The sequence below is a fragment of the Theropithecus gelada genome, chromosome 5 (assembly GCF_003255815.1).
Source record: "Theropithecus gelada isolate Dixy chromosome 5, Tgel_1.0, whole genome shotgun sequence".
NCBI classification, from domain to species: Eukaryota; Metazoa; Chordata; class Mammalia; order Primates; family Cercopithecidae; genus Theropithecus; species Theropithecus gelada.
The window spans coordinates 97,074,802-97,146,890 of NC_037672.1; the positions used below are offsets into that span (position 1 = coordinate 97,074,802).

Genomic DNA, 72,089 nt, shown 5'->3' on the forward strand with positions numbered 1-72,089 from the left:
TACCTTTCAAAATAATGTATATATTCCTATATAATTTTGCCTTGGAATAAAAAAAAGTCATCACATTAAGAATATTTTTAACTTAAGAATTTTTTTCAAGATTCTTTCAAAATGCTAACTCTCTCATTGATTTGAAAATACTTTTAGATTTAAACTGTTATGACCATGTAGGAATAACTTAAAGTGTCCTTCTAAATTTTTTTTTCAGTAATGTCATGCTTCTTTCTAAGAACAAAGTGTTTCAATGTTGTAAACAGACTTTTTTTTTTTTTTTCACATACCTTTCACACATCCTGACTTTCTATATCTAGTAGGGTAATACATTTCCTTTCAACCTTTAGTGGGGTGAAGTTCATTTGTCTTCTAATCTAAGAAAATACGTTAACTCCTGACAACCTCTGACACTCAACAGAAACACAACTGTACTTTGGAATTAATCATCCATCTTTATTTCATAGTCTCCTTATTTATCAATGTAAATGGAAGTATAGCAAATATTTCACAGTGTCATGTACTACCAAAGGAATTTCATTGCAATAGCATTGTTTAAAAATGTATCATTTGATTTTAATTTAACTATCATAGATCAACTTTTACCCCTGTATGTTCAGCCTGAATGTCTAACCACAAATTCACAAAAATCAAGGGCTCTGTTAGTTTTCATACAAAATTGTGATGACTTATTATGAAGACAGTCCCAATTAATAATTGCATGTCATCTGTAAGAAATCGATTTTTTTCTCACTTCCCACCTGTAATGTTTTTTAAGCAAAGAGGAATACTTGAGTCTAGGTTTCAAGGTTTATTTTTCTATAGTCCTAAAATCACTTCAGTAAATTAATTTGAGATGCATTTATCTAATATGCCAAATGACTGTTGTAAGGATTCCTATAAAAATGTAAGGTGATTAACAATGTATGTAATTGTTCCATAGATGGCAGCTCTTGTTTTTTTTCTTATTGTGCTTTGCTTCTGCCCTGTTTCACATGTTATGTAAAATAGCTGGTGAGTTTTAGGAGGTAGTGCTCAAATACTTGCACAGTGTTTGCTGTGCTTGATCAACAGAGTAACAGAAGAGAATACTTCTTCGATACACGGAGTTCACTGAATTTGGAAAGGCTTTGGCATTCTTATTTCATCTGTAATGAAACAATCTCAAGAAGTCTTTTCTAAATTGTCCTTATAAAAAGAAAATGTTGTAAGTTTATATTTTATAAGATGATGTTATTTATAACCAGCAGAAGCAGCCTTATTTGAACATCTTATGTTGAAATGACTACTTAAAACAGTGACTCATAGGAGCTTTCTAGTGGAAATCAAATGCTCAAATGAAACAGAATTTAGTTTGTTAGGCAATAGTGATATATCTTTTATTGGTTGGACTCTGGAAAACACTTGACAACGAATAGTACTTTACCCGAAGGACACGTATCATGCACCACATAGTCTAACCACAAACATTAAAGGTCTTGCAACTGTGAGCCTCAAATGAAAATATGTAAGGACAGTTTTCATACAATCAAATACGATACAAACTAGCTTTTAATTTAAATAAATATGTAAATAAAGTTCAAGTGATTATAATGGGTTTATATCCCTATGTATGTATTACAGAAATTGTGGCAAACAGTAGAAATCTATTCAAATGGAAAGTAAAGCACTTTCACATTACCTTATATTCGTAATCCCTATTATTCATAAAAACTTACATTTCTTTAACAAAGCTACTTTTCTGTTTAACTCCAGGAAAACTTTGTATTTATAACTTGAAGGTGATATTTCCAACCAAACAATTTATTTTTGATTGCTACTATAGCTATATTTTTTATACAAAATTGTGATAGCAGATGAAATTCTATTATCAATAGAAGAACAATTTTCATATTTCGATCTTTATATAAAGATATTATTCAAGAGGAAATATGCTTAACTTCGTAGATTTTAAAATTTTAAATTTCATTGTGTCCCTATCAAGTCTACTATCTTTTACCTGGATTGTCTGGAAGATTTAATCTCAAGGTTAGGGTTTGAGAAAAGGGTTTTGAGAGTGACCAGGGTAGACTCAAGAATTCATTTTATATGAAAATATGGCCATAAATATTTTAAAATACATTCAGATAGCCCTTCACTAGCACATTTTTCCCTACTTTGCCAAAACATTCCCACATACTGCCTAAGCCACCTCATTTTAGTAGGTTTTGTTCATAGCAGGTCTCTCTCATGGGAGTTTCCAGGGACAAGGATTGATTCAGTTAGTATGGCCTCAGCCATACTAGGGTATTTACTTTAATTCTACAGAAGTTTTCTAATTAATAGTCTGTAGCAAAAGAACTAAGAGCTGGAATTCCCCCTCTTAATCTCTTCCTAGAAATGGGATTCAAAAGGACAGGACTGCATCCAACCAGTTTGGAGACTCAGACAAATGTGTCTTGTCACAGACACAAATAGAGGTCTACTATGAAATATTCAATTGGCTTGCTAGTGTGCTAACGACAGACAATGCTGATTTGCTCAAACCTCATACAGTTTCACACATAAGGATGATCATCTGTGTTTCATGAAAGTTCTATCTACTTTAACATTATTTTGAAGTGATTGGTGGTGGTATGACTTAACAGTTTAAATATAAATCCTAAAATTCAGTGTGAATTTTTTATAATAGCATACAAATAGTATAAAAATTCAAAGATGTCCATACAAGAAATATTAAAATTTGGTTAGGTTTAGCTGAGTTTGAGAATCCTTACTACCCTCCCACATAGTATTGTAATGTGAATATAGGCAGTTACTATAACAGGCATAGTGATGGTTATATATTAAGCAGAAAGTATCACCACCAGTTTTTTTCTTGGAATGTCCCTCAGTGTCTCTGCATTTATAGGATGGTATACTGGTTTGGTTTAGCTCTCAAAAGTGAAAACATTTAAAGTTTCCTCATTGGGTAAAAAAAATTAAAAAGAGTGAGGGACTGAAAACTGCAGCCCACCTATGTTTAATCATTAATAGTGAGCCCTTCAGTGAACTTAGGTCGTGGTTTTGGAGTTTGGAGTCTGACCTTTCCCCAAAGATAAACATGATTGTTGCGGGTTCTGAAGAGGGTCACTCCCTCACTGGCTGCCATTGAAAAAGCCTACTTCTCAGTGACTCCTAGCTGGGCACTGGATGCAGTTGAGGGTCGCTGGTCAATATGATTCTCCTTGCTGTGCTTTTTCTCTGCTTCATTTCCTCATATTCAGCTTCTGTTAAAGGTAAGTTTGTGTTGCCTTTTGCTAAACTTTAATTTCAATCTTTGGGGTGGGAGGCGGATAAGTGCGTGTGTGTGTGTTTGTATGAGTGAATAGTGAAAGAGTTTCTAACTAAAGTATCTTCAAAACCATGTAACTTTGGAATGTTTGTGAAAGCATGGTTGAATTGAAACGAAAACCAAATTCAAATCCCTACAAACATTAAGAAAACAGAGATTTCTCTTAGGTTCAGTTCCTCAGACCAGTGTGTTCTTGCTTTAATTTCTCATTCATGGTCTGTTTTTAAAAGAAGGAAAAAAGATACCCGCTATTGTTACCTGCTGCTGTTGGTCACACTGAATGCAGCTCCTTCATTTGAATTGTAAATGAAGATTTTTTTTTAAACCCAGTTCTTAAATTTTCTTCTAGTTGCTTAGCAATGTGACCTCAAGAAGAATTAGACCCAATGAAAAAGGCATTTGATTTGCCAAAGAATTATGAATGAAATGGCACAGCATGTATTTAATTCTGTTATAATTCAAAAATGATAGAATTCATAGTGAATTAAAGAAAATTAAATTTCCTGATACAGATTTAAGAAATAAGACATTATCTCTGGAAAAATAATGTTGCTGCTTACAGTTTATATTTTAAGATGAAATTAATTTTAAAAATACGTATGCATTAATACCATTGAAAAGGCAAGAGATAAAACATTTTATGAGCAATGGTTTCATAAAACTGTTGCGAAATGTATTAATACAGAATCTTGTTTCAAATCAGCTAGATTATAAACATTGGATTTCCAAATGCTGCATTATGTACAATGAATACTCTTTCGTTTCTTAAGAAGACACACTGTTAAAACCAATTGATCAAACAGCTTAGCATTATAGGGACCAATTTTAAAACCATGTACTCTAAGTAATTGATAGAAAACAATTCACTTATAAACTTCTAAAACCTGTTACGGATAAATGTAGCTTTTGGTATTAAAGTAAAGTTTGCCTCAGGACTTTTGTTTAGAAAATTTCCACATGAGGAAAAAAACCTAATCTTCATTATTGGAGCAATAGAGGGCTAAATTTAAACCAATTCACCTAAGCAAATCACACTGTAGGTTCTTGAACTAAAGAAAATATTTTCACCAATTTCTAAATGTTTACTATTTAAACATACAGTTCTTACTTGGACAAAAGAAATTTTTTAATGAGAAAAAGATTTGTAAATTGTATCTGACTGAGAGTTGTTATATAGAGAACTTACTATTTTGTCTGCCAAATAAACTGTTAAGTAGTCAAAATATGTGTGATTTATAATACCATAGTATCAAACCTAATACCATAAGTATTTTGAGAAAAATAATTGAGACATGGTACTTATCATGAACTTCTCTTCTTTTCCCATTTTATAAACTAGTTAATTGGGTGACCTCATGTTTTCAAATGTACTTACAAAAGATTTAAATGTACACATACACTAGACAATGACTATTGGGAAACAGCATAAATGAGAAAATGTGGTTTAGAATATTATAGGTAGCTGTAGCTACAGTTTATTGTGTACAAGCTTAGTAGTAAATCTAGATTTTTAAAGCTTGAAACATATAATTTAGGGGCCACTTTTGAGAAAAGATTACAAAAATATCTTACTATTGCAAAGGTTGCTCAAAAAGAGATGGCATGTGGATACATTGCTAGGGTCCTCTTCTGCAGTCTTTGGAAGGATCCTGGGCAAGAGAGCTTAAGCTTCATTAGCATCATGATACGTTGCTTATGCTGATTTCATAAATTAAAAGTGCAGGACTTGAGAGCTTCTTTACCTAGATGGAATAACTTTTTGCATTATGGTACCATGATTTAATTAGAGATTCTTTGCCCTTTTAACAACTGACATTAGTTAGCAAACAACTCGTGAAGAGTTTACCTTAAAATCAGTCCATTTAAAATTTGAGGATCCCATGCCTCATTGCCTCAAAACTCATCTCTAAATTACCAATGCAACTTTAGTAAATCCTCAGATCTGGGTGGATGTTGAGGGAAGGTTAGAATCTAAAGAAAATTGAGGCTGAGTGTGGTGGCTCATGCCTGTAATCCCAGCACTTTGGGAGGCCAAGGTGGGTGGATCACCTGAGGTTGGGAGTTCGAGACCAGCCTGACCAACATGGAGAAACTCTGTCTCTACTAAACATACAAAATTAGCCAGGCATAGTAGTGCATGCCTGTAATCCCAGCTACTCAGGAGGCTGAGGCAGGAGGATCACTTGAACCTGGGAGGTGGAGGTTGCAGTGAGTCGAGATCACGCCATTGCACTCCAGCCTGGGCAACAAGAGCGAAACTCTGTTTCAACCAAAAAAAAAAAAAAAGAGAGAGAGAGAGAGAGAGAGAGAGAGAAAGGAAGGAAGGAAGAAAGGAAGGAAGGAAGGAAGGAAGGAAAGAAGGAAGGAAGGAAGGAAATTGAATGGCAGATTGGAATCTGAAGAGGGTGTTAGGATTAGGATACAAGAGCACATCTATATGATTTGCTGTGTGAACTTTCCAAAGACTTAAGTTTTCCCTACTTTTTCTTAGTTATACTTTGTAATGATTGGACTATTTTCAGTGCATTCTCTGGGTTTTCCTTATAAAGTATTTTTACCTATTTAATTTCATCACCTTTAAACCTGTATACTTCCTTCATTTCCAGTCTTTCTCTCAATCCTTCACCCCACCCTTACTTTTTAGTCAATTTTTATTAATCATCTTCCAGTTCTTTTTTGTTCTTACCCTTCATTCTCCTTAACTTCTGACCCTTTAGTTTTCTGTTGGGTTCATAAATGCCATTACCTATCACCCTTATCATCATTGTACATCTCTTCAAACCTCACCATTAACTTATGTTTGCTTTATCTTCTTGACTAAGCCAATTATCAGTTATTGTACTCATATAAATCTGACAGAGGAGTATGTAAAAAATATTTCTTGAAGATTCAAAACTAACAGTTTTGTTGCTTTTAAGTCACTTAAAAATTCTAAATGCACTTGAAGGGCAAATTAAAGAGGTTCTGACTTTTTGGCTAATACTAATTTCTGTTTTGGTTTTATCTAACAACAGTTATCAAAAAATATTATTATACATACTCTGAAGAGCAATATCCTACAAAAGGAATTAAGTCAACAATATAAATTGGACATGCCCCAATGCCCAATGTTGCCAGAACTCTGCAAAAAGTAAACAGAGAAATACTGATCAAAAAGGAAAGTATAAGAGGGATAACACTCTAGCACAGTCCAAATTATTTGAACCATTTTAGGCTTTTTCTCCTGTTGAAAGAGGTAAGAAACAGTTTGGAGGAATAAAAGGCCCATTCTTTCCTGTGCTTTATCTTTTCCAAGTCATAGTCAAAAATTGATTTATTATATGGCCAGTAAAGTGAGGTAAGAAAAAAAGTGAATAACATAATAGTTTGGAAAGCTTTGGAATTTAAGAAAGGTTACCTTCCTACAAATATTTCATAGTTATTTTAACCAGAAGACATCTTAATATAATCCACAAAACTTGGATTTCGGTAAATTTAGACTTCAAGTCTGCATTATATTTGCTATATTGGGTTGAACTTGCAGTCAACTTCTATCTGCTGTCACACAATGCTTACTTTTAAGAATTGCTCTGAGGATTAGATAAGACAACATGTATTTCCTTTATGCCCTATGTGGAATTTGATAGGTGTCATAAAAAGAAGGCCTCCTGACCAAAATATTTTTCCTAACCAGAAAGCCAGTATTTGAACCTGCTATAGAGTCCCCAGTTAAAATGCAGAAGAGATAGAGATAAGAGGGAATCCCAGCCTTCATCCCCTTCAAGGTTTTTCCTGACTCTGTTTGCCTTCTGTATCTCACACCTCAGTTTCTGCCGGACTTGGTGCTTGGACACAGCTTGGTTTTGTGTATACACATTTAGATCCTTTCATACTTCCTTCTCCTGGCTCTTCTTGATTCCTATGAAAATCCTTGTCCCTTTTCTTTGAAGGTTTGACAGATTATGTAATTTCACTACCCAAAACTCTATGACAGCGTCCCACCTCACTCAAACTCCCCAAATCTTCCTGCCACCCATAGGTACCTCCTTGACCTCATCTCCTTCACTGTGTCTTTTACTTACTAATTTCCAGCCTCTTTGGTCTACCTGCTCTTTGCTCTTCCTTCACTACACCTGCAGGAGCCCTCCTCGGGGCCTTTGCACTTGCTGTTTCCTCTGTGAGGGGAAGGGGTAGAAAGGATAGGAGTTGGGGGAGGGGGGTACCCTTCCCACAGATATCCATGTGGCTCACCAAAAACCTTTGTCCAAAATGTCACCTTTCCACAGAGGTTTTTCTCTCAGCACCTCCATTCCCTTTCCTGCTTCAGTTTTCTTCATGAGCACTTCTAACATACTATATAACTTGCTTATGTACTCATTCTTTTTAATTGCCCTTCTCCATCGCATTTAAATGTAAACTCCATGAGGGTAGAAACTTTGTCTCCTGACCGGGTGCGATGGCTCACACCTGTAATCTCAGCACTTTGGGAGGGTGAAGTGGGCGTATTGCTTGAGCTCAGAAGTTCAAGACCAGCCTGGTCAACAAGGCAAAACCCTATCTCTACAAAATATAAAAATTAACTGGACTTAGTGGCATGAGTCTGTGGTCCCAACTACTCAGAAGACTGAGATGGGAGGATCACTTGAGCCTGGAGATGAAGGTTGCAGTGAGCCGAGATCACACAACTGCACTCCAGCCTGGGTGACAGAGTGAGACCCTGTCTCGGGAAAAAAAAAAAAAAAAAAAGTAAAGAAAACAAGAAGAAACTTTCTTTGCCTTTCTCTGCTTGTTAACTGGTGTAGTCCCAGAGCCTTAAAAAGTACTTACTGTTCAACAGGTACTCACTATATTCTAGTTGAATGAATGAATAAATTTCTAGCTCACTACCTAGGAATGGAAAATCATGCAACCTAAAGTTTTAGAGATATATAGTATAGGTAAGAGCATAATCTTTACAGACAGACAGCCTGGATTAAAATCATGTCTCCAGCCAGACGTGCATCTATAATCCCAGCACTTTGGGAGGCCGAGATGGGTGGATTACCTGAGGTCAGGAGTTTGAGACCAGCCTGGCTAACATTGTGAAACCCTATCTCTACTAAAAATACAAAAATTAGCTGGGTGTGGTGGCATATGCCTTGTAACTTGTAATCCCAGCTACCCAGGAGGCTAGGCTGAGGCAGGAGAATTGCTTGAGCCCGGTAGATGGAGGCTGCAGTGAACCGAAATCATGCCACTGTGCTCCAACCTGGTTGACAGAGCAAGACTCTGTCTCAAAAAAAAAAGAAAAGAAAAAAAAATCATCTCTATGATGAGTGACCTTAGGTAAATTATATTGTTTCTGTGTCCCCTCAGTCTCTTCATCTATAAAATGAGACTAATAATAGTGCCTACCTCATTAGATTTTTGTGAGGATTAAATAAGTTAATACATATAACATGCAGATGATGGATTTTTGACCACTATTTCCTCTGGCAAGTATGTGCTGTCATAGATAGAGGAGACAGTGAACAGATTGTTACTGTGTAGGTGGGTAAGTCCTTTTCAGAGGTTTTCTTAATTTTTTGGCATTGCAAAGTAGTTTTTGCTATCACCTTTCTCGACTGCTTTGCTTTGGTCTAGTCACCCCAAACCCCTTTCCTGTACCTCTCCCCATATGTATATTTCCTGAGAGAAAAAAAGATTATGGTTTCCTATTATAGTAAACCGGGCAATGAAACCCCTTTAGCATTGAGGAATAAGGTAAACTGAAGTCTTTTTTAACTATCTCCTGAGAACCATAGATAGAAAATACACAGAAGAAAAAAACTTTATGTGACCATTCATTTCAAGTCATCTCTGGGAAAAGACTTGCTCCTTGGCATTTCTTTTGGTTAGGTAAACTGAATTGGATACTGTGTGAACGCATTCATATATCAGTTTTCTTGGATCACAGTACAGATTTGTATACTATTTGATCTTTTTAAATTAAGCCATGCCAAGTTTAAGCCTGTACTAAGATTTCATATAGTAAGACATTATTTTATTTGGGCACAGCTAATTTAAAGTTACATATGTACAGCCCTGAAATGTACCTTTGTACTAAAAGTTTGCTAATTACATTAATAGAGTAAATTGCACTGAAGAGATGTTTCTTAAATATCAAAAATATCCAAATTAAAGAACTTCCTTCTAACCGCTAAAATTACTTTGGAATTGATCTGCTTGCATTTAAATAATATGTTAATTACAAATGGCTCATATTACATTTATAAACCAATTATTGGTGGGTCATCTACTTGAAATCATATTCATATAATTAAGAGAAATACAATGGCATTTAAACAAAACAACAAAATATCTATAGTTCAACCATGGCACTAGCTGATAATTGATTAGGAATACAAACTAAAGTTCTCTGAAATGGGAACTTCTTTGTTTGTTTTTTGTTTGTTTATCTATATTTTACAAGTCAAAGATTTCAGCAGACGAAGTAGAACCATGTTTCAATCAGCGAATATTTACCAAGCTTCCTGAGCCCCACTGTGGTAGAGAGATGCACTGATGGTGAGACAGCATGTTCCCTTACAATGAAAACTTGATTTGTGTCATTATCTTTATGCAGGTCACACAACTGGTCTCTCATTAAATAATGACCGGCTGTACAAGCTCACGTACTCCACTGAAGTTCTTCTTGATCGGGGCAAAGGAAAACTGCAAGACAGCGTGGGCTACCGCATTTCCTCCAACGTGGATGTGGCCTTATTGTGGAGGAATCCTGATGGTGATGATGACCAACTGATCCAAATCACGGTGGGCATTTTCTACCAGATAAATGCAAAGATTAGATGTCAGAAGTTTTTGAGAAGTCTGCCATTTGACAGCACTTGTTTTGGGTTCTTGGTTATACATCCATTTAGTTATCTATCACTAAAATAAGCAATTCTACATATTTAAAGGTTTTGCTGATGAAAAGTGAACTGATCTTTCCAAATTGTTGAAACAGACAACAGAAGGTATATACTGGTAAACAACCAGAGTATGGTGTTCAATTCTATAGATCATGTTAATAGGGACGTTATACTAGAGTCTTTTCAAAATGTTCTCGGAGAGAAGGGTCAATAATCCATTTTGTATGGAAAATGATTTAGACCACTAACTCAAGAGGAGATCAGTTAGGAGGTTCCTGCATTCCTTGATACAACAGGTAGAATTACTGAAGAGAGAGTAAACCCAGTCTGTGTTCTTCCTGAGGAAGGAACCAAGTACTCCCCCGAATAACAGTGTTTGATCAGTTAAAATGGTTTAGATTTATGTGTTGAAGAGGGAGGCCAAATTAGATGGTCTCTGGGGACTTTTCCAATGGTAATATATGGTGATTCCCTTATTTGCTTCTCAAGAACCTAAAGATAATAGATTCCTTGAGTAAAGTCAGTTATTATTCTGCATCTTGGTGTGAAACAGGCACACAGGACAAAGTATTTGGAACAAGTAGTTGCTGGTGTCCTTTATAATGAGGTGTCATAGCAATCCATTTACAAGTGATATTTGCTTCTTTGGATGTCTCTAATTGCTGTTGTGTTTTCCAAGTTGGATCAAAGCATCATCATCCATCTCTCTGAGCCATTTCTCAATACAACAGTAAACTATTCTCCAGAAAACATTATATTCCTCCTTATTCAGTAATTCAGCTTTATTGTTATTTACACAGATGAGGTAGAAGGGGGTGGGGGTCCTTTCCAACAAGTGGTAAAGAAAGTGAAGTGATCAGGCAGACAGAAACCACACAAAAAAATTAAAAGGGGCAACGATAGGAAAGAATCATATTCAAGTCATAGTTATTTTAAGCCTAAAGTCACAGAGTTCTTTAAGTATTGCTATTTTTACCTTATTAAAAAACCTAGTTTTTAAATACCTTCTCCATTATTTTAAAGTGAGTGGCAAGGTCCTGTAAATCATGAACTGAAAATGACAGAAGAAATTGTGGCCAACTCTTGTCTGTTTCTTTACCATTTTATTTGCAGAGAGACTCTGATGAAGACAGACATAGGAAGGTTTTTTTAAACAGGTTTCTTTCTGTTACTCCAGATGAAGGATGTAAATGTTGAAAATGTGAATCAGCAGAGAGGAGAGAAAAGCATCTTCAAAGGAAAAAGTCCACTTAAAATCATGGGAAAGGAAAACTTGGAAGCTCTGCAAAGACCTATGCTCCTTCATCTAATCCATGGAAAGGTAAAGGGGCATTTAGATTCCACATCTTCTTCTCCAACTTCATATTTTTCTTCCCTTCAGCAGATACTATTTTGAGGTAATCACATTATAACTACTTTTATGGTAAATGGAATTTCTTCAAGAACTAAAGAACTGAGGTTGTAAATTAAATGTTTCTAAACTAAATCAATGCCCCGAGTTCCCTTACATTTACTAGCCAATTTGTTTCCTATTTTTCTGAAAATCTTTATAGTAGAATCAAGTATTTATTTATTGATGAAAGGCATTATTAAAAGGTAATTTTCTTATCAAATTATAAGAGATTACAAACATAATGTAACAAAGGAAGTCATCAAAGCATCATTGGATAAATTCAGGAAAGAAGACAAATTATGAGACTGAAATGATCCAACTTAGATTAGTAATATTGATTTGTTATGAGATTATCAATATTTGGCTAAAGTACAAAGTTAAAGCTTTTAAAAGGGTATGACAAGTCTAAAGTAGAGTTTTTTAAAGCCTTTAGAAATTATTTTAAAACTATGACATGGAAAAGCATTTTGTATATTAAAATAATGATTGAACACTTTATAATATCTATTTGAAATTCTGTTTTAAAAATTCTATAAGTGTGCATTACTTACGACTTGAGTCTAGTCACTTAAAATGGTCTTAATAAATTTGGAATTGAGAAACAATTGTGATCAGGTAATTATTAGGCATTACATATGTGTGTTTATGAAAATTACAGATAGTGTGCTGACATACATAAAAATGTGTCTAAAGATGAGAGCTCAGTTTTAGGAACAAAAGCAGGAAAACAGAAAGGGAACATTAGACTTATAACTCCATACATCTCTAAAATTTCACTTTCTAAATTCAAAATAAAGATAAACTGATCTTTATATACTGATAAAGTAATACTTTATTTATTTTCAACTAAAGTATTTGAAAACAAATACTTTGGACATTTCATATATGTATATTGCTAATCATGATGCACATTTTTGTATGAAGTTCTAAAAAGGAGCTCACAAGAAGAAATCTTGTATTTTCACCTCTCCTACAACTAAGTATGAATCACTATCTTTAAGAATGCTTTCTCTTCCTTCTCCACTTGTCAAAATACTTCCCATGTTTCTGACTGCTCACATGCCATTTCTGTCATAAAGTTCACACCCTTCCAGCCAGCTGGAAATAACCATCACTCTTTAGAATACTCTTAGCACTTTGCAGCTCACTCATGACCCTTATCACTTTCTTTTTGGTCATTTGTGTTCATTGCTAGATTATGGATCTTGGATAGAAAAAAATCCAATTCCTCTTTGTATTTCAGCCTCTCCCTTCACATCCATGCCCTTCCACTCCCTCCTTCCCCAGAGCACTCAGAATCATGCCTTGCACTGCATATTTTTATGAAGCTTTCTCCAACATCTTTCCAAACCTCTGGGCCTATTTCTATCAAAGCATTTATCACAGTGTATTGTCATTCTCTCTTTATGTCTTGGCTCTCCACATTCAGAGTAAGTTTCTCATGGGCAGAGTTGTATCTTTGTCTATTCAGCACCTTGCTTATAGGGGGGACTGAATATAGATACTTCTAAAATAAAGGATAAACAAATAAGATTATATAGGGCTCAACTGAATTGAACTTTGATAAAGGTTTTACTTATTGTTTACTTTATAATAGCTAAGACGAACTGAGCACTTACTGTGTGCTAGGTGCTGACTAAAGGCATTACACGAATTGTCTCTTTTATTCTTGTAATGGCCCTGAGCAGTAAGGGCTGCCTTATCAACCTCTTGTGATAGTTGAGGAACCAAAGTTAAGAAAGGTTAAGAAATTTGCCTATGGTCATACAACTGGCAGGCGGTGGAGTTGGGATTTGAAATAGAGTCTATGCTCAAACTTTTATGTCTACTGTCTTCCAGCTGGAAAGTATTTGGAGAAATGCCTGCTTCTTTGGTTGACTTGCAGTGTTCCTTATTTACATCATGAGATCAGTTGACTTATTTGATTTTCTTATGGCTCAACTTTGTTAACAACATGAAATATTGTTATTTTCTTCTCTGAGCTTCCAATGTGGCAAGACACTTGAGTTCATAGATATTATTTGCATTTATGATCTTAATGACAACCAATCATTTTATAGCTCCTTTGGTAGCAGCTGAGTACAAAGTCTTCTGCTACACACATGAAAGGACTCAGTACCCTCACTGTTCAAAGGCTAGGATGGAACTGCCACATCATTATTTTAGTAACGCAGTGGGCTAATTCTAGAGGAGCTATGATTTGCGATGATTTACTGTAACCACAGGTTAAAGTACATCATCGTATCTTTCAAATATATAATAAAGTATTTGTTGGAAAAAACAATGAAGACTAAGAAGCCAACAGGAAGTTTTGGCCATATCAGTATCAGAAAGATCATTACTTAAATTATCATTTCAGTTTACTATGAGATAAATTATGGACAGGCAGAGTAAACTGCAGACGGGCTACTTTCTTAGAGAGCATTTTCTACCATAGGCTCAAATTAAGTTGTGCTCCCTGAAGTTTCTGTGATTTCAAGGATGCTCATCAGCATGTAACTTTTGTCCTTCCAGACCTCCCCCTCTCTCCCTTTCCCATATGAGGGTCTCATGTTTACATTTTAAAAGAGAGTCCATTAAAATACTTAGATACATATTCATTGCACATCTTTTTTCTATGCCCACTCATCTTCCCTACATAAGTGGGCATGACTCTAGTTTTGTCTACAAATCATCGAGTTGGAAACGTGACAGTAATCTGATTAAGTTGATTAACGCTGATGAGTGAAAGATGCCTCAAGTTATACTATGGATTCTTTTTTTGGCCTGAAAGGCTAATCCAATTAACTGGATAATTACCAGATTTCCATTTCTGGTTTTGGCTTTGTGTTGATTAAATTAACCACGTGGCTGCTGAATTGGGCCTTTATTTTGTATTGTTTCCAGGCATTGATTTGCTCTCTAAATCAGCATGGCTCTTGTACACACACTGAACTGCCACAAGAAATGTGACACCTTGAAAGTCCTTCTGAAATTTGTTATATATTCCTTTACATGTTTGTTCTCCAATGTGTCATTTCCTAGCCGTGCTCTGTCTTAGATAGATATCAAATATAAAATTACTAATCTTTGTTTGCTGGGATTCTTTTTATTATTTTGATTGTTTGGCCACTTAATGGAATTTAGTCTCCTCTTATTTTTAAAAGATATATAAAGGAAGGTGTGGAGAAAGGCATCGTCTTCCTAGGAAAAAAACAATATGAATGATGACTACCTATTTCAAGAGGAAATTGGCCCCTCATATTTGGCTGGAAGAGGCACTGCACTGCCTTCCCAGCCATTTTACCCAGTCTCCCTCTAGGTGTGGTTTCCTTGGATTAAAGACTTCGTTTGTAACCAGGTCGTACCTGCTGCTGCTCTTTGGAAGCTCTGAGTACTGTGAATTTAGATAACAGCCCTGTGCTGTTGGATGTTCAGAACTAATTTCAATGCTGAATGAAGTAATCAACTTTATGGCCTGAGTATAATAAAACTTACTCAGTTCCTGTTGTGAAATAATAAATTTAAGATTATTGCTGTGACAGCCATGTGGCTTGAACTGCAAAATTCTGACTTCATATTATTATTTTTTAAATGATTACAAGGCAGCTCAATTCTAACAGTTTTGACATTTAGCTGGTGTGGATATCAGTACTATCTTCACTTTGGATCTCATCAGTCTGCACTAAAGAAAAAGAATTTAGGCCCTAGAAGTAGCAGTCATATAAAAGAAAAAGAGATGTGTTCATTTTTCTAGTTCTGGGGAAGCAATAAAAACTAATAGAAAGGATGAAAAAAACTTTTTTCTTTGTGTCTCACAGTTTATAGCTATCATTCAGCCTGCCAGGAGGGAAAAAAAGGCTCTAACACCATTTTCTAAGGGATCCAGAGGTCAAGATCAAAACTTGGTCCATAGCAGTGGGTCAATAACAGATAAGCACTTAATCTTATGCATAGTCCAAAGATTAAATCCAAGAACTGGGTTTCCTTACCTTCTAGGTAAAACTTTAAAAATAGTTCAGGTACATTTTGTAGCCTGGAAGGAAAATGACACAGTGGTGACAATGCTTTTGTTTTTCCCACTTAGGAGATCTTGCTTTCTAAAGTGTTTATGGTTCATACCAAAAAGACATGGGCCATATAGACATGTGTGTATTGCCACTGAGTGAACACTTTCTGACTATTTTTGGGTAATCTAGTTATGAACTTCTAATAGTCATGATATCTGGAGATACACTTCCAAATATTTGAAAAGGAAATTACATTGTGATTATTAAAGGAAGGAGATACAGTTTACAAAATAGAACTTCAGAAACTCAGGCTTGGGTCTGAGATATTGCCAGTGATTTGTTTGAGAATATGATACTGTGAATTTTCAGACACTGAGGTCATTATTCCAGTTTCTTTCTAAGTTGGACAAACACTATTCCAACATTTATAGGTTAGTCCAGTCTAATGACTAAAACTGATTGCCAGATAAAGTACCTAGTAAATCCATCACTAGGCAGAGTATATGTAGGAAGTAAAAATAGAGATTTGAGACACTTGTTTGGATAATTCAGGAAAAATATTCTCTTCTTCTAAGGCACAAGAGAGTCTTTATGTAGGCTAAATTGCTGAGCTTGGTATTATTTGGATTCATTGCATAGTTATTGAGCTTTATGTTTTACTTTAGAAGCTGTGGTTGGTTTTAAAGAGTACTAGGAAGGCATTCAGGATATTTCTGGTAGAAATGCTCAACTGTAATTATCATGGACCTTGGGAATTTTTACAGGGAACACGTATCTATCCTCTATTTCTAAATTGTGTGATGTGTATCAAGTCTACAGGATGAAAACCAACAAGCTGCTTTCCATTAAATTCGCTTTGTACTTTTATCCTTGTTTCTTCAACATTAAATTATCAAAATGGCAAAAGACACTGTTATCATCTCTGTGCCTATAGATATCAAAGATGATAAAACAAAGCTAAGTGGCTTACTATTCCTGCCAAATCATAGTCACCCTCCTCATTTCAACCTCCTTTCTCTGTCTTCTGATGGGAACCTCAAAGCAGTGCCTGGGGCAGGTTATGAAGCAGTAGCTATCTCAACCTCAAATTTCCCAGCCTTCTGTGTGTGTGTATATATATATGTGTGTATATATAGGTATACATTTACCCAATACCAACATAAATACTCTGGAAGGTGAAGAACATTGCCCCTGTGAAATGTTGACCATGGGTATTATGGCCATGCCTGGGGCCTTGCGATAGCCCATAGAGGCTGTGCCATCTCAGGAATCTCAAAGGTAGTGATTGCCATTTTCGGCCAAGGACTTTTTTATTTGCTGTTATTTTAAACTTTAGTTATTTTTTGTTTCAAGTACCATTACAGGTAGAGAACATGCTGACATGTTCAAACAGAATGTTCATTTCTCTTCCCTTGGGCCACCCTTGTTTTCATGAGGCTCCCAGCTTATATCAGTGCTCTTGTCCAATGCTGTGCCCATCATGCAAGAGCCTTCACTATCAGTCTCTTTAAACTTCACATTCTGATGGTCTCAGAGATTTTAAATAGCTTCTTTTCACAAAAACGAAATTCCAGATTTGGAGTGTCAGATCTCTTTCTCCCAGGATTAATACAGGTAAGCATCTGACTTTGTCTGACACTTATTAACTAAATCTGATAAATTATGCATTTTTGCTTCATTTGTGTTCTGTTCCCCTCTCTCCACCAGGTCAAAGAGTTCTACTCATATCAAAATGAGCCAGTGGCCATAGAAAATATCAAAAGAGGCCTGGCTAGCCTATTTCAGACACAGTTAAGCTCTGGAACCACCAATGAGGTACTTACAAATATTATTAAGGATTCAGCATCTCAATAAGTTTGTAAGGATTTCTACTTACACAATTTAAGTAGAAGAGTTACTACTAAGATAATGCTCAGAAAAGGTGAGTTGTGTAGTGAAGTCTTGTTTACCTAGAGAATTAGAATTATTTACACTAAAGGAACGTCGTGGGGATCATTCCAGTGGTTCCCAGACGTCACTGTGCACCACTGTACCATGGAGGGGCTTGTTACAAATATAGATTCCCTATATTCATCCCAGAGATTCTGATTCAGTAGATCAGGGAGGACTGAATATCTGTTTTTTGTTTGTTTGTTTGTTTGTTTGTTTTTTGAGATGGAGTCTCACTCTGTGGCCCACGCTGGAGTGCAATGGCGCAATCTCAGCTCACTGCAACCTCTGCCTCCCAGGTTCAAGTGATTCTCCTGCCTCAACTTCCCAAGCAGCTGGGATTACAGGCATGCACCACCATGCCCAGCTTGTATTTTTAGTAGAGACGGGGTTTCACCATGTTGGCCAGGCTGGTCTTGAACTCCTGACCTCAGATGATCTGCTCACCTTGGCCTCCCAAAATGCTGGGATTACAGGCATGAGCCACCGCGCTTGGCCAAATATCTGTATTTTAACAGTCTTTGTGGATTATTTGGATGCCTTGTCAAGGTGGGGAACCACTCGTCTGTACCAACACTGTTCATTTTGCAAAAGAAGAAACTAGAGAAGTTAGGTGGACCTTCCAGTATCATACCTGGGGTCAAGACTGGAGTCCAAGTTTCTTAGACTGAATTCAACCAGCCCATGAGTGGGTGAAAAATCTGATGGTAGGGTTGGACCAAAAGAATGTTGGTTAGCTTGCTAGAAAAGAGACCTCTGCTTCTGTGATGCTGGCAGAGGCCCCAGGAGAAAGCTCAGAGAAGCTAGACAGAATCTGTATTGAGATACATTTGCCTAAATTCAAACTAATGATGTGTAACTAATGATGATTTGAGTTAGTCCCACAGGATTTTAAGAATTTCTAATCATATTCAGCTAGTTGAAGTTACACACACACACACACACACCACACACACACACACACCACACACATACACACCACACACACACACCCCACACACACACATGCACAGAATCTAGATACAACTTTAACAATCAACTCCCTTGCCACAGAATTACCCATTTATCAGAAGTTTCAATTGTTACCAGGCCATTTGTCTAATTCTGATTGGATTTAGAGAGAAGTAGGAAATCCTACATTATTCCTGAAAAAAATGAGAAGGCGCTAGTAAGACTCAACCAAAGAGAATGGGAAGGAATCAACAAGCTACCAGAAGCCTTGTTCCTGTCTTTGTATCTTATCATCCTGGGGGAGAAAAAAAAAGTCCCTTGTGGCATATTAGAGACCTCAGTTTTCAAGCCACTTCTCATTAGAACTCAATTGGCCCACAAGGAATCCCAAACATTATGCCCTTGCTTTCTTTTTAGGTAGATATCTCTGGAAATTGTAAAGTGACCTACCAGGCTCATCAAGGCAAAGTGATCAAAATTAAGGCCTTGGATTCATGCAAAATAGCGAGGTCTGGATTTACGACCCCAAATCAGGTATGATAGATATCACTTTCTTTGAGGCATTCAAATAATTACATTTTGTAGGGATTAATGTAATAGAAAAATAAAGTAGAAATAGAATTTTGAAGCATTTATAATTTTTAGTTTAGGCTGTAAATTCACATATATGAAATGAATAGACCCATTTCAGTAAGTTGTAGGTGTTAATAATGAGGGATGGGTGTAATGAGGAAGTTGTTTTGTAGACCAAAAGATAGTTTGCTATTTACTTGATTCGATAATTTAAAAGATGATTACTTGTTATAAAGATGGCTATTTATTTATTTAGGTCTTGGGTGTCAGTTCAAAAGCTACATCTGTGACCACCTATAAGATAGAAGACAGCTTTGTTATAGCTGTGCTTGCTGAAGAAACACACGCTTTTGGACTCAATTTCCTACAAACCATTACAGGGAAAATAGTATCAAAGTAAGATAATGCTAAAATTTTTATTTTCTTTGCTATTCTTTGTTATATTATTATACTTGATTTGTAAATAGATCTGTGTGTGTGTGTGTGTGTGTGTGTGTAGTCATGCGTTGCTTAACAATGGGAATAAGTTCTGAGAAATGCATTGTTAGGCAATTTCATCATTGTGCAAACATCATAGAGTATACATACACAAACCTAGATGGCATAACCTACACTACATTATATGGTATAGCCTATTGTTCCTAGGCTACAAACCTGTATAGCATATTGCTGTACTGCATACTGTAGACAATTAAACATAATGATAAGTTTTTACGTATCTAAACGTAGAAAAAGTCAGTAAAAAAAATGCAGTATAAAAGATACTATGTAGGTGTACCTTTATTCATAAAAGGTACGTAAATGAAATTTGCAGGGCTGAAAGTTGCTCTGGATGAATCACCAAATGAGCACTGAGTGAATATCATAGACTAGGACATCACTGTACACTACTGTAGACTTTATAAACACTGTACACTTATGCTACACTGAATTTCTAAAAATCCTTTTTCCTCTATCATAAATTAACCTTAGCTTACTGTAACATTTTTACTTTAAAAACTCTTTAATTTTTGTTAACTTTTAAGCTACTCTGTAATAACATAGTTTAAAACACTTTGTACAGATGTACAAAAATATTTTTTCTTTAAATCTTTATTCTACAAGCTTTTTTCTATTTTTAAATTTTTTATTTTTATTTTTTACTTTAAAAAATTTCTGGTTAAAAACTGAAGACATAAACATATATATTAGCCTAGGTCTACACAAGGTCAGGATCATCAATATCACTGTCTTCCTCCAGTGGAAGGCACCTACAACCTCCAAATCTTGTCTCACTGAAAGGTCTTCAGGTGCAATAACATATGTGGAGCTGTCACCTCTCCTGATAACAATGCCTTCTTCTGGAATACCTCCTGAAGAACCTGCCTGAGGCTGTCTTATAGTTAATTTTTTTAATAAGTAGAACGAGTACACTCTAAAATAATAATAAAAGGTATGATATAATAAATACAGAAATCACTAATAGTCATTTGTCATCATCATCAAATATGTATTGTACATAACTGCATGTGCTATACTTTTATATAACAGTAGCACAGTAGTGTGTTTCCACCAGCATTGGCAGAAATATGTGAGTAATGCTTTGCACTATGATGATAGGACAGCTATGATGTCACTAGGCAAGAGGAATGTTTCAGCTTCATAATCCTGTGGGACCACCTTCATACATGGGTCCATCATTGACCAAAATGTCCTTGTGCAGCACATGACTGTATTCATTGTGCTTCCTCATTTCAGCTGTGAGCTCCTTGAAAGTAGTAATTATATCTTGTTCATCTTTATTTTTTACATCCTCTACAACAATTCATGGCACATGGTAAATAACTACGTTTTAAATTAAATTGTATTAAAAATCAATTATTTATTGAACAGATTTTAAGTTTTAAAAAGACAAACTACTTGATTCATTCTAGTTCATTTTCTAATTTCTCTGTCAAATGTTTTATATGTTAAGGTTAAAAAGTGGTAGCATTTGTAATTTTTCTCTTTAAGAGTTTTAAAATAAATATTGTTGTTAAAAACATAAAAAGTTCCATAGTAAAGGGATGTGACAAAATTTTTGATATGACTTATGCAACTTAAATATTTAGGCCTGTTTTTCAATTGAAGACCATTTCTCTGGACAGAATTGTTCTAACAGGATTAAGAACTAGAATTTTAAATCTTAGAGTTTCTGTTATTTTCAGGTTTTAATTCAGAAAACAATGTTTTCTAACAGTGAATGTATTATACCTTATGCCATTGCTTCTCAAAAAATTTCTCTGGAGTAGCTCTAATATTAGTACCAAATAGATACAAAATATTAGTAAAAATGCCTCATTACAATGCTTGAAATTTTATGGAAGCCTCATCTGGAGTAGAATTTTGCTTTCTACTTCATATACTACCGGTATATCTATAATGTTTTATTATATTTTCATATAAAATCAATATTTTAAGTTACTTATCAGGCCTATGAGATTTCCATTCTATGTAACAAACAACCCCAGATTTAGTGGTATAAAATGCAACAATCACTGTACTGTTCTCTGTCATAATTTATAGGCTTGCCTTGGCCTTGCTCGGCATCTATGTAGTTGCAGACAGTCAAACTATTTAAAGGTTGTTCCCCCATGTATCTGGTGCATGGGCTGGAAAGACTCAAACAACTGAGGCTCCTTGCGCAAGTATCTTTTATTTCCCTGTGGCCTCTCAGCATGGCAGCTTCATGTCAGACGTCTTATGTAGTAGCTCGAGGCTCCGAAGCACATGTGCTGATAGTGTGCCAGAGAAAAGCTGAATCCTCTTTTAAGATATAGCTGTAGAGATCACATAGCATTACTTTCACTCTCCTCTATTAGTTGAGGCAGTTGCAGAGTCCTACCAGGGTTCAAGGAGAGGGATGTAGACCCTACTTTTTGAGACAGACAGGTTCTGGAAGAGCATGTCAGACAAAAATATAGTTGAGACTATTTTTGGAAAATAAGCTTTTCTAGCTGTCTTGGTTAATAAGTAGCACATGGTTTTATTGACAGTATCATTTTCAGAAAGCTGGGCTAAATTCAAAAGAGCTGACATCGCATATCTTATACATCATCCAGGCAATTTTTCTTCCCTGTATACTGTTGACATAATATTTTGAAAATCCAAACTTAAATTTTCAAATCTTTTCATACAATTGTTGCTGCAGAAAGACTTCATAATGAGCTTTCAGTTACCTGTGGAGATATCACAGTTTGAAAGACATGGCTGTATGCAACTTGAATAAATTACTATCTTGTTTGCCAAAAGAGTGGCAATTAGTATCTTGTTCACTCAAAAGAATGATTATAATATAGCATTTCCCTTTGGTATTATGCAGGCAGAAATTAGAGCTGAAGACAACCGAGGCAGGCCCAAGACTGATGTCTGGAAAACAGGCTGCAACCATAATCAAAGCAGTTGATTCAAAGTACACGGCCATTCCCATTGTGGGGCAGGTCTTCCAGAGCCACTGTAAAGGATGTCCTTCTGTAAGTGCAGACAAATGTGTGAATAATCATGACATCAGACTCTGTTTTCCTTTTGTCTCCAGTGAAAACATCAGCTCATTTAATGAAGAAAGTTTCTGAAGAACTACCAGCTACCACAGAGTTGTGATGACAGCAGTCACAATACGCACCTGACATGGTGCATGACACACCAATAATTAACAACTAGTTACCATTCATTCCTCTCAAAAAGTGTTATAACTCAAGGGCAACTTTTAATAAGTCATCTAGAATTCAGGGAGGATAGAGGGCTTAATGAAGTTAGGGGGAAGCATATGGTATCAAGAACATGGACAAAGGCTGAACCCTGAAATTTCTGTCACATAATAGTGATTTGTCCACAGGTGACATACTTTACTGGCCTCAGTGTTCTGAGTATTGCTGCAAGGACTGAAAAAGGATACCAGGATCTTTGCCTAAATTAGGAAACATTTATTTACCCCAGTTTCCCCTAAAATTACTCTCAGAAATGCGATATCTCATCCCCAGGGCAAAGTGTAGATTATCTTGTAACATTTTTAATCCAACAAAGAAAATTTTCTTTTTATTGCATGAATCAATTATGATATACAGTCAGAGAAATGACTTACCATCCAGCATTTCCTTATCTGTAATCTTTTGTCAGAAGAACAAACCATTGGCTTCATGCTCTGTGTGTAACTACAGGGAGATGCTCTTTCCTTCAATACTACTGGTGTTTGTTCAGAAAAGTGAAATCATCAAGATGTAATACCATAATTTGCTTAAAGTACAAGACAGTAATTGCTTATTAGTTTCTGAAATTGAGTTAGAGGAAAAACAAAACATTTTAAAACACAAAATCATCATCTTCAAACATTGTTTCTTCTTTTACTTGTTTTTTTTTTTCCATATGTCATTTAATGTTCTAATGTAATTTTCTAATGTTGTATGAGATGGAAATTAGGAAGGTGGCTAATAAAACTAATCTTTTCTTGTGCTCTGCACTATTCATTTCTATCCCATAGATATTAAACATTATGAGCCATCTAATATTTTTGATAATTATTTCCTAATTATTATAGAAAATGATTTATTTATGTCATTGAGAAATTTGCTTTTCCAAATTTGGAATTTCAAATTCCAAATTTGCTTTTGTAAATTCTGTTGCAGCTCTTTAAAGAAAAACAAAAACACCTGAATTAATATTGATATGTTCTCTGCCTTCAGAAATGACCCAGTAAATCTTTAGCTAAGTGCAGCTTGAATTTCACTTGGAATATCTTCTTAAGATTAGATAGCTAAAAGGGACTTGAAAAAGAGAAAAAAAGGATCCATTGCTTATTAGAAGTAATGAATAATTTAAAAACTGGCAGCAAGTTATTACTATAGAGTTAGAGAGTTAGAAGTCACTGATAGGATTTCATAAAACTAGGGGGGGAAGTAGTAAAGTATGAAAAATAAGTTATTTCGTTAGTTTCAAAGCCAAGAGATGCCATTAATTAGAACTACTTATTAGGTTGTTGCAAAAGTAATTGTGGTTTTTGCCTTTACTTTTGCAACAACCTAATACTATTTTTAAAACTGCAATAGAGTAACTTAGTGTATGTGAGAATTACCTTTATCTAAATGCTACTCTAAAAACCATAGATATAAGAAATGAATAATTCAGACCTTAGCAATAGCAAAACATTGAATTTCATACAAATAATACAATAAAGAGATAGAATGGGGAGCTCACCAAAAAATGGATTTTCAATGAGGTGCAGGTAAATTAGAAACCTGATACAATTCTTCAGCAGTTCTATTATTTTATCACTGAAATATTTTGCTGTTAATTAAAATTCTGCACAATTTAAATTGCACTAAGGTAGTCAAAGCCTGCTCTCAGATAGAATTCCCTTGGTGTAGCCATGAAATGACCCATATACCCAGAAACCAGTTAATTATTGCCCTAGGCTCTTCAAGCTAAATGTGAATAGACAAAAACAGTCCTCCTACAGAGGAATGGTACACAGAGTGATTGGAAGTCCCAGGGGTGTGATATGGGCAGAGAACTATCAGGTATATTGAGGTAAGGTACAAAAAGCTGCTTTTGCTTCAGACACAAGGGACATTTTATTCCTGGGAGAACACCCTTTGTAAATGTGGATGTTCACAGTTGTGAGTGGGGTATGAGCCTGCAGCTATGTTTTGCAGATCTTGGAGCACTGGCAGTCCACCAGGAAGTACCTGCAGCCTGACAGCCTCTCCAAGGCTGAGGCTGTCAGAAACTTCCTGGCTTTCGTTCAGCACCTCAGGACTGCGAAGAAAGAAGAGATCCTTCAAATCCTAAAGATGGAAAGCAAGGAAGTATTGTAAGTCCCCCAACCTTTGTGTGGGGTTGTCTGTCAGAAACATTTCTGGATTGTTGGTTTTTTTGAAGCAAGAAAGACCCCTTTTAAACCGACTGCCCCACCTCCAAAACAATTATTTTGTTGTACTACATTTTCATTGAACAGTAATTCCACAGTTCTGTAATTTAATAGTCACTTGACCAGAAATACAATAGCAGATTTTCAGCAGGGACTTGGAATAAATATGTTGTTGTGTTTATGAGTTTAAATCGGGACTAGATTGGTACATAGATAAGTGAAGGCAGGGATTCGTCATGACACCGTGGGGCATGTGCTGCCTCGCTGTTTTTGAAATTGTGTTCCTCGTGCTGTTGACACCTGAACAGATTTGAGTTGATTTAAAAAAAACAACAAGAAAGGTTTGACTTGTTCAGTTGAAAATGTGATTTCACTAAAGAGCCAGTTGAAACTACGTTTTATGTAGAAAACTGAGAACTGAGGTGAATGGTGAAAAGAATCTGTAAAAATAAATCCATACATTATTCAATATTTGGTGAAAATATGATGCATTTTACATGTGTAATAAACAGAGTTGACTTAATTCTTTCCCCAAAACATTGCATCTGTTTCTAAATACAATGTATTTTTAGTCTATAATACAGAATTTGTTTATATATACAAATTGAGCTTATGATACCAATTATCTTCATTGATGATATAGAACAAGGCTCAATTAATTTGACAGTGAATAACAGTCATTAACATAATCAAAAGTGGAAATTAGCCAAGTTACACACACGCACACAGCAGTAGCAGTCACTGAGTTCAAAGGACTGAATTCCCCAACAGGAGGAAAATTGTAGCTTTTTTCTGAATAGTCTGTTTATGCTCACTTGCATTTATTTACTTGCCTTAAGGATATTAAAAAATTGATAGGAATTCCAATGACTATTCAAAGTTGGTTATTCTCTTCAAAAATAAATATTTAAACCAGAAATTGAAAAATAAACAAAATCGTAAATTCTTAGGCTCTGTTTCAATTACAGCATGTTAAAATATATTGGTAGGAGGACTTGTCTTAACATTACTTTTTGTATTTTTAAGATTCTTTAAAAATTTTACCACTCTCAAAGTACATAGGCATTGTCTTAACATTAAAGGCAGAAATTACTGAGAATGAAAGTGGAATCATTAGGTATTAATTGAGAATAGAGATTACACTAAACCTTAGCATTATCTGTATCCTAAAAATCTTAAGGCAGCAATAATTTGGAGGACTGCATGATGCATTTTCTAAATCAGATTATTTATACAATATTGAACCATATAACATGCAACACACATGTAGTGTAGTGTAATAGAAAGGACACTAAGATGAACTAAAATCAGAACATCTAGTTTAAATTCTAACCTCCAGTAACAGTATATCCTTCAAGGAAGTCTTTTTTTTTTTTTTTTTTTTTTTTTTTGAGACTCTGTTTTGCTCTTATTGCCCACGCTGCTGGAGTGCAATGGTACAATCTTAGCTCACCACAACCTCCACCTTCAGAGTTCAAGCAATTCTCCTGCCTCAGCCTCCCGAGTAGCTGGGATTACAGGCATGTGCCACCACACCCGGCTAATTTTGTATTTTTAGTGGAGATGGAGTTTTTCCATGTTGGTCAAGCTGGTCTCGAACTCCCGACCTCAGGTGATCCACCCACCTCGGCCTTCCAAAGTGCTGGGATTACATACGTAAGCCACCACACCCGGCCAAGGAAGTCTTTTATATTTAGCTTCTCTGAGCCTCACTTTCAACATCTGTAAAATAAGGATAATAATTTTTTCTATTTATTGTAGGATAGTGAGAGGCAGGGTGGTGGAATGTAACATTTCCCAAAGAGCCTCTATGTTGTATCCTGTAATTTGCAGGAAGTTAACAGGTATGCAAAAAGGAAAAGATTCTGTGAGCAACTGAGTTTGCAAAACTGGATGAAACCATGTCAATTTCTCTCTGTTGCAGAATTTTATAGTATCTTTAATCAGATAATGTTCTGGTACGTTTTGAATATTTTCTAAAATACATGACCTTGAAAATCCCTTTTCTTAAAGCATTTTGTAGGACTAGTGTTAACATGGAAAACACTTTGAGAAACATCAATGTAATTAAGAAACTATGGACTCCAGAGTCAGAAAAACCTAGATTTCAATTCCAGCAATCCCATTTACCAGCTTTGTGACCTTGAACAAATGACTAGGTATATCTGTGTCTGTTTCCTAGCATGTACAGGGGAATATTAATATTACACTGACAGGAATGCTCAGTGGATTAAATGAGGTGGTAGTATTAATAACAGCTAATATTTATCAATCACTTACTATATGTCAAGCACTCTTCTGAATGTTTTACAGAGATAACATAATTTAATCCTCCCAACAATCCTGAGGTAAATACTACTTTAACTTCATTTTACAGATGAAGAACTTAAAGAGAGGTTGGACACATAAAATTTTTAGTACAGAGCTTGCACAATATGAACTCAATAAGTATTATGTCTTCTAGTTATCTAAGCTTAATTCACTAGGTTTTTGTTAGGATCAAAATAGTACAAGTATATCATTTTTTAAAAGTATAAACTACTAAGCACATGTCACATTGTCTGGTGTGTTTAAATAGATGTAGTATGTAATATTTACATACATGTGTTCATTAATATGACAACTACTCTTAGAAGTTTTACCGTCCCAGGCTCAAAAAAACAAAGATTTTTGATGACTAGAATATGTAACTAGAGTTTTTCTGTAGGGGTTCTATTCTGCTCACACGTGTTCATTGTGGTTAAACATAGAGCTATACCTTTTTTTTTTTTTTTTTTTTAATTTTTAAAAAGAACAAAACCTTCCTCCTTGGATATAAAGTTAAAGGATTTTCCATCAAATAAGACTGCTTTAGTTCAAGTAGGCACTTCTGAAATGTGTGTATTTGTAAAGCTAATTAAAGAAAGAGAATAAATTTGGGGACCCATAGCTTTTATGTATTACTATATAGGAAGGAATTTGAACTTAATTTTTAATTGTATTTATATAATTTTTATTTACAAATCTCCAAATTATACTTAACTTAGGTTAATATAGTAAAATTAGTTTGTATATTCTGAGTATACACTGTTTGAGTGAGAGAGAGGGGCGTTAAAGGAGAAAATTAAAATTAAATGGGGAGGGGTCTTTTTGAGAAAGTCTTAATCATTTCTTCATTGGTTCAAATTTAAAAAAATCACTTCTTGAGAAAACTCAAGCCAATAGAGACTCTGTGAATGGTAGAGATTTTTAAGCATTCCTTCCCCTAAACATTGATATCCATGATTATGCCTTTTTTTTATAGACCTCAGCTGGTGGACGCTGTCACCTCTGCTCAGACCTCAGACTCATTAGAAGCCATTTTGGACTTTTTGGATTTCAAAAGTGACAGTAGCATTATCCTCCAGGAGAGATTTCTCTATGCCTGTGGATTTGCTTCTCATCCCGATGAAGAACTCCTGAGAGCCCTCATTGTAAGTCAAATAGAAAATAAAGACCCTCATGCACACATGCACACGTATGTTTATTGCAGCACTATTCACAATAGCAGAGACTTGGAATCAACCCAAATGTCCATCAGTGACAGATTGGATTAAGAAAATGTGGCACATATACACCATGGAATACTATGCAGCCATAAAAAAGGATGAGTTTGCGTCCTTTGTAGGGACATGGATGCAGCTGGAAACCATCATTCTTAGCAAACTATCACAAGAACAGAAAACCAAACACCGCATGTTCTCACTCATAGGTGGGAACTGAACAATGAGATCACTTGGACTCAGGAGGGGGAACATCACACACCGGGGCCTATCATGGGGAGGGGGGAGGGGGGAGGGATTGCATTGGGATTTATACCTGATGTAAATGACGAGTTGATGGGTGCAGTAGACCAACATGGCACAAGTATACATATGTAACAAACCTGCACGTTATGCACATGTACCCTACAACTTAAAGTATAATAATAATAAATAAATTAAAAAAAAAAAAAAAAGAAAATAAAGACCCTCAGCTCCTGTAAAACTTCTTAAGACTATTAACAGTAATTAAAAGTTTCTTAGATCAGAATGAAGGCTATCAACTAGAGACTTCTGAGTATTCATATCCAAATTGGGGTATTTTCTATCCACTAATTATTAACTGTATAATAAATTATTTCACTTAGTGCCTTATTCGCAATTTCACTAAATAGTATAAACTATATGGTAATTTAAAGATGGTGTTCACCTATCATGTTATATAGCACAGGACAGAATTTCAGAGGGGAGAAGTCTGGGTTATGCTTCAGTAATCAATTTTACAAGATTTGTTTCGACTTCAAAAATTCTCGTGATACTTAGTATACCTACATTGAAGAGATACAATTCTTCTGCTGTTAAAGATTTATATTGAAAATGAAAGCTAGACTTCTCTTGTGTCCAAGAATGTTTTCTTTTTAATTGCACTTGTTTACCTATGATCTAGTGGAATAGTTCATAATCTTTATGGAAAATGTACCCATTGAGAATCTGATAAAAGTGATGAAGCCCCTTTTTACTCATACATAAAATTTTATAACCCCTCCCCCACTTTTATTTTTTGTTCATTGACCCAATGAATCCAATCCATAAACCTCCAGGGTTAAGAATTCCCTATATCGCAAGTTAAAAATCCCTGAAAAGGGGATTAACTCTTCAATTCAAAGCTACATAGCAAATGTGTAAGTGTCTCAAAAGCAAAATTCTGAGTTTGCAATCTAGAAACATAAAAATACTTCCCAAGGATGTATTGGTTACTTTATTTTTTAACTAAAAGTGTTCCTTGGAAATATTTAAATGTCTTGGTAACCTATTTTATCCCTGTTTGGTTAATAGAGTAAGTTCAAAGGTTCTATTGGGAGCAGTGACATCAGAGAAACTGTTATGATCATCATTGGGACACTTGTCAGAAAGTTGTGTCAGAACGAAGGCTGCAAACTCAAAGTAAGTGCAAATCCAATCTCATGTATTACATCATTCTACACCATCGTCCTATTTGATACTCACCATGCTGCCTACTATTGGCACTACTAATTCTCTTTACTCTATTCTACTTACCTTATTTGCATAGCAATTTTTGCCATCTAACATACATTACAATTCACTCACTTATTATGTTTATTGTATATTTCCATTTCACTAGAATGTAAGTTCCATGAAGAAATGGAACTCAGTTTTTTTCAACACCAATTGCTTACCAGTTCCTGGTACATGGATAATATTTAATAAAGGCTTGCTAAAAAGTGAAAGTACGATAACCTCCCTACCCATATACTTTATTGAGTACCCACTATGTATTCAGTTTTAAATGGTGTGTATGATATACTTCTTGTTTTCAGAGAAATATTAGACTCTAAGGCTATCTCCTAGAGCAGAACTTTGTCTATAGTAAATGTGGTTTGCAGTTTTAAGTTTTGATAGTAGGAATTTAGTTACTTCTAATCACAGAGAACTTTATATTTTATTTTCAATTTCATTTGCCTAAAGCTTTTCTACTTGCCTGAGTGGACTATCAATTTTCACATCTCTCTTACTAAAAAGCAAAAAGCAAAAACACTTTTTAAGTATAACTAAATATGGAAAACCAAAATAGATTAATGTCTAACACAGCCCGTCTTTCTATAATGCAAATAAAGATGCTAAATATATAAAAACATAAGTCTTTTTTCTGTCCACATTATACAGACAGTGTTCCATCAGTATTTTTTCTACCTCAGACAGCACTATATATCATTTTGCTTACTAAGTGCTTGCTATTAAAAATAGTAGGGAAAATGTTCTTGAAACCAAATAGTCCCAAAAGAGGCAAGCCAAAACTAGAATATACATTAAGTATGAAAAAGATCACTGAAAACCAGTAGTACTGAAAAAGCTTGAGTATGAACGTATTAAGTTCTGGCAGAAATTAAATTTATTATTTTTATATTAGGGAAGCATAACTTCTTATATTTTTCAATTTCCGTAATTATTTGAGTAGCCGATTTACTTCAGCTATTCGTGTATTAAATATCTTGGCTAAAGATAAAACCCACATATCGAAAGATCTATTCAGCAGTATTTAATGAGCATCTACTCTGTGTAAGGCATGATGCTAATCCTCAAATATAAATATACGTAAAATATTCTACCATCCTCAAAGAACTCCTAGTCTGTTTATCAAATATAAACAAATAAATAATATTGAAATATAAACAAAGTACTCAGACAATACAGAAGATGCAGCAATGTTTTCTGTTTGAGTGTGCTAGAGAAGTTTCCACCAAAATAACAATTTTTAAACTTAGTCTAGAAGAGGTTTTTAAGTGAAGAGGTCAAAGTATGGAATGAAAGATGTTCTGGGAGACATACAACAATGTATGAAAAGGCCCAAAGTCAAAATGGGCCTGGTATTCTTGGGAACAGTGAGAAATTCTGTGGGGTTGGAACATAAAATATGTATGTTTCTGGGGGCAGATAAGTGAGAATGGAGACACAGGGAAGATGAGAATAGAGACGGAAGGTGAGCTGGATCTTCATTAATAACAAGCTAAGGAGTCTGGCCTTCATTCTACAGAAACAAGAGACCAGTGAAGTCTTTAGGCAGATGAATGACATACTCAGATTTTTTATTAAGACAGAAGCAAGATGTTGTGTGGACTGATTGTTTACTGGATTAGAGTTACTGAGATCTGACTGGAAGCATTTGCAATAACCTAGGCAAGAATTAGTAAAGGTCTGAATTAATGTAGGGGTAGGGGGCTGAGAGGAGATAGATTCAAGGGCCATTTTATTTAGTGACTGATAAGATGTGGGAAATGAGAAAGATATAAGAATCCAGGTGACTCTAAAGCTTTCAGTTGAGGATACCAGGTGTATGGTGATGCCAACCACTTAAGTAAGGTTTATACAGCCAGGTTTGGGGGTGGGAGGAGAGTAGAGCTATTAGTTTGTTTTGGCCATGTTAAGTTTGAAATCCTTTGGGTCACCAGGTTCAGTTGTCCAACAGACAGGTGTCCATATTCACCTATGGCTCAGGAGAGAAGTTAGGGTCAGAAATAGAGAGAGGCTGAAACCTTGAAAGAGACTGGGGTTACCTAGGAAAGTCATGTAGCATAAGGAAACAGAGCAAACTATCAAATTTAAAGTTCTTCTGATAATGGACAGCCTGGTTCTCATCACATCTTTAAAATTACCTTGAAGGTAGCTGCAGACCATCTACTATCATTGGCATTCAGTTTTGTTCATGTTTTTGCGCAAACTTTTTTTTTTCATCTTTGAAGATGATGAGATTTGGCCGTAGTGAATTTACTACCGAACAACTGTAGTAAAGGTTCAATTTTTCTTTTGAATTTTCTGCTGTGGTACACTCATTTATCTTTTGCCCAAATCAAAGATATATGAAAGGAAGGAAAGAAAATGATGTCTTGTATTAAATAAGCACAAATTTAAGGTAGCTACTGGGCACACTATAGGCATACTGTATAAAAGGTATCTGCCATCCTATGTAGTTCTATAGCCTTTCAGAACTTACTGGCATAAAAGCTGCTGTCCTGTGACAGTCTGAATGGTGGCTAGACAAGTGCCCAACCAGTACTATGCCACATGTTTCTTTTTTATGTTTGTCTTTCGCTTATGTTTTGACCTCCCTGCATCCTAATTGCTTATTTTCACTGAATTTGTACTTGAAAAAATTTAAAGCTACGGAAAAGTTGTAAGAACAGTACAATTCCATGAACACCCGGATATCTTTCATCTAGATTCATCAGTTGTTAACATATTCTTATCTTTGCTTTATCTCTTTCTGTTTTATTTTAGTTATATAATTTGACAGTAATTTGCAGACATCTGTCACATACCTCTAAATACTTTTACTTCTTATTACTTGAGTGCCATTGCAAATAGTATCTTACAATGAAAAAAAAATACACGTATTTACCAGATTGTGAATTCCCACTGCTATCTCTAATTCTAATTCTAATTCAACACTATAGGGTTCTTTTTTCCCTCGTTTCATCATTATATTTTCCTTCTCCCACTGTGACAAATGTGGTTTTCGAGAACACCAATATATTGATTCATCTGCTCAATTCTAAAACATACACAATATTTTTTTGGAATTGCTACACCAGTATTACTACAGAAACAAACTAAGTAAAGTTCAAGACTTTATTATAGTTCTTTTTGTCCTTAGACTATATTCCATTGCATATGTACAAAGTTTTATGCTCAAAAGTTACTTGGATTAATTCCTTTTTATTCTCTTCTGTTTAGTCATATTAACAAGTTGATAGACATTTGGTTTCATTTGTTTCTGGTTAAATTGAATTTTGATCATTGTTCATCCTGTTGATTTAATTTTATTTCTTGAACATGTGAAATAGTAATGTGGTTCAAAAGACAAAACTGTGTTTTAAAAGTATTATCAAAGAGTTCTCATTCGCTTCTCGATGCTTTTCCCCCAATCTCACCTACTTCCTCTAGGTAAACAAAATCACTGATTTAAAAAAAAAAAAAATTCTTTCTATGTTTCCTTTTGCAACAGTAAACAGATGTTCACACATTTACATACCTTTTTGCACAAAATATATCATTCTGCATATACTCTTTTTGTATCTTACATTTTTCACTTAATATATCATGAAAATATTCACTACATAGAGATCTTTTTCATTCCTTTTGACAACTGCCTAGTACTCCATTGTGTCTATGGACTATGTTTTATTTAACATCTCCTATGAATGGTCATGTGAGTGGCTTCCACTATTTTGCTCTTACAAATAATACTGAAGTGACTAATCTCAGGCACAGATTTTTGCTATTGTTGAGATGTAGCTTTAGGGATAGAGTTGCTTGTCAAAAACCAGTTCTGTTTGTTTTTGTCACATTATCTTTCATAGGAATTGTACCGTTTTAGGCTTTCATCAGCAATTTATGAAAAGGCCAACTTCACCATAGTCTCACCTAAAAAATATGGTAGCAAACTTTTGAATTTTTCACCAATTTGGTAGTTGAGAAATGTCACTTCTCTGATTAAGTGTGATGTTTAGCATCTTCCCTTCTATTGGGAGCCTTTTGTTAATACTTCTCCACTCTTCCCCATATCATTCATTCTCCCCAACCCCGTGTGTGTGTGTGTGTGTGTGTGTGTGTGTGTGTGTGTGTGTGTGCTTGTAGCCTAATTTCAGAGGTTATGAATCCTGTGGATGAATTAGATCTTAAAACCCTTTATTTTTAAAAAAATTTTTGCAGCCTAGGCTCTGTCATCCAAAGAATCTTTATTTTAAACATGAAACTGAAGTCTCTAAAACATATGTAGTGGCAAATATAAGACCAGAACCCAGATGTCCCTATTTCTAATTTGCTTTCCCATCAAACTATTAACTTACACTCAATCCCCCTTTTTCTCAGACTAGGACAAAAGGACTTCTCTCATTATAGAATATATTTGAAAAGTACCTAGTAAAGTACCTACCACATAGGAGGTACTTAAGAAATATTTTTTAAACTATATTGCAGCACTAATTAAATTTGGAATTAAGTAAAAACAAGCACTTTTAAAACATTTAGAGCCAGACCTTATGGTTGAGCTCTAAGAGGTCTCACCCGAGTTTTTACTTAAGGAAAGGTGCATGGTGACACTAAGGCTCCATCTAATTGCTGCTTTAGCAATTGATAATACTCACTGCTTCTTAAGAATGTATATGTATTTAAAAAAAAAAAAAAGCACAACACCTTTATCAGGCTTTACTTGTTTGCTTTTATTCCACTGTGTGCCTCAGTCAAGCAACCAATGCAAAACTTTGTAAAACTGTAGGTTGCTTTCTTCGACCCAAGAATAAAGCCAGTCTTGCCCAAGTCTTCTTCAATGTATGGTCATGCATATATCTAAGGTATATGATTTTTCAGGCAGTAGTGGAAGCTAAGAAGTTAATCCTGGGAGGACTTGAAAAAGCAGAGAAAAAAGAGGACACCAGGATGTATCTGCTGGCTTTGAAGAATGCCCTGCTTCCAGAAGGCATCCCAAGTCTTCTGAAGTACGCAGAAGCAGGAGAAGGGCCCATCAGCCACCTGGCTACCACTACTCTCCAGAGATATGATCTCCCTTTCATAACTGATGAGGTAAAATCTCTGAGAATATTTGTGACATTAACAGAAGAAAAAAAAAAAAGCATGTCTGAACATGAGTCAAATGCAAATTCCTCTCAAGTCACTCTATATTTTCTCCAAATAGTCTTCTCTCCTGCTTAAAAATAACTCTAAAATTGCATTTGAGGCTACTCTAAATATCCTCACAGGGTAACATCCTATATCCTGAAGCGTAAATATTGAAGCATATTCTCTTATTTTAAGAAACAAATTCCTTTTGGAAATATATTTACTTTTATAAGTTTTAAGATGCTGTTACATTTTTCAATACTGAAATATCCTGGTTTAAATATAACTTTGTTTGTTACTACAACTACATGTTTCAGGAAGCCAACTAAATTAAACCTTTGTTAGGGCAGACAATGTCTACAAATCTCAAGTTAAACCATCTGCCGAGAATGGTGTTTCCAGTTTGTAGCTAAGCACCTGCCCACCAGTTTTGTGTTGAAGTTGGTGGCTGCAAATCATGAGGGTCAGGGGCACACGCTTTTGAGAAAGACAGACCTACATATAAACTCTGGCTCTGTCCTTCCCTGGTTGTTTGTTCTTGGGTGACTTATTTAACGTCTGTATATCTGAGGGCAAAGCCAGGATTTGAGGGAATTAGTAAAAGGTAAGGGGAAATGGAATTAAATAAATATAGATGCTTAGTATAGATCCTTACATATTGCATATCGTTAGGCAGTTCTAATAATCTATGAAGTTACTTGTTGCAATGGAATGCAATTATTTTGGCATTCTTAATGGCTTCAGCCTAGAAGTGATCCTCATAGATTCTGTCAATGGCCCATTAGCCAGAACTAGTCACGTGGCCCCCACCAAATCACAAAGGAATCTGAGAAATGTAGTAACACATATATATTTTTATGAACACTCACTATTCCTGCTGAAATGTCGATTTAAAAAATATCTAGATGTGCACTGAGTTTGAACATCTCATGAACAGGTGAAAAAGACCTTGAACAGAATATACCACCAAAACCGTAAAGTTCACGAAAAGACTGTGCGCACTACTGCAGCTGCTATCATTTTAAATAACAATCCATCCTACATGGAAGTCAAGAACATCCTGCTGTCTATTGGGGAGCTTCCCCAAGAAATGAATAAATACATGCTCGCCATTGTTCAAGACATCCTACGTTTTGAAATGCCTGCAAGGTATAATATATTGCACATGTCTCTCTGTGTAGTCAAGCTTATTTGTGTGTTCATGTGGTACCCATGTAGCTAGTAATAATGATGTGGCCATTATGCAGGGTTACGTTGCATAAAACCAAAGAGTGCCAGATTTCCCATAATAGGGCTATTTAGGGGACCAGATGAAACAACTTCAGTTTGGCACTATGAGTCCATGAGTGGGAACTCTGGGTATAATTTTTACTAGGGTTGTCTTGTTCAGTCTGGAAAGTGTATATTGCCAAATGTTTTAAAAGCTAACTGCATTTTCAACAGGATTTTTAAAATACGTACAACAAAACAATGTAAATTCTTACCAAATGGTTTTTTATTGTAACATTTCGAGTGTTAGGAATTTTTGAAACCTCATTTATCACAGATCAAATAAATTCCCCATTTAAGTTTAAAATCTTAGGCACTGCCTACATTTTAAGATGATTCAAAATTTAAAGAGTGCATTCAGTAGAGTTCATCACTCTATAACTCTTGCTGAATTAATTTCCTTCCAGTTCCCAAGTCACTCCTCCCAAATGCAAAGTGGCTCCGCCAAGGTGCCTCCTCCCTGGAATTAGAGGGTCAGAGAAGGAAGTTTCATTTTTTCTGAGTTACATGCAAAACACTACCCCCAGGAAAGATCAGATTTAAGCATTCACCACAGAGATTGGAAGGGTGGAAAATAAAGAGAAAAAAAATGAAAAAAGACGGCATTAAGAGTTTCAAAGAAAGAGAAACAAGGACTAAGACTGAAGGAAGATATAAGAAATGGATGTGAGTAGAGCAGAGATAAAAGCAGGACGTTCAGGAAAGAGGAAGGGAGCAGGTGAGAAAAGAGGCCAAGCCTCTCTGCAGCCATGTATTTCTAGTAGAATGCATTTAGCTTCTCCCTCTGTTTCTGTGTTTGCTTTTATGCGACCCTGTGGAGGAGATCCTGGGTGTACTTGCTGCCTTTGTCTTGTGGCCCTAGCATTTCAGGGACCTGGAAAGAGGAGACAGTGGGGGTAGAGAACAGACTAGAAATTGTGAGGAAAGTATCACCAACATTATGGGTCAGAGTGTCAGAACCAAAAACATTAGAGTGGGGAGGAACACTAAAGGCTCCCTTGCTTGGCATCTCTCCACTGTAGGGCTGTAGTCTCCCAGCAGGTGGTATTCAGACTTTGCTTCCCTCTCCCGGTGACAGGAAGCTCACCATCTTTGAGGGAACTTGTGCCAGTGTTGGTCAGAGACTCTCAACATTATGTCTTTGTATAACGTGAAATCTTCCTATTGGCTCTGGTTTTATCCCAGGAGCAAAGCAAAATACATCTAGTCATTCATCCACAAGAAGACCCTTTGAATATCTGAGAACAGCTGTCATGACCTTCCTCATCTTTGCTTCTCTAGGCTAAAATCTTACAATCTAGTGATATTGGAGGGGAAACCTCTCAGGATGCCATCGCTTCCCCTCAATTATTTTCTACCTCAGACCTAGGACCAGATTTCCATAGTTGATTATTTTGATGTTTTGCTGTGTTGTCGTAATGTTGCTATTACTGATATAATTAATGTTATGTAATCAGAAATGAACATCTTAACACTAATTACTTAGACAACAAGATGGAGGCATGGGGTAAGGATTAAGACTTGCTCCAGAGGAGACAGTCGTTTCTATATGGGTATTACTGAGCTGTTTGTGTAATTGGAAACTTCACAGATATAGAAGAAATACTGGAAATGTACTGTTATATGTCATTAGTGAAAGAGACTATTAGAGAATGAAGAAAAACATTTAAAGAAATATTGTACAACCTCTCCAGTTTGGCACAATTTTCCTTTAAGTGTATGCACTATTTAACAATAAAGCCATGACGAATTTTGCCATGCCTGAAATGTGTCTACTAGTCAACTTAAGCCACCTCAAAGCTGGACACCCTTGCCTTGCTGTCATTTTGATACCAAACTAAATTTCAAATATCTGAGTAATGAAGGGGCTAGCCCTAATCCTGATGCTACCACGCCAGCTGGCACCGCCCCGGCTCTTGGAAAGGCATGAGGAAAATTTGGCTTCCTCTTTTTTCCACTGAGGATTTCTTTTTTCCAAATTTGACTTGGGAAACAGTCATTACAATGAATGTGCAGCTTTTTTTCCCCCTCATATGTTGCAGCAAAATTGTCCGTCGAGTTCTGAAGGAAATGGTTGCTCACAATTATGACCGTTTCTCCAGGAGTGGATCTTCTTCGGCCTACACTGGCTACATAGAACGTATGTACACCAAAAAGAGGTTCTCCTTCTGTACCCCACAACTTAGCATTGCTGGAACTGCTATTAAATTACAGTTATTGTGTGTCATCAGGTAGTCCCCATTCGGCGTCTACTTACAGCCTAGACATTCTTTACTCGGGTTCTGGCATTCTAAGGAGAAGTAACCTGAACATCTTTCAGTACATTGGGAAGGCTGGTCTTCATGGTAGCCAGGTAACTCACTTCTCGTGGATTTTGCTTAATAAAGTATGCAAGAAATCAGGCTGAGGTAAAATAAAACATATATACTGTGGGTAATGCTATAGAATGTATAAGTTAATGGTGGCCTCTGTCTTATTTTGCCCAAGATTCCCTTATCTGTAAGAGGCTGTATGGTTTATAGTCACTCAGAGAACGTTTCAAATATGAACTTGAAACCTAAGTAATTTGATCCATTGAACTTGCCAAATGTCCATTTGTCTTTTCAAAGGTGCACATATTCAAAAAACTGAAATTGTACCAATATTTCTCACATAAACATTTAAAAATAATATTTTATTTTTATTCACAGATACATTTCTTAGCCCACTCTCACCCCCAAGTATTTAATTCTAGAATATATTTTCCTTTTCTGGGTGTTTCTATGAAGAGATTGATTCCCCATAATAAAACCTTTCATAATAGAATATGACGCTCTAAAGGGTCAATCTATATTTCTCCAACAGTGCTAGGAGAGAAAAGAATAAAATGTAGGCATTCAACAGTTGGCTGACTTCCATCCCTTTAGTGTTAACCAAATTGAGGTGATGGTCTGTAAAGACTTCCTAATAATGACATGTACTTTCTTTTTAGTTTTTATGTACATCAAATTATAACCTCATAAATACAGCCATTTAAGTTTTTTAAATAATCCAATGCTATAAAAACTTGAGTTTTTATCAATCTTATATTACTATACCTTTTGGTAGTACTGTAGTCAGAATACTATGCCCTTCTGTCCTGAGGAATCACCATCTGTTTTCTGATATGTACTTTGAAATGCAAAACACTCAGGAGTTAAAGGGCTGGGTATGGAGGACACAAAATATGTAGGATTCCTATTTTTGGTGGAAATAAGGGTGTTAGTCCCCTCATGGTGTTTATCGACTTTTTTTTTTTTTTTTTTTTTGGCTAGGGAGAAAAGTTTGACATGGAATGGGGTGAGTCATGGTTTAGAGAATACCATGTCCTCACATAGCAGCAGCCTTAGAATGACTCTGCCAACACCTTTCCATCTCCTTTTAGATGCTCTGCAAGATAGCTGATGCATGGTATATGACAGTCCTGGAAAGACTAAGAGTTTCTAGGATGACATCATAAAATAGAAAGCTCATGGTCTTCATAGTCAGACAGAAGGGGTATGGGTCCTGCCTCTGACATATATTAGCTGAGTAAACATATATTAGCTGAGTAAACTTGAGATTTTTTTTTTTTTTTTTTGCCTCATCTACAAAATGGGTAATATCATATGTACCTCAAGGAGTGGTTGTGAGGATTAAATAAAAAACTAACCCACCTTATATTCAGGCATAGAGGTTTTTGTCTGTTTTATTTTCTGTTTTTAGCTGTTGCAAATATTTAAGTTTTTGGCCCCTTGAGAAGTTCTAGCTGCAGCTCAGAAGCTTCACCATTATTTACAGAGCAGGCAGGGAGCTTGCATCATGAACATTATATTGATTTTCTCCAGGTAGTTATTGAAGCCCAAGGACTGGAAGCCTTAATCGCAGCCACCCCTGACGAGGGGGAGGAGAACCTTGACTCCTATGCTGGCATGTCAGCCATCCTCTTTGATGTTCAGCTCAGACCTGTCACCTTTTTCAATGGATACAGTGATTTGATGTCCAAAATGCTGTCAGCATCTGGCGACCCTATCAGTGTGGTGAAAGGACTTATTCTGCTAATAGATCATTCTCAGGTAATTCATTCAGTCTGTAAGTATTATTGAGTCCCTAAAATATACCAGGCATGTTTTAAATATGCTTGGTTCTTGGAGGATACAAGACAAAATTGTGCCCATCTTGGAGCTCATATTCCAAGCACTTGGCCCTTGGTATTGTTGCCCTTTCTCCTTTACTATAGATATGTTATAATTTCATTTATTAGATGATTAATAAGTGCCTTTAATTTGAGGCAAAGAGAAAATGTTGATGCTAACAGAAACAAGAAAGGTTAGGACACAAGAGAATAGAGCTACCATTGTCTTCTCACTTGGCTTTCTCAGGCATGAGGGCTTAGGTGATATTTATCCTGAAGGCAGAGGCTGAACTATGTGGCCTTATAAGTCACTGATGACATTTGTAATGACAGTGATGATGAAGATGCGTACAGTGCATCATTTTGACCCTGCCAAATTAGTAGAGGCACAAGCAACCACGGCCATGAGCCACAGGCAAGAAATCATGAAGGCTCTTTGCCCAAAAGTCTCATGTATATAAAATCTTAGAAAAATATGTTCATTCTTAGAGTATAGGAGTACTTTCATTCTCTTGAGTCACATTCTTCAAACTGGTTTTCAATGTTTTGTGGCCCAAACTCTTATGATACTGTACCAAAAAATGACAATACGATCTTTGGTGCAGTAAGATTTAAGTGGCCAAGATACTGTGCGATGGAGATGGTCTGCCTAATTAGATTTTCTGAAAAACAGAAGAGGGTTAATCTGAATAACCTTTGAGTTTGAATGTTTGGTGCTTAAAATTTTTCTTCAATAGTTTGATTTATTTCCTGCTTCATTAAGCATAGCAACATAAACAATGAAATATTTGCTAAATAAGATCTTACAGGGAATCAAAGCGATCACTGTGTACTCTGATTCATACTTATTATATTGAGAATATATAAGGAGATTGAAATAATAATTTACAGATGATTGGATTGACTTGTAAAGTTTGCTTTATTGTTTTAATACATTAATGGATAATAGCCTACATTTGAATTTTGCCTCTGTTACCTTCTTGCTATGTGCTCTTGGGCAGTTACTTAATAGCCTTAAAACACAGTTTCATACTAGTAAAGTGAGGCACCTGGAGCAGGTGGTCTGAAGATTTTATCAGCTTTGTTGTTTGCCAGATAATTTGAGGATTCTGAAATGTTAGATTCTGGTTAAGAAATCATAGATTTTAAGGGCTGGGAGACATCTTAGATATTAGATTGTATTAAAACTCCTCCAAAACCTCATTATTTGGGATTAAACAGTGTTAATTTTCTATCTTTCTTGTTCCTCATATCAGCTCAGGATAGCTGTATAGAACAAAAACAAAAAGCAATTTAGAGTGGCTTAACTAAATAGTTTGACTTTTATAGTGTAACAAACATTTGAAAGTAGGTGGTCCAGAGTTAATATGGAAAACTTAAGGTATCATCCGAATTCAAGCTGCCTTCCTTCAGCTCAGCTGTTCTTACTTGTGACTTTTGACCTCATGCTTGTCACCTTGTGATTATCAGATGACTGTTCCACTTCCAGAACCACTTCCTCATTCCAAGACAGAAGAAGGGAAGGATAAGAGGAGGTCACAGAGTCTGACTCTTTTTCAAGAATTGTTTGGAATCCCTGTCTAGGTTTTGGACCAAAACGGTGTTACATGGCTACCTCTAGCTGAGAGGGAAGCTTGTGAACATAGTTTTTCAATGGGTGTCTGAACAAAATTGTTTCTGTCAATACAAATGTAGAAAGGACAAACAGCAGTGCCTCTTGTATCCCTTAATCCTCAAGTCACACATTAAAAAAAACAGTTCTCAAATTATATCAGAATTTTACATTGCACAATTCCAGTTTTAATGAAAGAATCATCTAAAGGCAGCACAAGTACTGAAAAAGTAGTCCACGTTTTAAGACACAGAGGACAGCTCAACACCTGCTGTATGTGCTTAGCCATCCATAAACAATGCCTGAGAATTTGAATTGGGGTGTAAAACCACGAGGAGTAATCTAGACCTGGGTCAGCAAACTTGTTCTGTAAAGGGTAGAAGGTAAATATTTTAGGCTTTGCAGGCCACATGGTCTCTGTTGCAGCCACTCAGTTTTGTTACTGTAGAGTGAAGACAGCCATCAGCAATACATTAACAAATGAGTATGGCTGTGTTCCAGTAAAATTTTATGTACAAAAATAGCCAGTGGACCAGACTTGCCTGCTGGTTGTAGTTTGCCAATCCCTGATCTAGATTATGTTGTACAGTTTTTCTATTCACTAAGCTAGGGCAGCTAAGGCAAGGCATATTCTATGACAAAGATTGTCCCCTAGCTATTAAACATAGCCCAGTGTCTGTGTGTCAGGTTGGAGTATTTGGCAGATCTGAGGTTATTATACAAATTAAGCTGTCTGAGGCCCCCTGGCTCTGCAGAGCACTCCAGTAATGCCATCCTAGCTTCAGAGGCACATACCACTCTAGGTCAAGTGCTGACACTGAAGGAAATGTTGGCAGTGGGTAGCCCATCACAGCCACTAGGGCAGATGGAATGACTGTGTGCTTGCTCACACTTTCTCTCTTCAGCTAATTGGATTACTCTTCAGAGAAAGATGTCTGATAAAGTCAGTTTAATAAGGGGGATCCTCTTTAGCCAGTAAAGAACATATTTCCCTAAATGGAAGCAATGGGATGAGTTGTCAAAATGTCAGCATCTGAGCTATAAGAAACACTTACGGGACCAAGAGAATCAAAGCGGTCACATTAGCTACAAATACAAAGTTCTAATATCTTTTTCCTCTAGTTCATAGGAAAGAATCTAAATAGATATGCACTCTGGGCCAAATAAGGATATAAACCTATGCTCTCTCTCTCTCTCTCTCTCTCTTTTTTAAAATATTTCTTAGAACAGGCTTTCTTGTACACCAGAAGACAAAAGAGAGTTATGAGCTTGTGATAGCTATGAATATTAGTAGAAAAGTCTTCACACAGGCCAGGTGCAGTGGCCACACCTGTAATCCCAGCACTTTGGGTGGCCAAGGCAGGTGGATTCCTTGAACTCAGAAGTTTGAGACCAGGCTGGGCAACATGGTGAAACCCTAGATCTACAAAAAATAAAATTAAAAAAAATTAGCTGGGCATAGTGGGGTATGCCTGTGGTCCCAGCTACTCAGGAGGCTGAAGTAGGGGTGAGCTGAGGCTGGTGTGGCCCATGATCACACCACTACACTCCAGCCTGTGTAATAGAACAAGACCCCATCTCAAAGAAAGAAAGAAATGTCTTCACCCTACAGACAGCTGGATCGTTTATTCTGGCTTGATGTGTAGCTGCTGAGACTGATTTTTCCTTTCAATCTTAAGATATAATGCCTACCATGGAAGATTGGTATGAGGATTAATTGAGACATCAAAGCTTTATAGAGCTTTGGGCACACAGTAGGTACTCAAAACCTGTTAGTTCCACTTACTTTATACTGCTTAAAAATTAGCACCATGTGGCTTAGTCCCTTTCAAAAAGGAAAGAGTACTTTGTTTTTCTACAGGAGTCAGTGGTTTATCTTTATAGGAGGGTTCAAGAAAATTCCTCTTTGCACATACACACTCTTCTATTGACCCTTTGTGTAAAGAAGTGGACTTTTCCCAGAAATCCAAGGCACTCCTCATAACCCACCTTGCAATGGAAATGCTCTCACCCCACAAAAGGTGCATTGTCTAACAGCCATGAAATGGCCTTTTCGATGGCACTTGGTGTATTTTACCTTCCGTTTAATATATGGTTGGTGGGAAGGCCAAGGTCCACATCACAGGCCTCTGCTGGACTGGGTGGATGACCGAGATTATAATTTCAAATTAGGAAGAGAGAAAAAGATGCAAAGAAAGGAATACTTCTGAGGTGAGGCACACCATAGCTTTCATTTGGGAACAATCATGTTTGCATACACATACAGAACTCTCATGTTTTGGTCCTGTAGTTCACAGGCATAGGTGAAAATGTGGACATGACTATTGTGGTTTCCTCAGGATAGTTTGCATCCATCACATTAGTTATAATGCCGGAAACAACCCCTTCATCCCATTCAGCCATATTTTGTTCTATACCAAATGTCTCTTTAAGTATCCTTAGGGCTGTCTCCTAATGTGTCCTGAGCATGGCACTGAGAATCTCATACTTCCATCAAAGAGTGTCCTTCAGACTGAAAATAGCTTCATGCCACAACCGTACTTTTTTAGTACACCTGGTTGTAAACCAAGTCCTTTGCCTGGGATTTCCTGTCACCTTTTTTTGGAAAGTGGAGAGAACTCAAGGAGATCAACACAATCCTTTCTAGAAAGTAAAATCATGGCAGTTATAGTTGGCAAATGCATGACTTGTTTGGTCTGAGTAGGGCAGTTACATAAAGAAGTTAGTCATCCTGCCGGTTGCCAGGAATTTAAGATCTTTGGAGGAATATCAAAATTAAGAATACTGAGTCTTTTTCTCAAAATCATTATCACTTTCAACACTGTCCCCAGGCAATCTGATTCCAATCCAGCTAAAAAGTTTTGTGCCAACATCACCTCAACTAACATACATGAAAAAAAAAAAAAATGCAAGACTTAAAGGCTAAATGCAGGCAAACATCACAAAACAATGGGTTTCAGACAACCACAAAATTGCTCAGGATGGACCATGTTTGTAAATAATTACTGTCCCTCTGAAAAATGCTACTGAGTTCTTGTTGAACTTGACCATTAACTCAATGTCATTTCAAATGTCAAACAGCAGCATATTAAGGCTTAGTTAAATTGCTTTGCCTTCTTTTTCTAGTTGGATGTAAGCAGTTCCTGGAACTTGTATACAGTTGGCCTCTCTGTAACCGCTGGTTCCTCATCAAATTCGACCAACCCCAGATCAAAAATATTTGGAAAAAAAAAAAACCCGAACAATAAAATATAGCAAAACGACAGTAAATATTAATACAATTTTAAAAATACAGCATAACAGCAACATAGCATTTATATTGTATTAGTTATTATAAGTAATCTAGAGAAGATTTAAAGTGTGTGGGAGAATGGGTGTAGGTTACATGCAAATATTATGTCTTTTTATATAAGGGACTTGAGCACCCTTGGATTTTATTATACTCAGTCTGGGCAAAGGTAGCCCTGTAACAAGTTCCTCTTGGAAACTAACGGACAAACACACTCCACCGGGAGTTTTAAAACCTGTCTGTTACTTTCTAGCAGGATGCAGTTGACTGTATTTGACACAGCACATAACTAGAGAAGTGCTGAGGGACCTCGAGAGATCACCTGAATCAAACCTCCTCCCCTTACTTCCCTGGACAAAAAGCCACAGCTAGATTTCTGATGGAGATGACATCATTTTCCTTAGTTCAAAAGTTTCCAAATTTAGGTGGATCAGAATCATACAAGGACTTGTTAAAACATAGACTGCTAAACCCCATCCTCAGATTTTCTAATTTAATAAGTATAAAGGGGAGCTGATAATCTGTACTTCAAACCAGTTCCCAGGCAATGCTAATGCTGTTCCTCACAGAAACACACTTTGAGAACCATTGTTCCTTTCAAAGTGTAGCAATGATTGAAGGAAAACATCCTTCTTAATTGGCACTTCAGTACTCTGGTGTTTTAATTTACTAACTAATTCAGCAAATCAACAGAGTCTACTTCTGGTGATCAGGATTAGGACAGCATGTTTCCAAGCCTAGAGAAAGACTCCAACATCAACGCAATTCAAATGGAATTATCTACAGCAGGAGGTCAAATGTGCTGTTGGAAAGGGGTTTAACTAAATTGTAATTATTATTTTTATAACTATTATTATGTTTTTTTTTTCTTCCAGGAACTTCAGTTACAATCTGGACTAAAAGCCAATATAGAGGTCCAGGGTGGTCTAGCTATTGATATTTCAGGTGCAATGGAGTTTAGCTTGTGGTATCGTGAGTCTAAAACCCGAGTGAAAAATAGGTCAGTGTTTATGCATTATACATTTATGAATTACACATAATACTATATGCAGAGAACTTCAGAAATATGTTTTGGGAATTAACCTTCTGACTTTTCAAAATCTATGCTTTCTATTTGTAATCATAAAATGATAGAGTTGGAACTGATCACAGGAAGTTATTCTGTCCATAGCTTCTTATGCGCAGGTCAGAACCTAACACTACTCAGCCAAGAATTTTCCTGCTTTTAAAGACATACATAGACAGGATGCCCTGTGAATCAGATGGTTCATCTTCTTTTGGTGTTTCACCAAAAGAAGAAATTTTACTTTAAGGCAAACTTTCCTCTTTTGTTGTCTTCAATGGGGAAAAATAAAGAAGATAATTTCATCTGTGCAGAAACTAAGTATTAAACGTTAGGAGTCCTTAAGTCTTTTCATCAGCATTCCTTTTTCTAAATAAAATACTCTAAGCTCCTTTAATTTTTCTAATCTACCTGTGAGATTTAATGAAAGTGTTTTACTTTGAACATGAAACAATGTCTTTGAACTAGTGTGAAGATGAAAATTATTAGTATTCTATTTGTTACAGAATTTTTAAAAAGGAAATAGAAATGCAACTTATTTTTACTTTTTTAATATTTAAAAACACACTCGGGCAAAAGTGAGATACGTGATAAAATCAAATTTTTGATTCATTTTGAACTACAGATGAAGGAACTGAGAGCGATCAAACAGTAGCACATTTAATGTGAAGTGTGACCCACAGTGTTACCAAAAGGAACCACAGAATGAAAAATGACACTGGTCATCAAAGGGTTCAGCAATATAACTTAGGGCTTCCCACATAATCAGTCATCTTTCACCTCTTTCCAAAGTACTTTCTAGACAGAAGTTTTTCCAAATGAAATGGAATTGAATTCTTTGCAAAGAGAAATCAACAACAGCAACAACAACAAAAAGTAATTTGGATTTTTTTCTAAAGTACACAGTATCCTTAAGAATCTACCATTAGCCATAGTGTAACCAATCTGTCTTCCATTTCCACTTGTTCATTTTAAAAAATATATTTTAAGCCTTTGCTGAATATAGGACATCAGAAGGTACTCTAAGTGATTCAGGGATTAAAACAACCTGTGACCTACTTTTACACTGATCATAACAGCAGCAGGGGTTTTAATTTGCACAGCAAAAATTAATACCCCTGTCAAAAAATATGGGCATAGAACTCTGATTTAATTGTGAAAATAATTTATCGCAGTTTGATTTAAAGTCCACAATTCAATTAAAGTAGAGGTAAAACTTCTGTTGAAATTATTTATCCTTTTCATTGTTATCCAAGGCACACTCCCAGCCAGTGCAATCTGTTTATCCAGTTCTTAAAGGACCCACCATATTCGTTCCTCCTGGTACCTACTCACTGTACATGCCCCACTGTAAGAATGATTTTTTTGTAACACAATATTTTTTTTCAAATATCTTGGCAACCAAGGGCTTACACCTCTAGAGATTCTTTGGTGAAGGTAATGAAATGGAATTAAAAAGCTGCCTAGAAGCCAACAGAGAGATAGTTAACAAAAACTATAAATATCAATTGTCTTCTTGGTAAGTTTAGACTCCCTTTTAATATAACTTGAGTATTTCTGACCTCCTAAGAGGACTGGGTTCCAAGAATGTTTTCATTTTGGTCTTTGTTATGCCAATACAAAACAATGTAATATCTTATAGGCACTCCCCACACCTGCAACTGAAGGCAGGGGAGAGCTCAGGGGAAGGGCAAATCTTCCCTGCCCAATATCTGAGACTCACCAGGCCCTGGTTACCAGCAGAACTCTGAGCACATCCAGGTCACTTCTCAATCCCTTGAGTGTCTTCTTCCAGTCACTGGCATCATAAGTTCAGATCCTGTAAAATTATAGCTGTTAGTCCAATTCCATTAAATATAATATGAACAGGCTTTTTCTTTTTTTCTCAAATATTTAGGGTGACTGTGGTAATAACCACTGACATCACAGTGGACTCCTCTTTTGTGAAAGCTGGCCTGGAAGCCAGTACAGAAACAGAAGCAGGCCTGGAGTTCATCTCCACAGTGCAGTTTTCTCAGTACCCATTCTTAGTTTGCATGCAGATGGACAAGGATGAAGCTCCATTCAGGTAAGACGCAGCATTCAGGTAATGTTCCAGGACCATCACCAGTGCACCAGGAACTTGCATTCAGTCTAGAACATTCAGTTTCAGAATTAAAAGGAAACAGTAGAAACCCAGTGAAAGATGAATTTTCTTTAAATAAGTAGAAGAATAATTGATAAGGCCAAAAAAAGTCAATTTCTGGGGTACCAAAAAAAATCTAATGACTAGTTCATTTGATTCTGGAGATAGTATCATATTCTAATCTAGAAACAATTTATCAAGGAAAGAAAGGCCTATGATTTACCATAGGAGTTGCCATATAGTTTCATAAAAAAAATCAGATACACATTTACTTTCTGGTATCTTCACAATAAACTGCTGGACAGAAGATTTCAAATAAAACACCTGGCAATCCATTTACTGTCTTTAAGGGCAAAAATGAATTTGCAGTTATTAAGTATTCCATATAACAGCAACTTGACCCTGTTTAAGTTTTGGCTCAAGTTTCAGAGTTTGGGATTCTGAATTTTCTTAAATATTGCTTTTGGTAGATTTGTTAGTGTTTTAAAATACAAAGATATAATTTCCATGTAACTTTATGCTGTGTCATTTGAATTTTGTAACCATTATTTGTACCAGTACTATCACACAGAGCTAGAATGCTTTGGGTCTAGGTAGCACTGACCCTTTCATAGTAGTTGACCTACACTAACCATAAGGATCATTTGTAGACTTAAAACAGCAAGCCACATCTTACATCATCTCCTTTGATAAGTAGGCCAAAATTGAGCACCTTCATTATTTTACTGACATTTCATGATTCATATTAAAAAATGCATCAATTATATAAATGTAAACACGAATAGGCTGTATTTTCACCAAATAAAAGATTGTGCATTATAGTTAAACTATTAAGCTGTTACTAACTTACATTAACTTACATCTAGAATAAACCTCCACAAATGCATTTAAAAAAGCCAACCTTCTAATGGTTGAAATGCAGTGACCACCAGCCCACCCACATGGTTAATTGGTTTGGTTCTACATTTCCCTTGGGCCAGAGCTCTTGGAATGTTTCTCTGTCCGCATTCTCTGCTTAAATCCAGCGGGGCTTGCCTGTTACTCAAAAGGAGAGTGCTCCCAAGGTGGGGCTTCTGGAATGAAGGGTGAGACACAGCACAGCATGCAAAGCGTAACAGCATCACCAAAAAGCTGAAAGGAATTTAGTCTTTCATTCTAGAAAACTGTATGGCAGGACTCCCATATCCCAGGCATTTGAAGTGTTTCTGTTGGTATAAAAAGAAATGAGGCCGGGCGCGGTGGCTCACGCCTGTAATCCCAGCACTTTGGGAGGCCGAGACAGGCGGATCACGAGGTCAGGAGATCCAGACCATCCTGGCTAACACGAAGAAACCCCGTCTCTACTAAAAATACCAAAAAAAAAAAGAAAAAATTACCTGGGCATGGTGGCGGGCGCCTGTAGTCCCAGCTACTCGGGAGGCTGAGGCAGGAGAATGGCGTGAACCCAAGAGGCGGAGCTTGCAGTGAGCCGAGATCGCGCCACCGCACTCCAGCCTGGGCGACACAGTGAGACTCTGTCTCAAAAAAAAAAAAAAAAAAAAAAAGAGAGAGAGAGAAGAAAATCACCCATTCATGGAGTAGCCTTTGACACTCATATCCTTTCTCAAATTGCTTTGGAACAGAAACTTCAAGTATACATTCAGTAACTTGGCTGGAGAGGTGTAGGGTGACTTAACTGTGTGTGTAATTCTGTTATTGTTGCTGCTGTTGTACAGGCAATTCGAGAAAAAGTACGAAAGGCTGTCCACAGGCAGAGGTTATGTCTCTCAGAAAAGAAAAGAAAGCGTGTTAGCAGGATGTGAATTCCCGCTCCATCAAGAGAACTCCGAGATGTGCAAAGTGGTGTTTGCCCCTCAGCCGGATAGTACTTCCAGCGGATGGTTTTGAAACTGACGTGTGATATTTTACTTGAATTTGTCTCCCCGAAAGGGACACGATGTGACATGACTAAGTACTTGCTCTCTGAGAGCACAGCGTTTACATATTTACCTGTATTTAAGATTTTTGTAAAAAGCTACAAAAAACTGCAGTTTGATCAAATTTGGGTATATGCAGTATGCTACCCACAGTGTCATTTTGAATCATCATGTGACACTTTCAACAACATTCTTAGTTTTCTTGTACGTCTCTCAAATCCCATTTGGTACAGTGAGAACAGTTATTCTCTAAGAGGAAACTAGTGTTCGTTAAAAACAAAAACAAAAACAAAACCACACAAGGAGAACCTAATTTTGTTTCAACAATTTTTGATCAATGTATATGAAGCCCTTGATAAGACTTCCTTAAGCGTGTCAGGAAAACCAAGCATGTTCCCTAATCAGAAAAAAAAAAAAAGTTTTTTTTTTCTTTTTTTTTTCTCTTTTTTGGAGTTGGGGGCTCGGGGAGAAGGGACAAGACTTTTAAAAGACTTTTATTCACCAACTTCAAGAATTAATATTTATGTCTCTGTTATTGTTGGTTTTATTAAGCCTTAAGGTAGAAGGCACATAGAAATAATATCTCATCTTTCTGCTGACCATGTAGTGAGGTTGCTCCAAAGGCATTCAGATCTCTACCTCCAGTCCTGCGAAAATATTGGACTTAGGACAGAGGAATCAGAAAAATTAATTTCAGAAACTCCCTTTGATTTTTCTTTTGCTGTGTCTTTTTGAGACTGTATTGTGGTACACTGTCCTCTAAGGGACATCCTCATATATTAATCGTTTTATCTCAACTTTTTGGGGGTGAGAGCTCTAGTTCACTTAACTGCAATCTGCACAATAGCTAGGATGACTAAGAGAACATTGCTTCAAGAAATGGATTTCCAAAATATGAAATCAAGAAAACAATGTCTTTATTTGCATGAAAAAGAGCCATGTTGAACATTCGCAAATATTTATTAATAAACAGATGTGGTGATAAACCCAAAACAAATGACAGGTGCTTATTTTCCACTAAACACACACACGTGAAATGAAAGTTTAGCTAGCCCACTATTTGTTGTAAATTGAAAACGAAGTGTGATAAAATAAATATATAGAAATAATATTGAATTCCTTTTGTCTTTCATTACTTCCAACACCGTATTTCTCATTCCTGCCACTTTCTGAGCCTAGACACATACACAGCTAAGCCTCTGCAGCAATATAGGTCAGGTCAGGTTCTCTAGATGGGAGACCAGACCCATTTGAAAAATGAGCCACTGAAAATATCAGCAGTCAAAACTTCTTAAGGACCTGTGAGCTTGAAAACATGCCATAACCCCAATTTTCATAAAGCTCTGGACCGACCCCTTTACTCTCATGTTACTATAAAGGAAGAAAGGAATCAGAAACTAAGGTGGTGGGTGGAACATGGTAGGTGGTAGCATCAGCCTTGGGGAAACCACTCTGTAAAGATGCTGACATCGCAGGGAAAGTGAGTTGGTCTAGGGTACTAAGCTGAATATGCTGTGGACTCAGGCGCTTCAGTCCTGTGAGGTTTAACAAAACACAGCCAGCTCTGCGAAATGTAATCATGTATCTAACAGTGACGACTGTGGTGCCCTGAATGTTAGTGTTTGGCCATTTCCCAACTGTTTACTGGGCTGCTGAGCCAAGTATCTGCCCACCCAGTGGAGAATGGACAATCTCGAGCAACTCTAACATGCTCCAAAGAAACAAGAAAGCAGCAGCATAGGACAAATAGTAACTCCTTTGTAGATAAACAAGATAGAAAATGAAGAGGGGTAGAGTGACAGTCCACATTTGAAAATAAGATAGTATCGGAGCCAGAAAAATAACTTTAAACCTCATTTGCAGTCCTCTAGTTCTGACTACTTCTCCATTACAAATGTCAGCGTACAGACACATTTGTCTTCTGAAAAGACACTTATTTGGGAATTGTATAGCCCCCTAATGCGAATCTCCAGGCCTCTGTCCAGTCAGGTCTTTCCTGCAAGCCTTAAAGTTAGCCTGGCTTCTTTTCTTCTGTGAAGTGTTGCTGTCATTCCCTGGCTCATGTTGCAGTCCTGCCTGTGACAAGTCACTCCCTGCTTCTCTGAACTGACCACCTTCAAGTAAGTGTTAAAGCTAACACTTCCTGAGTGCCTATTATATGCAAGGTATTTTAAAGCATTTTCCATATATTAATTTAATCTTCACAAAAGCTATATTTAACAGGTAGCATTATTTCCGCATTATAGATTAGCACTAAGAGAAATATAATATGAGTCACATAAGTAATTTGGAATTTCTAGTAGCCACGTTAAAAATGTAAACCAAAATAGGTGAAATAAACTGTAATAATATATTTTATTTAACCCAAAATATCCAAAGTATTATCGTATCAATATGTAAGTAATATAAAAATTATTAATGGGAAGCTTTACTTTTCGGGGGAAGATTAGATCTTCAAAATGTGGTATATATCTTGTATACAAAGCACATCTCAATTTGGATGAGACACATTTCAAGTGTTCAGTGGATGCATGTGGCTAGAAGCTGCTGTGTTGAATAGTACAATATTGGGCACACAAGACATTTAATTTGCCCCACAGAAGACACTTTCTGACTTAGTGAAAGAACCAGGACTCAAATATAAGTAGTTTCACCTCAGAACCTGCTCTCTGAACCCACTATAGGATGTTTCCCACATGCTTTCGGTTTTAAAGATTTGCTGCTAAACGAATACAGACAGTAGTTTATGAAAATGACAAACGTGACAGCAGCTATAAAGCTAAGAGTTGTTGCCCCCTCCCTTTTCTTTTTTGAGACGGAGTCACGCTCTGTCACCCAGGCTGGAGTACAGTGGCGTGATCTTGGCTCACTGCAATCTCTTCCTCCCAGGTTCAAGCCATTCTCCTGCCTCAGCCTCCCGAGTAGCTGGGACTACAGGTACCCACCACCACGCCCGGCTAATTTTTTGTATTTTTAGTAGAGACGGGGTCTCATCGCATTAGCCAGGATAGTCTCAATCTCCTGACCTTGTGATCCACCCGCCTCAGCCTCCCAAAGTGCTGGGATTATAGGTGTGAGTCACCGTGCTTGACAGAGTTGTTGCCCTTTCTCTGTGGTTGTTCAGTCTCCTCCTCTGATGGAATCAGAAGTCCACCATAATCAACTGTAGAATGTTTCCATCATTCCAAAAAGAAACCTGTACCCTTTAGCTACCACCTCCAATGTACCCATCTCCCAGCCCTAGAAAATCACTAGCCTACTTTCTGTGTCTGTAGATTCATTCTGGACAATTCATATAAATGCAATCATATATACTATGTAGCCTTTTGTGATTGACTTCTTTCACTTAGCATTGTGTTTCAAGTTTCTTACACATTGTAGCATGTATTAGCACTTTATTCATTTTTATGGTCAAATAATATTTCACTATACAGTCATGCCATGTGTTTATCCATTCATTAGTTAATGGACATTCAGTTTGTTTCCAGCTTCTGGATATTACGAATAATTCTGCTATGAACATTTGTGTACAAACTTTTTGGTGGACGTATATTTACATTTCCATGAACTTAGTAGTAGAATTGGTGAGTCAAATGGTAATACTATATTTAACTTTTTGAGAACTGCCAGAATTTTCTCCAATGTGACTGAACCATTTTACATTCCCACCAGCAGTGTTTAAGGGTTCTGATATTTCCACATTCTCATCAACACTTATTAATATCCTTCTTTTTGATTATAGTCATCTTAGTGGATGTGAAGTTATCACTATATTTTGAATAAATAAAAAAAAGTATTTGGCTTGAATAAACAAAAAAAATTATTTGGCGGCCCACACCTGTAATCCCAGCACTTTGGGAGGCCAAGGTGGGATGATGGCTTGAGGCCAGGAGTTTGAGACCAGCCTGAGCAACATAGGAAGAACCTCATCTCTACAAAAAAATAAAAATAAAAAAATTAGCTGGGCTTGGTGGCACATGCCTGTAGCCCCAGCTACTTGAAGGCTGAGGTGGGAGGATTACGTGAGCACAGGATGTTGAGGCTGCAGTGAGTCATGATGGTGCCAATGCACTCTAGCCTGAATGACAGAGCAAGACTCTGTCTCAAAAAAAAAAAAAAAAAAAAAAAGATTCAAGTCCTTGCCCTTTTTAAAATTGAATATTTTACCTTTTATTATTGAATTGTAAGAATTATTTATATATTTTCAGTATAAGTCCCTTATCACATACATAATTTGCAAAAATCTTCTCTTGTTCTGTTGGTGTCTTCACTTCCTTGATAATGGCCTTAGAAGTGCAAGAGTTTGTAATTTTGGTGAGATACAATTTATCTATACTTTTTTGTTTGTTTGTTCTTTTGGTGTAATATGTAAGAAACCATTGCCAAATCCAAAGTCACAAAGATTTAACCCTATGTTTTCTTGTAAGGACTTCATATTTTAGCTCTTAAATTAGTCCATTATGGTTAATTTTTTATATAATATGAAGTAGAGGGTTAAAATTTATTCCTTTGTGTATGGATTTCCAGTTGTCCCATCATTGACTGTTGAAAAACAACTCTGACCTCATTGAATTATTTTCGCATCCACAAACATGAAGGTTCATTTCTGGATTGTTAGTTTTATTCCATTAATCTCTATGTTGATCTTTATGCCAGTACCACACTGCCTTGATTACTGGTGCTTTGTAGTAAGTTTTGTACTTGTGAAGTGTGAATCACATATTTTGTTCTTTTTAAAGATTGTTTTGGCAATTCTGAGTGCCTTAAGTTTTCATATGAATTTTAGGATTAGCCTGTCAATTTCCACAAAGCCAGCTTGGATTCAAATGGAGATTGTGTTGAACCTGTGCATCAAAAATTAATTATATTATCTCCAGGTCCATGAACATGAAACATCTTTTCATTTATGCACATCTTGAATTTCTTTCAACAGTGTTCTGTAATTTTCAGAGTATAAGCTTTACACTTTTTTTGTTAAATTTATTTCAAATGTTTTATTCTTTTTGATGCTATTCTGAATATATTTGTTTTGTTTCATTTTTTGATTACTCATTGCAAGTATATAAAAATATAGTTTATTTTTGTATAATATATTGCTCACGTAAAAAGTAAATTATGTTGCAACACTGCTGACCTCATTTATCCATTCTATATCTTTTGGTAATATATTCTTTAGAATTTTCTACGTGAAGAATAATGTCATTTTTGAATGGACATAGTTTTACTTCTTTCTTTCCCATCTGAATGTTTTTATTTTTTTATTTTCTTGGCTAATTGCCCTGGCAAGAACCTTCAGCACAATCTTGAATAGAAGTGGTGAGAGTAGACATTCCAAAGATGATAATGCTGGTAAAAAAGTGGTGGTGTTGACAACAGTGACAGACACTAATAACCACGGGATGTGAAAGGAAGGCCCAAATCATTTGGCAGTAGCTCTGGTTCTATTTTCACTAAGTAATATACAGTTGTTCCTTGATGTCTGTGGGGGATTGGTTCCAGGACCCCTGGGGATACTAAAATCTGTAGATGCTCAATGCCTTATATAAAATGGCATAGTATTTGCATATAACCTACACCTGTGCTTGCTTATGCTTTAAAGCATCTCTAGATTACTTATAATACCTAATACAATGTCTAAACATCACTTCATTCACATGGCTTCAACTTAGTGGTCAATGTGGGGCAAATTCAAGTTTTGCTTTTTGAAACTTCATGAATTTTTTTTTTCCGTATATGTTTGATTTTCAGTTAGTTGAATCTATCCATAGATGGAGAATTTATGAATATGAAGTATTGTAAGTTCTGCTGTGCTTGAAAATTAATAAAAGCTCATTTGAACATTTAAAACACTTTCAAGATAGTCTAGATGCCCGACTGCACAGAGAAGAGATACACAACTTGAGGCGCCTGTCCCAGCACTAAGAATATGTTTGAGACTCAGATTGGTCAAAGCTTCAGTGTTCCTTGTCAACTTAGTCCTCCCCTAGAAGGAAGTGTGGAGACAAAGGGAATAGGACAGGGAGGCCTGGCTTAGAAATCCAGTTCCACTACCTGCTGGATCTTGGGCATGTGACTCAACCTATCTGCCATTTCCAAATAGGTATTATAATCTCTATTTCACTGTGTTGTTTTAAGGATTCGTGGAGATTATGCATGTGAAGCATACTGCCCAGCACATACTTGGTAGCATTTGGTTAATATTTTTAATTTTGGAGATGTAGTGAGCAATATCTTATAACTGATTAGTTTTAATAAAAAGGAGTTTGTTTGCACTTTATTTCTACCTCCTCCTTACAGGTAGTTGGAGAGCATAGTAGTCATTTCTCTCTAACTCTCCAGAATCGGTGCAGAATGGCATGAAAATCTTTCCCATGCAGCTTCCAGGAAGGTGGGAGGCAGGGGATTGCAGCAGTGAGGAGATTTGGAGTAAGATACTCCTGCATACGTGAAATCTCACCTCTTGTTCTTACTGCTGCTAGATAAACCTTCAAACCTGTCAGCTTCCACATTGGGAATATGAGCAGTACCTCATAGGCTGTTGTGAGGATGAAGTAAGGTAATAAGCAAGTTCCTGGTACATAACAAGCATTTAATAAGTACTCATTAATATTAACTTTTCATGTGCAGTCTTATACAATTTCTAAGCAAAGCAACATTTTATGTTCTGACTCAATTGAGTGAATCTATTTGCTGGACTTTCATCCATGAACATCATGAGTTTTGGAATGGCAACCAGTTTTGTTTGTTTCCTTATCATGAAAACACTACTTTCACATTATAAAAAAATTATTCTTCCATTTTCTAAAAACATGACTTTCATCCATTTCTCTGCATACCTAAATTGACCTCAGATTTCACTGATCCTTTCTTTACCTTTTTTTTTTTTTTTTTTTTTTTTGCTTTTGTCCTTTGTTAATATGATAATTACCAAGAGGAAAGAATAAGTCTTTTCACTAGGGGGCATGGAATGAATCTAAAATTCATCCACCAAGTAAGAAAGTTCTAGTATAAAGTTTTTGGAGAAAATCTTAAAAGAACTCTACATCATAAGTAAAATGTATAGGATTTTTGAGAGGAAAGAAAATACCAGAAGACATCACTCCAGCTCAGTCATTCTTCTTTAAGACTTGAGCTGAATGTCATATCTATGTTTAAACTTCGACCTATTCTCAGTCTTCATCTTCCTTAACATCAGTTTCTCCTTCCATGTCAAGGCCCCTGTAAGAAATAAAGTTATTGCATGAAACTGAAACTGGGTAATTTGAGGAGAGCTCAATAAACTCCATAAAGATGTGGGCAGGATATAGAAAAGCCACAAGGGATGATGTAGCTCCTTGAGGCTCCTAACAACAGGGATCCCGAAAAGTCAACGGAGGGAGTGGTTATTGGTACCCATGGGATATAAACTGTGTGGAGCTGTGGCCTTGGATAGAGGAATGCATCTACCCTCACTATCTCCACTGGGTGGAAACTGGGGAAACTCTGTTTTCACTTTCATCTCCCTGTCTTCTGTTGATGGTACACCTTTGCTGAACCAGCCAGGAGCCAGAGGGCAATAGTGCCCTGTTAATCCAAACTATATACAAAGCAGGTAGAAATAGTCAAGAGCAGGGTGGAGGGAAAAATGAAATAAATCCAGCCAAGCTTATATGATGAGTCCTTCTCTACAACTTGTTAATTTATTTAATCATTTGTCTTATGCAATATGGAACATCTGTTAGAATCAAGAAACGTGCTAGATTTTTTTTTTAAAAAGGCAAGATATGCTGCTTTTATCTCAAGAAACTCAGTGAAGTGAGGGAAGCAATACAACTAAAAATAATTTAGTTCAATAAAACAAGTGTAGAAGAAACATAGTCAAAATCCTAATGGAGCATAAAGAGAAAAAAGATAAAGAAAACATCATTGAGGAGGTGATATTTGAATTAGGCTACATGGTTCCTTTACCTCAACCCCAGCTGCTACTTAACCAACTGCTATTTTACTTTAACTGTTTATCAGCTTCCATTACCGTCCATGATATCTAAGACCCCAGCATAGAGTCAGGTCTGTTGGTCTTCAGCTTGAGTGTGCAGAGAAATAACCTGCAGTCTCACAGAGCCTGCTGTAAAAATTGCAATTATATTTGATGAGAGTAGAAAAGAAGATGAATATTTAGATTGATAACAATTCCACTGATGGAGTTATATTAGCTAATCATTTGCCTCCTATCTTGGGATTATAGTTAGTCTAGCATGATGTTAGTAATCCTTTGCTACCTTCCTATTCATAAAAGCTTAATTTATTCATAGTTAACTGGAACATGATGTAAATCTGTAAACTATTTTCACCCTTCTATTTTTAATAGAAAGATTCCTGCCATAATCTTCTAGGATTACATGTAAAAGTGTGGACATTCTGTTTCCAGAATAGGCTTTAGTTATAAACTAACTGATTTCCTTTGTTAGTGAAAATGAGTCAATGCTATTTGGTTTAGGGGTACCTATCTTTTTAAAACACTTCTCCCACTCAATTTGCCTGAAGATTAACCATGTAAACAGTCATGGAGTAAAATTTCAGGGTGCAATGAATCTTTCAAATTGCCAAGATACACAGAGATGCTTAAAGGTAGAAACACTCTCATATATTCCTCAAATGGTGAAACCTTGTCTCTTCTCAAAATACAAAAACTTGCAGGGTGGTGGGTGCCTGTAATCCCAGCTACTTGGGAGGCTGAGACAAGAGAATCACTTGAACCCAGGAGGTGGAGGTTGCCGTGAGCCAAGATCATGCCACTGCACTCCACCACACTCCAGCCTGAGTGAGACTGTCAAAAAAAAAAAAAGAAGCAGACGTTCGCTCTTTAATGAGATCTGAAAGAGTTATGGTACATACAAAGCACTTGGTAGATGAGCAGACAATTCCCAATAATTAACATTACTTAACATGCCTAAACAAAGTTTTCTCTACCTTTATTATTTAGCAAACATTTTATATTACACTTGTTAAGTGTCATGTACTGCTCTAGGCCCTTTACAGGCATTAAATCAATTCCTTCTCATAACAACCCTACCAAGTAGGAACTATTATTATAGACTTGATTTGTTTAGGAAGAATCAAAACACAGAGAGATTCAGTGACTTGTCCAATGTCTCATGGCTGGTGAAAGGCAGAGTCTGGATTTAACTCTGAAAGATTTAACTCTAGAGGAGTCTGCTACCTATGGCAAGATCCAGTCTGAGCTCCTAAGACTAGAATTCGATTCTCTCCTCACACTCAGGTTCCACACTTCATTCCCATCTCCTATGCATGACTCTTCATGAATATCACCTTTCCTGCCCTTGAAATATGCACTGTCCCAAACAGACCTTACCCTTAGCTGTTTGTTTCTCTGCTCTTGCCTTCCCCCTTCCCTTCTGCCCAAACAAATCTTACCTAGCCCAGCTCCTATTACATTTCCTGCACATAGAATCTGCCAGCTATGGAGACACCTGCTTCCCATGTATGCTTATTAAATATACAACCCAACTGGAAATTGACCAAACCAACCTGGGTGACTGCCTTTCTCTGTTGCCTTATGTCATTATTTTTTAGAAGTTTTACTTTAAGATTACTTATGTAAATATCTTTCTAAATGAAGTGTGAGCTTCTCAAACTCAGCGCCATGTATATATCCTCAGTATCCTCCATGCAGTGTATAGTCTGTGTTCAATGACCACTGAGCTATTCCCTATGGATGCTAAGGGCATCCATAACTTTAACTCTTCTTCAAGATGGCCAAGGTGCCATTTGAAGTGGGCAGATTTGTTAGAGCCTCCGTAGCAAATCAATTTACTCTCCCCTCATGCCCTGGTACTCTGACACTTCCCTCAAAAGAAAAAAAAAAAAGATAAAGGGTCAAAAAATAAAGGCTAGATTAATTGTACCAATATGGAAGGAAAACAATATTTCTTAAGATTTTTTTATGAAATGTTCACAAAAACCTTGAGACAGGCATTTATTGTCCCCATTGTTAAAAGTCACTGAAGAAAATGAGGATTGGAGAGAAAATATCTCACTGGGGACTAGTACACTAATATAATGGGTCAAGAGCAGAGTTTTCTACTCAGGAATATCCGTCTTGCTGCCGTCCAGGAAGGTGACCAAACTGTGTTGCCAGGGCACGGTGTTCCAGAGCAGCGGTTCCCAAATTTGCATGAGAACGACCTGGAGGGCTTGTTAAAATATAGATTGCAGCTTCTCACCACTCTCTGTCCATTTCTGATTTAACAGGTGTAAGATGGTCTAAGGATTTGCATTGAAAACAGGTGAAGTTTCCCATGCTGTTGATATGGAGACCACACTTTGAGAGCCCTGTTCTAGAGAAACTTGAGCCAGGAATGAAGAAAGACAATGACAATCATAAGACCACATAAGATCATTAGTCCATTACTCTTTCCTGATGTCTGTAAAGTAGCAAGTGAGAGAGATGTCAAAGTAAAAGTTTATATAATACTTTCTGCAATGAAATATGCAATGAAATATGTATTTCTGCAAATCACAAGGAGCTGCTCATTCTTCCACCTTCAAGATAATTTGAAATAAGTGAAGTGCTAAAATATGAGGTTTCTAAATGGAGCGTTTGCAAGGCAGCTCTCGTTAGAATAGAATACTTTGAAGGAACTGGTGACTCAGGTGTGTGTGGGGATGGTGGAATTGGGAGATGGAGGGAGGAAGATGTCTCAAAATCTCATGTGTCAAAATTTCTAAGAATGCTCATGCCCTTTTGTTTAGTAATTCTAATTAGAGGACTTTACTTCATGAAAATAATCAGAGATGCTTACAAAGATTTAGTTTCAAAAATATTTATTGTAGCATCATTTTCATAGCTCCAAACTATAAATACTTTAAAATATGAGATTGATTAAACATATTATAATACAGCTATATGAGAAAAAAGATACAGCAGTTAAAAATCATTCCTCCAAGAATATTGGAAGATAAAGAGGTAGAATATTGGTGTAAGGAAAATGGATGTGCTGTGGTCAAGAATAGGCTGAGGCGGACGTCCAGTCCAGCATGACTCGGCGAGTTTGGAGCAGAGGTGCACATCTCTGCTCATTGTGTAACCATGCCACATGAAGCGCATTAGGTGATCACTCACTTGAGTTCCTGCTTGGCTTGGAGCCGCTATTGTTTGTAAAAGATATAATTATCCTGCTAACACTGTACATATGGCTCATGCCTGGACTCACTCGTGCCCAGAGAGAGTAAAGCCATATTGAAACTGTCTATGTTGCCTTGAGTGTTTTTCCAGCTACCCGCACTCGCCCACCGACTCCCCTTGGATCTCAGTTAGAACCTAACAATTGGTAAATGAAGAGGTACAATATTATGAAGTGAAAAAAAGTAGACAACAAAATAGCATGTAAAGTATCAAATACACTTATAAATAGTTATTTTCTAGAGACAATTTGTGCAGTGGGTCTCCAAGCAAAAATTTTTCCCCCTGCTTTCTAATTTTTAAAAATATTGTAATTAAATTTTTTAATGAATATGCATTATATTTATAAATACAATGCATACAAGGAATCCCAAAAAATGATTGAGTATTTTTAAGTATGCTGTATAACAGTGAATTTGAAGTTTTCAGAAGAAGTGCTATAATGGAGAGGTATATCATAGCAGTTAATGTTTCTTGAATGCTAACTATAAGCTGGGAGTGATACATATTATTTCATAATTTTCTCATTATAATAATACATATGTCATAAATATAATATGTTATATTGCAATACTGTTAAATATATTGTGTTTGTGTATATTATATACATACAAACACAAACGATAGTATTTTATATACTGTTAATAATAGTGCTATTACTAAACTTATTTCACACAGATGATACTGATCTAAGAACTGACTTTAGAATTCCTTTTAAAAAAATAGCTGTTTAAGAACACCCCTTAATGAGTATGGTGCTTTTAAAACATGTCCCCCAGTTCTTCAGCACTCTACTCATTGAGAGGTAGAATTTATGTTCTTGTCCATTGAATCTGGGTTCTGTGATTTCTTGTCAAATAGATGATGAAAGTGCTGCTGTCAGTTTCTGAAATAGGTCTTAAGAAACTGGCACTGTCTACCTCCTGTCTCTGGGGATACTTACTGTTGAAACCCAGTCACCACATTTTGAGGAAGCCCAAGCAGAAAGACGCCCAAATGAAGAGGAATCAAGACCCTTTTCTTTTGGGCCTAGCTAAGCTTCCAGCTGACAGCTAGCATCAACTTGCCAGTCATGTGAGTATGCCATCTTGGAAGTGGATTCTCCTATTCCTAGACTGATACTATGTGAATCACAGCCAAACCTGCCATGCTGAGCCCTGCCTGAATTGCAGATTCATGAGCTAAACGAAGAATTTTTGTTGTTTTTAGCCACTAAGTTTTGAGGTAGATTGTTTCTCAGCAATACATTACTAGAACAATGGGCATGCTTGTTTATGAAAGTAAGATCTTCTGGATATAGTGTAGTGGGTCTGCATCAGTAGGGATCATTAGATAGGTAAATTGCTTTATACAAGAAATTACAGAAACGTGGAGGATTGGAAGTCAGAAACCTAGGGAGCAGGGGAAGTGGAGGATGGAGAAAAGAGAGGGCTCTAGCAATTAGGAGAGTATCTGGAGCACAAATAAACTCAACAACCAGTGAAAATGACATTTTGCCAGAGATGGCATGAGGCTATTTAAGAATAGGAATGCCAGTGGTTCAGGTTTAAGGTGTATGCTAATGCAGCTGCCTGCCATATGATGAACTACTTGCTAATCTCCATCGAGTTACAGTAAACCTTCAGCCAAATCTTGGCACACATACAGTCCCTGTTTCTGAAATACTCAGGATTGGGTGAGCATGCTGCAATGAAGGCTGGCAGGGCAATGCAATGCAGAGAAAAATGGCGCACACTTGATGCAAAGTGGAGACTGTAGTTTGAGAATTCATTAGAAACAAGACCCGGAAGCCAGAGGTGACTCAGAAGTGACATATAAGATCTGAAACTGCCCTTAATTTCCTTTCTTGATTTATATTCCCCAACCACTAGACAGATGTGAGGAATCCTGGATGTCTGTCTTTGTGGAATACAGGTTCAAGCGTTTTGGGGCCTTAATCTTAAGGTTTATAGTGATCTTACCTGACTAGTGGATTATTTAAGGGACATATTACAGCATTAATCTTCATTGTGCAGTAGATTTCCAAAATGTATGTCTCTGATATGTAGTTTCTGAGAGGGATGGTCACATTACTTTCTGGGGCCCCAGTGTGGACTCTCAGGCACACAGGTTGTCTGTGTTGCTCTTTGGTGTCAGTGGAGTGTCAGCACCTTGGTAGGTGTTCCTCACAATGCCACTTAATGAGCTGAGATCAGACTCCTTAGGTTGGCCAAAATACTCTGGGTACATGAAGTAAAATACTCTGGGTACAGGCAAAAATCAGTACCAGACTTCTGACAGCCAGAGCTGTAAGATCATAAATTTATGTTGTCTTAAGCCACTAAATTTGTGGTCATTTGTTACCACAGCAATAGAAAATGAATAGTACCTGGATGTGAAATACTAATAGAGTATTTTAATTAAATGAAGGATTTAAAGTAGAAGAAAATAAAACTATCCAAAGCTTGTTTTTTGAGTTAAAATAAAGACAGACAATGCGTGTTTTCTTTAAAGTAATTTTTACTGGGGAAAAAAAAAAAAAAAAACAGTAAAACTTTTTTTTCCAAAACAGTCAAAATAAAAGACCATTACACAAGATTGCACAATCATTTACAAATGCTGGCAATTAAAGGTAAGTAGGCTAGTCTCACAGAATCCTTGTCTAAATAGTTTACTCCATATTCAATGCACTGAAAATGTGATTCTCAGAGCTGTTGAGATTCAAAGTCCCCTTGGCTGGATTCAAAGTTCCCTTGGCCAAGTTCATTGCATTCTACAATTGAATCATATCAGACCTCTGGTAGGAACCTTTTCCACCAAGATTCCTATGTTGAGAGCAGTTTAAAATTTCACATTCTTCCCATTTACCACCAGCTTTTTTCATAGTCTGGGGTATAACATTATCCAACATCCTTCCCCATTAATCACACAATTTACTCTCCTCTTTTCCAACATAACTTCTACAGTGTTCACATTCTTTTCAACCACTGCTGTCTTTACTGTACAATAGTATAATTTATGTGTAAATACAGAAACACATGTCTTCAAAGTGGGGATAAAAAGAAAGCATCACCTGCTGTGGATACAGGTATGGTAGGTTATTCAGGGAGCCCTGGGAAGGACTTCTTGCCATTAACACTAGCCATAAAAAGCAATTATGAAACTTAAAAAAAGAAAAAGAAATCAAATCAGATGTGTATGTGTGTTTTATTCTGCACCATGATGAATTAAACAAGAATAAATCTAATGTGTTCTAGTTGCAACATGAAATACTGAATGTTAACAACTTACAAACGCTGCTCTGAACATTCAGTTCTCTTCTGAGACACAGGACATACAAAGGAGTTCAATTTTCAGACTCTTCCCCTGGGCCTAGTACTCACACGTGCCACAGATGGACATGTTTTTTACCCCAGAGGACCAGAGTCTGCAATTCTGATTAGATTCAAGCTTAAGGCACCAATTAGCAAGTGCTACATGCTTTATTAATGATTTTATGCACCTGTGAGGTCTACTTAGGACCCAGAAGTTAGTTAAGAATATATAAGCAGTCTCTTGATAATATATATCTTATTTCTACATATATCTCCTTAGAAATTATGTGAAAGCCTAACATATTTTGTGAATTTGATTTTCATAAACAGTTTTCTCAAACAAACTTACACAAAAAATTTCCCCCTCAACAGTACTGATAAAATACAGGGCACCTTTTTCTTTCAAGTATTTGGGTGAAATAGCATACCCTGAGAATTTGGGGTGCAAACCTACACCTTGTAAACTGTAGAATGAAACTCCTCAAGCACCACATAAGTAAATGTATACCATGATAGTTTTTAAACACAAAGACTATTGTTGAATGTTGTTTTCCCATGCACATATACATACTTATCATGAGATTATAGTCAATCTACTTAGGAATCAATACTGTCCTGTCCTGCAGTCCAAAGTATTATTTCAGGTAATGTGAGCATTCAATTTGTAGCAAACACAGACTTTGATTTCTATGAAGTATGAAAACAATTAAGATGTATCTTTTTAAGAGGTAAAGATGATAATGTCAAATTTGAAAATAAGAAAAAGGAATTTATATCACCAGATATTTCCAGTGACATAAGGATGTATTAGAAATGCATGTCAATAGTTGAGATTTGTTATAAAGATATAAAGTGTAATTTGCTTTAGCTTATTTACTCCATGATAAATGGACATATAGAGAGCCTATCTGCTATGTCATTACCTACATATCTGGGCCTTCACTTAATCCTGAGGGCTATTTCAGTGAGTACTTTTTAAAAAAATACATTCTGGTGAATTAAATTTTTATATGGTTACAAATGCGTTCAGTTTTCCAGAAACGATTGAAATGGAACAGATTTCAAAAATGACCATTTTATCAAGAAGTAAAAAGTGGCCCTTCTGGAAAACTGAGCCACACATATAACCCTAAGAGGATATTATAAAAGCCAGACTCTGCAAATCTGATTAGATTCAAGTTCAAGGCACTATTTAGGAAATGTTTTACTAATGGTATTATAGTAATAAAAAATAAAGGGGAAGTTCAGTAGCTAAAGGGACATTATTAGAGTAATAGTTTTATAGGTCAGAAGGCTTCATAGACTCTTGTTTGATTCCATCTGAGTTATAAAAGGAAGGGTATATTACTTCATTCAAATATTCATGCAACCTCAAGAAATGACAAAACAATAAAAATAAAGATTGAGATTTACCTCATGCCTGTGAAAATGTTTTTTCCTATCACTGGAGGTAGTGAATGGCCTAGCAGCTTTGTATGATTTGGTGACATAGAGAACCATAAAATTATCAATAGATGACGTGATATTAATAGAACATTATTTAAAAGTTGCGTTTTTAACCACTTGGACATCACTGTGTCCTTGGCAACTTCCTAAAAGGTGAAGTCTCTTGTATAGAACAAACAAATGAAAAGCTTTTGTGTCCTAATTTACCTCAATGTGAGAATTTAAAACTCAAATCTGCTGGCGAGAAACACTGATACATAGATTATGGGCCCCAAACTCTCAACTCTACCACATTTTCTAGGGAAGCAGTTGTTTCTCTTTTTGAAGAGTTGGCGAGTGAGCGGTCGCTACTCAACATGGCCACTGGTTTTTCCTGAAAGTCACATTTGGCTTTAAACCAGTCTTAAGAAGTTTGGTACTATCCACCCAAATCCTATATGGGTTTCACCAGGTGTATTCAAATACTGGAGGTTTCTTGGTGCTGCTTTCAGTAAAATAAGTGTAAAGATTTCTGAAAGGGATTCTACTTTCTTGGGTCAATATTAAGTTACCTTATACCCAGGCAATCTCTTCTGAAAACGAGGAAGCTCTGATGCTGTAAGATTTGTTCCCCAGTGGAGAAAACCTCAGTAAGTTATGGGGGGAATTGATTGCTATGCCTGGGTAAGAAGACCTCTAGGATAAAGAAATATCTTTTTCTTGAATTTGGCACAAGGGTGTCTTTTTTATGCATAGAGACTATGTTTCGTATTTCGTATCTCATAAAGTCTATAGCTTCATTTCATAGCTCATCAGCACAACAAGCAATTGAATCATGATCAGAGTTGACTATTCCTGCCTCAAACCTTTCCCTATACGCAAGAGAAGCTTTTTTCAGAGTAAGATCCCTTAAAGGAAGACCCTGAAAGTTAAATTAAGTTTTTTTTAAGAGTCCGAGATGGGAAGCATAACTACAAAGTAACAAGATTATATAAATCATACAAAACTCAGTCTCATAGTTTTTTACTCACACTTTTTGTCATGAGTAGCATAAAACTCTGTGGCTTATGAAGAAATTTTAAGCAGAAATAAAATGTTGCTGATGATTAAAATAATAATAGAGCATTAAAAAATTACCAGAATGCTTTATCTTTCAACAAATTGGTAAATAAAGGGAGATTCTAAAAAAAAAAAAAAAAAAAAAAAAAAAGCCTGAGAAAAACTTCAAATTATTCCTTTAAAAAGTAATTAAGTAATATTTCAACGTAACATTTGCCAAGTATCTATCGATACACTTATTATGGCAAGCTAAATATTTATCTGTTCAATCAAGTCTTCCAGTCTTCAAGACTCACTGCACTCACTCACTCAAATAGCCTTCAGAATTGGGTTACAACTGAGACAGTACTGAATGTCGATAAAAGATTCCGTGATTTGGATTCTTGACATCTCTTCAAACCTGCCTCATAAGGAGCAAGTGTTGTAACTCTAGGTTACTGTTATTGGGATAGCAAGGCTAGGGCTGGAGTGAATCAGAGCCACTGAATTAGTGCCGTATTCTACTCTACTGCCCCAAAGGGTCACTCTTTAAACTCCAAACAATCCATGAGAGACATGAGTATGCAACTATGGAGGGAATTATTGAAGAAAAGAAAAATGCTATACACCCACAAAAATAGTTGGATTCTTAAAGGAAAATAGATATTTTATACCTTTCTGAGACTAAGTACTTAATTTTAGATGCAATCATTGGCTTTCCAGTATTTCAAGCTATTCTATTTTAAGACAACAAATAGTGTTGTGGCATTGTACAAATGGGAAAAATAAAATAAAGCACAAACATTAAAACCACCATTTTTCACAATCACATTTGAAATCATGCCAAACCTAATAAAATAACACATAGAGCATAACCAAGAGCATGGGTAGGTTTGGCTGATATATTATTCAAAGAGCAGACCACCATATTGCAAACTTAAATATGTACTACAACTCAGCCAGCTAGTCTTGATATATTCCAAGAACCTATAAGGAGATTCGTGATCCAAATTACTGATTTGCTAGCTTGGTTCACAACAGAATCAATCCCATTCTGTTGCATGTTTTGACTGAACAATGGGAACAAAGGAATTGTTTGTCTAGTCACAAGTACAGGGGGAAAGGAGGTGAATAGAAAGTTTATATCTTGTGTTGAAGTATAAAAAGAAATAGTCATAAAGGGAAAAAATGCAACCATTCAATCAACTTAATAAAATTAAAATCAAAACTGCCTTAAGAGGGTTGTTCAGAAAAATACAGAAACTTACACACTTGGCTTATAAGAAGCAAAAATTAAGAACAACACATGTGGAAGAAGTTTTCCAGATGAATTAATTCTTAGTGCTATTACAATGCAAATTCCAGATTAAAGAAGAATAGTCCATCTTTTTGTCTTGCTCCTATAAAATAAAAAAATTTTTAAAAAAAACATAGTCAAGGAAAACATTTTTAGTTCTAAAAGCAAATTTCACTTTTACGAAACAAGAAAAATATTAAAATACATTTTATTTAACTGTTTAATTTCAATGTCAACAATGAAGTTAACATTTTAAAATGTGCTTGGCAAATGTGTTTATGAACTTACTGAACATTATGCCAACTTCGAGAAATTGCCCCAACTGGAACTTGAATCAAATCTAATCAACTCTTCAAAAATGACTTTAAAGTTAAATGCTCAGTTTCATTGAAATCATTCATAGCAAAGATAAAATAATAGATGTATTTCTAATATTAGCATGCAGAAATATTTAAGCTAAATGGAAATATTTGAAATTTAGTTATCAATCTTATTAAATGAGTAAACTCCATACTGAGAATTCTTGTAAAGCAAATGACCAGTACTTAAATTATGTCGAAGTTCACATAGTACATTTTGTTTAAAATAAGATGTACTGATTAGAACCTAACTTAGTTAAATCAATTCTAGAATAGCATTGACATGTTTAAAAGCTTACTGAAGGTTAGCCTTTTCTATCTCCACATAAGTTCTAGCATATCTACCAGAACTTTGCCTAAGTAAGCTTTTTTTTTTTTTTTAAAAACATTTGGGAGTTGATATTTGAACACAATATTATGAAAACAGAAATAGAGTGGCCTACAGGTAATATTTGTTAGGGATTAAGAAGACTCATGTGAAAAATAACCTCCCAAAAGTATCAAATAACAGCTGTCTAGCCAATTATATGCACTCAGAGTAGCAAGGCAAGGGACACTTTAATTCTGTCATCTAGAAACAAACCTGTTTAAATATGTGTTTTAAAAAAGAAGTCCATAAGAATAATTTTTAAGCTCATATGTATATACTCCATGTTTATTTTATTGTGTTGTATTTTATATTGAGGAATGACCTGCAAGATGAAAGGGACCGTTGTGAATTTGGAGACCCCTCATTTGCTAAATGTAAGTTTTTCTACCTTAGGACATCAAAAGCAGCAATAGAAAAATAAAATTTGATTACAAGAGGGAGAAAAGAAAATATGGGACTCAGAAGAATAATTTCAATGTGGATCCAAGGATTTGACAACAACTCTGGCTGAGTCCTATCACAAGGCAAGGTTTGCAAAGACTCCTTGAGCAGTGAGAAGACATTGAAGGGAGACAGAGAGACAGAAAAGAAAGAAACAGTCAAGAGAGACATTGCACTATAGGACAGTAATAGTCTGAGAAATGAAGGAGAAATCTGGTTATACAATCTACTAGGATCATATTTAGGGATTGATAGTATAGATACTGCCTTTTTGGATATTCACAGAAGATCGCTTCTGCTTACACTAATTTCAGAGGAATTTGATTTGAAATTGAGAATTAGTAAAGTTGCTCCCAATTCCTATTAAAGACAAAGTAATAAAAATCGCCAATATAGCTAACCTGTCAGAGGCCTCACAAACATTTGCTGCAGTAGAATGGATCATGAAGAAGTCAGTAAAGATGAAGGATGACTACACTGTGTCACCAGGGAGTTTAACTGGATGACTTCCCATGGTTTTAGGACCAGAACACATGACAGAGTTCAACAGGGATCCTGGGTCAGATTTTCCCTTTCTCCACGCCGGCCTGTGCCCAGACAGAGGGGAAAATCACCACACACAGCTGGCAAGCTATGCTCAGAGTTGTATAACATTCTGGAAGGCCTTGGGGGATACTAGAGTACCCTGACACACAGCCAACTGGCCTGCCCTGAGAGATCAGCCAGCTAGCTCAAAGAGGACTGCAGAGCTGTGGGCACTGCCTCCGGTTTGGGGAAATACAGAGCAATCCTGGGCACAGGTCCATGATGCTTACCCTGGGAGTCTGCATTGATAAGAGCTGATTTTCTGCTCTGGTGAAGGGCCCTGAGAAGATAAGGGTATTCTGAGGCATTTATGAGGGAGCTTGAACACTTACTACATGCCATGTATATGTGCTGTCTTCTGTCATGGTTCTGTAATTCAGTCTTCACTACTCTCCCGAAATGTACCCCATTTTACAGATGAGGAAAATGAGGCTCAGTGACAGCAAGTCACTTGCCTGGACTACACTGTGACTAGTCAGTAAGATTAGTTACTTAGACTAGTAAGTAACAGTATTACAATCTGAGTTGGGGTTGCCTGACTTCAAGGCACACGTAGTTGTGCTTTAGTAAAAGCCACACAGCTCCCCTTCAACTAAAATGCTTTAATTCACTGGCATCCAAGAAGATTTCACCCTTACCTTTATAGCCCACATTCTTCTGCTTTACATAAACAAAAATTCTCCCACCGCTGGGAGCCACAGCTCCTAGGAGTCCTTAAGCTGGCTCAGGTTTCTTTTTGGGGCATACAGTGTTCTAAGGACAGCTAGTTTTTTAATAAATGAAAAGCACGCACAGAGTTTTAGTATATGCTGAACACTGACAGATTCAGGGTCAGTTTCTTACCTTATTCCCTTTCCCTGCCCTTTGCCCCAAACCACAACACACACACACACACACACACACACACACACACACACACACACTCCACGGCAGTAAAATGGCCAGAAGATTCTATTTCCTCTGAATGAAACAGAAGTTTGGAAAATTAGCAGCAGGGCAGCCAGTCAAATGCCAACTGTGTTCTCTTCTCCCATCCACAAGGACTTTAATGTTTCATATAATTAACCCTTTAGCGGACTGATGTGGCTGAGAGGAAAAATGCAAGGGCTGAAAAATTTTGGAGAAGTTAGGTAGTGGGAGAGTCCTGACACAAAGAACAGATAAGGGAAGAGGTACAATTTACAACAAAGAACTGAGACCAGAAAGCAGAGAATAAGACAAATAGATGAACAAGGGGGTGATCTATAAAAGAACGGGCATGGAGCTCCAAGTGCCTGGATTTCAATAGCTGTTGATGTGGGACAAGTTAATGTTTAATTTGTCAAACAGAGATTAAAAATAGTACCTACCTGTGTTAGAAATTCAATGATGTTAAGTCTTGGTATATACTAAGTGATTAATACACACTAGCTATTACTTTTCATTTTTTATTAATTTTAGGTAAGTTAAAAAAGAAAATATAAAGGCAGTGGAATTGTGAAGAAAGGTATGAAATAGTAAGCTAGAGGAAAGCCACAATGCAATTAAAGGGAAAGGGAGAAAAGAAAAGGCAAAAACAAAAAAATACATTAAGAAGATAAAACAAAACAGCAGCTATACACAATAATTGGGAGAGGAAGTCACTACCAAGTTAGTGGGGAAAATAGAAATAAACTAATCAATTCGTGAAGG

The 72,089-nt window shown here is 36.3% G+C and overlaps 2 protein-coding genes across 2 annotated transcripts in view; one reads left to right on the forward strand and one right to left on the reverse strand.

Annotated features, from left to right (window-relative positions):
• Positions 1-2,984: 2,984 nt before the first annotated feature.
• Positions 2,985-50,833, forward strand: MTTP (microsomal triglyceride transfer protein). Its single transcript, XM_025385696.1, has 18 exons — positions 2,985-3,248; positions 9,888-10,075; positions 11,351-11,494; positions 17,263-17,370; positions 18,853-18,969; positions 19,265-19,404; positions 22,349-22,499; positions 24,675-24,832; positions 28,173-28,341; positions 29,725-29,832; positions 34,774-34,986; positions 35,960-36,171; positions 38,334-38,431; positions 38,523-38,644; positions 40,137-40,364; positions 46,200-46,324; positions 48,285-48,455; positions 50,228-50,833. The coding sequence occupies exons 1-18, from the start codon at positions 3,188-3,190 to the stop codon at positions 50,397-50,399; spliced, it is 2,685 nt and encodes an 894-aa protein (XP_025241481.1). The 5' UTR covers positions 2,985-3,187; the 3' UTR covers positions 50,400-50,833.
• A 13,258-nt stretch (positions 50,834-64,091) lies between these two features.
• C5H4orf54 (chromosome 5 C4orf54 homolog) overlaps positions 64,092-72,089 on the reverse strand; it is an 18,615-nt gene continuing 10,617 nt past the window's right edge. The window contains exon 2 of the mRNA XM_025386280.1: positions 64,092-68,766. The gene's annotated coding sequence lies outside the window, so the exon portion shown is untranslated. The remainder of the gene's footprint in view (positions 68,767-72,089) is intronic.

Coding starts and splice junctions, on each gene's coding strand:
- MTTP (XM_025385696.1), top strand. CDS start 3,188: ATGATTCTCCTTGCTGTGCTTTTTCTCTGCTTCATTTCCTCATATTCA. Junction 22,500..24,674: donor ACTGTAAAGGATGTCCTTCT/GTAAGTGCAGAC, acceptor TATGTTTTGCAG/ATCTTGGAGCACTGGCAGTC. Junction 40,365..46,199: donor TGCTAATAGATCATTCTCAG/GTAATTCATTCA, acceptor TTTTTCTTCCAG/GAACTTCAGTTACAATCTGG.